The 72,089-nt window shown below is 42.8% G+C and overlaps 1 pseudogene; it reads right to left on the bottom strand.

Moving 5' to 3' along the window:
* Positions 1-45,551: 45,551 nt before the first annotated feature.
* Positions 45,552-45,920, bottom strand: LOC136320327 (DNA-directed RNA polymerases I, II, and III subunit RPABC4 pseudogene; annotated as a pseudogene).
* Positions 45,921-72,089: the final 26,169 nt, after the last annotated feature.

The following is a 72,089-nucleotide window of genomic DNA, read 5'->3' as shown; positions in this document are numbered from 1 at the left end:
ATGATGTTATTATTATTTTTATTAAAGATTTGTTTGCGAGCCAGATGCAGCCATCAAAAGAGCCACATCTGGCTTGTGAGCCATAGGTTCCCAACCCCTGCTCTAAGGAATTAAGAGTTGGAAACATCATCTCTGACTAAAAGGAACTACTTCAAGTCTCAGGGGACTGTGACATTTGTGTAAGCTGGAATTTAGACTGTCAGAGAATTAATGCAAGAAAACATTCGGCAATATGAGAAAAAGCAGCAGGTAGAGGACCAGGTTGTGCATCATTAGGAGAAAACAAGCCATACATACGGTTTGTCAACAAAGTGAACAAATGGACATTCTTTGGGATGTCCCAAGTTATTCCAGGAAAACCACATGCACGGCATCAGGTGTCATGGGGGGCAGTTTAAAAAAAAATCAACATTGAGACCAAATAGTGTATTATTCTTTTTTTTTTTTCTTACTGGGGCTTTAAAAATCATAGGATTGCAAATAAAAATACCAATTTGTGGCCAGAGGTGAAGGCATCCCCTTTGAAAGCACAGGCTCCTCCAGGTCACGACCTCCTACAGACAGGTACCCACTGAGTCATGTACCCTGGTCAACCTTCCCCACAGCCTGGACTCCGCAGTCCCGGGAAAACCTTAGAAGCTGGATGAGTGCAGGACCGAAGTCTAGCTCAAGACTATATTCCAAGTTATTTCTCAAACAACACAGATTTGAACAACATGGGTTTGAACTGCGCAAGTGCACATATAAGCAGATTTTTTCCCCAGTAAGTACAATTGGTTCTTCCTATCTGCGATTTCACATCAGTGGATTCAACCAACTGCAGATTAAAAACAACATTTTCACATTGTCAGTGGCAGATTCCCAATAGTGAACACCCAATAGAAATCAAAAGAATATTTTTGCTGTTGCAACAGAAGATTCTGCACCAGGGATAGAAAATAGTATTCATAGTTGGTTGAATCTGCAGATGCGAAGAATTAACTTGTCTAAAGGGACTGGAGGGCTTTCTACCAAGGGAGGTCACACCCTGGCGTTGATCGAAGGTCAACTGTGCTGTCTCTGTAAGTTAAAACAAGTGTCATTTATTCATTCAGTAATGTATACCAGGGCAGATGACCCCCCCCCAAATGACACATCATCACCACTGTGGTGTTATTTAGCACGGAGGAGTGTGGTAGCTGATTTTCTTTAAAGCAATGGTTTTCAACCTTTTTATACTTGGGAACTGGTGAAAATAGGAGAATTATTTCAGGGACCATTAAGGCAGAAATCCTCCTGAGTGTAAGCAGAATCGACTAAGATCACTGGGTCTCTAATCTTCACACAACATCAGGTTGCTCAACTCTTGCGTGGACTGGAGCAAAATTTCTGGCAGACTGGTTCCATGGACCAGTGTTGAAAAACACTGGTTTAAAGGAATTTTATTTTTCAGTTTGATTCCTCAAAACTAAACTAACTCAAATGTTGTTTCTCTCCTCTGTTCTCCAGACCAGCGCTTTTTCACCCCTTCTTTTCTTCTTCAAAGCAACATGAAATGAAACCCAGCCATTCTTCCCTGTGGACTGATTCCTGCTCTGAGCTTAATTAGTATTCGTGACATTAGCTTAGTCCTCTTCCTGGTCCAGGATGCTAACTAATACTCTCTGACATGGATCGGATTAGTATGTTTCTTCATGTTCTTTAATGTCTTCCACTCCTTTATGGTCTTAAGCACTTTTTTTTAAAAAAAATTGTTTTCTGTTTTCATGTTTAGCCCCTGTATGCTCTAAGTCTCCTTTTCAAAGCAGCAGAACTAGGCGCCATGCCCCTGAGATTCCAGTTCCCTAAAGAATCCAGTTTCTGTTTCTATGTAAAAGGACTTCTGACCCACCTGCGCTCACCAGGCCATCCACCTCTCACCTATTCCAGCCCCAGGGACTCACATGCAGCCCAGCCTTCATGACAAAATGGCTCATGAGCACTCGCTGGCTTCGGTTCAATTTCATTTTACAATGCTAAGATAAGTATAATAGTCAGATGGCAAAAATGGAAACTGTGAATGTTCAGCTATCATTATCATCGCAGAATACATGATAAAAATGTTATATTAAGCCCTTATCTATGGCTTTCATTTGCATGGCCCGTCATTCTTTACACACACGCATGACCCTGCACAGTGTAGATGTGAAGTGTGAGATTCTGATATCACAATTCTCTTTTAGTCAACTATCTATTCTAGTTTTTAAACACTGAAAAGAGAGACAGGTGCAGACTATCATATAACAAATGTCCATTTTTTCCATTACCCCAGATTAAACTATGTTTAACACGCTTTCTTTCTTCCTTTCATGGTAAAATTAATAAAACAATGAAGATAAAGTCGCAGTGCCCTTTAGGGGAGCACAATTCTTTTTTTTTTTTTTCTTGGCAAGATCTCGTTTTCATTGATCTAAGAGCTGGTTCATGGCCAAAACTGAATCTCTCTCGAGCTGAAGACAAATCTTTCCTCATAACTCACCGCCCACCCTAAGTAACATTGCAGAAAGAGGCATGGAGTCTCTAAAACTGTGTTTACAATCACCTTGCGAAGGTCAGCTAAAAAGTTGAAACATCTCGAAACATATTGGTTTATAATGGTTTCAATTTTCCCCATTATCCATCAGGATAAGTCAATCTATTTTCAACCCCACAAATACTCCATCTGAAGTATTACTTATAAATCAGTATCTCCAAAGCCACATTGCCAAAGACCTTGAAATTTCCCCTTGTTTTTGTTATTAAATGTTTTTGGATTTCAAGATAGTTTCCAAAGAAATTTTCCACAGAAAGCCCACAAACCAATGAGAGTTCTTGAAGCCTCCTGCCGGTTAAGAGAATCCTTTACTCCTATCAGCTGAATTAGCACATCTGTGAGGAGCCGAGTTTAATCTTTTCATCCTCTTTTATATTGTCTGGTTTTGTGAAAAAGATGTTTAAAGTACATAACCTTCACGCTTCTCTTCTCGCCCAGTTTTTTGTTTCCAGAAGAATGCACCAAATATCCTATTCCCAGCATCCTCTCCTGCTATTAAAAGCTTCTGAAAACTTTCCCCTGAGTGTGTAACTACTTCTTCACTTACAAGAACATAGCAGGTCCTCAGATAACATAACTTTTGTTCAACGTCTTTTTATTAAAACATCAATGAGAAAAAAAATAAACTGTTTCCAGTGGGACCACTGTCAGTGTTGAGTTCGCACGTGCTCCCCATGCCTGGGTAGGTTTTCTCGGGGTGTTCCGCTTTCCCCCCCATGTCCCAAAGATGTGCACGTAGGTGAGTGGTGTGTCTTCATTGTCCCAGTGTGAGTAGTGTGCGTTGATGTGAGTAACCCTGTGATGAAAGGGCATCTTCTCCACGGTGGGTCCCACCTGGTCCCTGAACTGGAGGAGAAGCTCGGGCCACCATGACCCTGAACTAGAATCGGAGGATTGGAGAATCCTTCTTTTACTTGTTTTTATTTATCTTTTTTTTTAATGTGTGTATATAGCTCACATGTGTTTCAGTGTTTGATATTTGATGTGTTTTAGGGTATTTGTTTTAAAAGTGTGATAATAATGATGATTTTGTGACCAGAAATAGGACAAAGGAACTCAATTCCTGCTTCTATCAATTAGCTCGGGGTACAGTTGGTTTTGTTATATTTTGTTTTACTTAAAGTTTCAGTTTCCACCTGACCAGGTGGTGGCGCAGTGGATAGAGCATCCGACTGGGATACAGAGGACCCAGGTTCAAGACCCGAGGTCACCAGCTTGAGCACGGGTTCATCTGGTTTGAGCAAAAGCTCACCAGCTTGGACCCAAGGTCACTGGCTTGAGCAAGTGGTTACTCGGTCTGCTGAAGGCCCAAGGTCAAGACATATATGAGAAAGCAATCAATGAACAACAAAGGTCTCGCAAAGAAAAACTGATGATTGATGCTTCTCATCTCTCTCTCTGTTCCTTTCTGTCTGTCCCTATCTATTTCTCTCTGTCCCTGTAAAAAAAAAAAAAAAAAAAAAAAAAGTTTCAGTTTCCAAGACCTACCATGAATGAGGACTTACTGTAGTATACTTCCCGCTCTGCTGGTTTCTGGTGTGGGGGAGTAGAGGGCATACTTAACCAACACAGACCAGATCCTGGAGTCAGCGGGAGTTCCACATTTTTGTGCAGCCTGCCTCTGTACAGAAAAACATTACCGCACATAAAATTGTAAAATGTCGCATAAATACTTGCTTTCACTTTTTATGGAAGACTCAGGGACCTATACACCAATGAGGTCCCCATTTCTAGGCTCTCAATGTCACAGCCACTGTGCTTCTGAGCTCTAATTTCCTCCACCTGAGTTGGAACACACAGACTCACGACACCTGTCACTGCACTTGCTGACATGACTGACCTGTGCCCTCCTTCCTGGAAAGTGTCATTTACCCTCAGCATGGTCCTCATGGGGGAGCTATTGCTTAGCTGGAAGGCAAGGCTTTGCTTCTGAGTCCCTGATTTTCAGGACAGTATTGAGAAGGATGACAAAGTGATTGCAGCTCTCCAGTGTCCACCACCTAACCTCCTCGGTTTTACACACTCCTCTGTGGGGGAACGTGCCACTCTTGGGGATATGCCTCTCTTGTCCCACATCCAGGTCAATGTCCTCATGTGGTCTGAGCACTGCAAGGAGTCTCCTCCAACTGTCTGTCTGTATTCTTCCAGAAAGCGTCTTTTCTCCAGGAATATAACTGTCAAGTCTCTGGTCACCTTCCCAGAAGCCCAAGGCCACATAGCTGTTTCTTCACGACTTCTCTGTTGGTGCGATGGGAAAACTGTCCACCCTGTTGTACTTCTAATGATCACTCACTCAATTCCATGGTCCTGGGTACCTACATTTATCACATTCTTAGAGGCTACATCTTACGTTAGTGGTGAGTCACACCATATTTTTCACTCAGTTACATTTCATAACGGGTAAACTCCACGGGTCCTTCTCTGACTTTGTGCTCATGATCCCTTTCTAATTTATCTCCATTGTTCTGATACTGAAAACCCTGCATGAAGTTTAGTGGTCCACGTGAGATATCTCTAGGACCTTTGAAAGGAAACTCACTCTATGCAGCTGTAAAATATTGTTGCAGGCTTTCTATCTGCAATTCTGAGGCACACTGCGTTTTACACTAAGTAAAATCCCTTGGGATTTTCTGCATCATGATACAGACTTTCCCCACCCCACCCCTATAATATAGCATTCTCCTTTTCCACTTTATTTTATAATGCATTTTAAAACCAGTGGTGCTATTCTCTGGTCTCCTCGGTAATTCTACTCTTTTCAAATCTCATTGTATAAAAAAGACAAAAAAGATAACATTAAATCCTATCAAGTATAATTTGCATGAAAAAAGTAAAATAGACCAGTTGGGTAATGGCCCACTTTAAATAACATCACACTAATTAATTGGTAAGAATCTCCAACATTATATTTTCATTCCTGATTCACATATGAAATCTGACATTTAAAGAACTCATAGGCCAGGATGTCCTGTGAAATATTCTCCTAGCTAAGCCAAATGATGTTGACAATGACTGACACAGTTCAGATGCTCTGATGTAAATTCTTTAGGCCTGAGGGAAAAGGGAGGTAAGAGAACAAAGGAGAGGTAGATGTAAAGACGGAGGCTTCTGAAATATATACATTATAGTGTGTCCTATTTCCTGAGCTTAGCTTCCCAAGAATATCACCCAGTTTGGGGGAGTTGTTTGCTACTGCTGCTTCCCAGTACTGAAGGAGTGCAGATATTAGCATGCTTCTGCTACTGTGCGGTACCGGGCTGTTCCATCCCAAAAGGGCCTGGAAGGACCCAGCTTATCTGAGACTCTATGCCCTAAATGAATTTCAGGAGGAAAAATAAAGCCAGAAGGAAAAAACTAAAGCAGTGGCAAGACATAAAAGCAAATCAAAACCCAGAGGGAAAGAACTCTTTGGTTTCCACCTAACCTGTGTTGAAGAATCCTGATCTGGTTTCTCCTGACCAGGTGTTTTGGTTCTGTCTCTGTTAAGTTCTTGAATTTTACTAACACAGTTTAATATGTTTAAACTGGAAAAGTTGTTCCTTAGCTGCCAATAAGAAAAGTGTACATAAAGGAGATCTCAGACTATATATAATGAATAAGGAACAGATTGAGTTGTGAGAAAAGAAATTACTTCCGTGGAAGAAGCGGATGGATGTAGGTGCTCATTTTCCCTGAGGGTCCTGGGGATGTTCCAGGTCGTAATAGAAATGTCGGCAGCCAGTATTCCCTTTCCTGGATGTATTTTCAGAATCAGAGAAGGAAGCGATGGTATGTTTTCCAGCTAGAACATAATCCCAACCCCTCTGTGTGCCTTGGATGTCACCTAGAATTAAACACAGATGAAATGGTGTTTGCTTTTTCACATGGGAGCAAATCAGAGCTGTTATCCTCCCTGGTTGTGAAGAACTCCAAGGCTCTGAAATGTTTGCCAGCCAGGGAAAGGCTGATGTGCCTTTCCTTCATTGACTCCCTAGTCTGCATCCAGACCCCCTGTTCTGTTAGCTCGGCAGCCTTCACCTTTTGTACATGAGTTGTGCTGAAGAAAGAATCCAAATTTGAATGATCAAAAATGACCAGCATTTCATCAGGCTGGACTGTGCCGAGCAGGGTCTGGTGTATGTAGCCATGCCCAAAAAGAGACCCCTCCTTTAAAGCCTCCTTCTCTTGGCAGAGATTAGAGGTAGCGATAGATTAATGGACAGGGACAGGGAGAAGAGGGAAATTGAGGGAATACAGATAATATAGGTTCTGACAGTGTCCATTTTAGAGAAGGTATCTAGTGCACATATATGAATATAGAGAACAATGTTGTATTATACTCATTCAACTTGCTAAGGGACTAGATCTTAATTATTCCCACCACACACACACACACAATGATAATCATTGTGTGTGTGTGTGTGTGTGTGTCAAATCAACAGGTTGTATTCCTTCCCTTTCCCCAATATTATATCTCAAATGCATCTTCAATAACAAAATGGAAGGAGGGGTCCCCCAAACTTTATGCTATTGCCTTTCCAACTCGCAAGGCTGGGATCCAGGGCCATCGTCCTTATGTCATAACAAAGATACTCTAACTATGTGTATATTCTTTTCTATTTTACGATATGAGTGGAATCTCAGTTTCACAAGTAGCAGCTCTAGTCGGCTCTGTTGTCTGCAGAACAAAGCTCCACCCTTAGAAGTCCCTTCAGTGCCTGACTTCATCTCACTGTAGCCCCAGACCCATCACACTGAGCGGCAGTAAATTATATCCATTTCCCTGTGGCCACCAATCCCTTTGCCCAGTTGTCCCTTTCCTTGGGCATCAGAGGGAGGAGGCCCGCAGCCTTTACCTGGATGTTCCTTCTGTCTTTTATGACCTTGCAAAGTGCTTCTCGTTTCAGACTCCAACTAACTTTCATTTCTTGGTCCAATTTCCTCCTCTGAAAACATAATTACTTACCTTTTTTTTCTTTACGCTCTTAGAATGTGTAGTGTATGATTTTCGTTTGGGGGTTTTGTTTAGAATTTAGTGTCCTTTCTCACCAACTAGAAAACATGCACGCCGAGGTCCACAATGAAAAGGGCTAGCGTATCATGTCTGATGAATGACTTATATGAAGAAATAATTTTTTTTTCTTTTCAATTACTCAAAGTTAAAGAGTTATGCATTATGGCTAATAAAAATACATTGAATATTTGTTCACAATTCTAGGCTGGATAAACTGTCAAGAAGATAAGCTTTTATACCATTTATTCTCTTTAAGTTAAAATCCCTTTAGCTTTTTTCTATATAAATAAACTCTCTGCTCCCCCAGTTGTCAAGAATTCTCTGAATTTATCCAGGCTCCAACCCAACAACACCCCCTCCCAAAATGTCTCATTTTCTAGAATCAGCTCTTCCCTGAAACTCAGAAAACCAAAACAATTACTTTAGACTTAACACACAGGAGATTGGGTGTCAGAACGCTTATTTCCTGGGCTGACAGAGGACAGCAGCTGGCCTGGCTAGAAGGAAGAGAGTAGGTGACTCAGGTGACCCTGGCCAGAGGCACTTGAGGGGTTCCTTTATAATGAGAAGAAAACCACTGCTCATCACCAGCCTCCTCCCAGAGACAACAGAGCAAAGCAAAAAGCAAAAACAACAAATTTTTTCTTCACAACATGTCGTCTCTTTGTGCTAATTATTTCGTCCATTTAAAATATGTTAGGGTTGTGTTTTATGATGATTACATTTGAACAAAAATTTTCCGCTTCTGTGCATATACAAACTGATGTCCAGGTTACACATTCCTGCAAAGAATATATAGGGCAAGATTATCTTCCCTTCCAAATGAACAGGTTTGAGGCCCATGCTTCATTTTGAGCAAAACTCAATTTATTTTTAGAGTCCAGGCTGGTTTTTCTCTACACTTCTTTCCAGCAGAAAGCAAGCCCTGCCTTCTCTGTAAATTCACCTTCAAATTCTTGGTAGATCAATGAAGATCTAAAGTAGAGAGAATTTAGCAAATCCTTGCCTGGCAATGGACTTATGCTTCAGGGAAGGGTAAAAATAGACAATGTCAGGTTTACCAAAAAAAAGGGGGGAGGATACTCTTTTTTTTCTTTTCTAATGGAAAGTGTTGAATATATACTCTGTGTAATCTGTTAAGAACATGGGCTCAGAGAAGAACTAAATTCCAGATGCAGTGTTGACAGTTTCAAGCTGCAAGACCTTAGAGCTGTTTCTTCATTCATAACATACAGTTATGGCAATACTTGACCTAGCCTTTTGGGCAGAAAGCAAAAAAACCACTCCCAGCCTAATAGTGAGAAAAAGCTGGATAAGCAAACATGTCATCATTTAAAAAAAAAAAATCATTCAAACCTGACCAAGTGGTGGCGTGGTGGATAGAGCATCGGACTGGGACACAGAGGACCCAGGTTCGAAACCCCGAGGTCACCAGCTTGAGCGTGGGCTCATCTGGTCTGAGCAAAGTTCACCAGCTTGAGCCCAAGGTCGCTGGCTTGAACAAGGGGTTACTCGATCTGCTGTAGCCCCCCAGTCAAGGCACATATGAGAAATCAATCAATGAACAACTAAGGTGCCACAGCAAAAAGTTGATGCTTCTCATCTCTCTCCCTTCCTGTCTGTCTGTCCCTATCTGTCTCTCTCTCTCTCTCTCTCTCTGTCTCTGCCACACACACACAAAAAATAATTCAAGAGCTGAGAATGCAAAGAAACCTAAACCACCTAAATTCTAGAAAGCGGTGACCATTTCCTGGCAGAGACACGGGGAGCTCTTATCCCACAAAGAAAACCACCATAGATGGTCAAAGTTCTAACAGTGTTTAACAGCTTTGTACAGGCTACCTGGTCAGATACATTACCCTTACAAGGATCCCCAGTCACAGAGAAGGTTTTCACCCACTTGCTGAACCTTAACTGCAGAGCCACCAAGTGTGCAGGAGGGTGTGCTAAAGATTTAGAGGGCCCGGGAGCTGGGAGAGGTTTTCTGCTGAGGCATGAGGGCGTCTTTGACCGTGGGCAGAATTCTGCTAGCAAAACTGACAGTAATAAGACAAAGACCGTCATGGTTTTATAGCCCTTGTGAGCACAGACATAAAACCTTTAAGGAAGTTATCCACTGAAATTCAGCCACAGGTCAGCAGGATAAACTCCAACTCAGTAACATGTGGGAAGCCAGTGCATGTCATTCATGTTAATGTATGTTAAGATGTTAATATGGCATGTTAGCATATCACAGGATGTTATGATGTTGACAGAATAAAGGAGATAAATCATATGAGCCTCTCAAGATATATACTAAAAATTACTGACAGAATCCATTCAAGATTTTTGTAAACCTCTCAGAAATACAAGAAGAGAAAGGAACTCCTTTAGTCTGGTAACCTATAGGTTTTTCACATTATACTTAACAAAATCGATATAGATAGACTTAGCAGTCAGTATGCAATCTATGTCATCAATATATAAAATAATTGCATTTCAATATGCTAGCAACAAATCATTGGAAAATAAAATCAAATTATATAGAATTTACAATAGCATTCAAAAAACCTTCGACACTGAAATCTAGGGGAAAATACTGAGAGAAATTGAATAAAACAAGCAGACATATTCAATGTTCATGTATTGGAGAACATTATACCGTTAAGATGTCCATTCTTTTCCAAAGTGGTCTATAGATTTAACGATCAAAATACAATTATGCTGTCTGTGGAAAAATGACAAGTTTTCTCTAAAATTTATATGGCAATTCAAAGGATCTAGAATCACCAAAACAATTTTGCACAACAAGAATGGAGTTAGAAAATTCACACTACCACCTGCTGCCAAGAGTTCTCATGATACTCCAGTAATGAAGAGAATCTCATTTTCTTTAATAATCGAGAAGATTCAACTTTTGTATATGGACAGCCTTAAAACACTTTATCCGAGTTGACCTGGAGATTTTATTTAACTAACATTTGATTTAATACCATTCTGAAAGATATAAAAACTAAGATGACTTCTTAGAAAGAATGGTGCTGAAAAAAAAAAATTGAAAACCGTGTCACAGAACTCCATTCTCTAACAAAGCTTTCTGCACAGAATGGTCTGGGGGGGGGGGGGGGGGTAAAACAGCTCTGTATAAAGTTCTGTAGGAAAGTAAGTTACAGAAATGATACACTCCTTAATTTCTGATCCTAAGCAAGAAGTATACAAATGGGAGGTGTTGCACAGGTCCTCCTACCAAGGACCAAGGCCAAACTGGCCAGAATTTTTTTTTAATAAAATACTCGTTAATATCACACTAGGGGGGAATGCTAAATTATCATCTCACATTGATCTGTGACACTTGGTAAATAGCACTCCTAATCTATTTAAAGAGGGAACTTGGATGTTAGGCTCAAAGTCTCATCACAAATTTTACTATTCATTTCACAGAAACAACTAATTCATCATTTGATTCTCACTTCCCTGCAGTTTACTTCTTGAGCTGAAAGAAAAAAAGCACAGAGCAGAAATAGATACCACAGGGTAAAGAACACTAGCTGTGACTGGGAACTTACAGGTGTTTGGCGTTGGTGAGTTATATAGTCAACAACGAAGTGAAGGTTATGTTTAGAGACAGGAAGTAGCTTCTTCCTGTACTTGAAACTTTGTTAGCCTTGGAGAAAAGGAAATGTGAGTTTTCTCTGAGTGGCGTGTGACCTTGAGCAAGAAGTTTTTATTTTTAATCCTACATTCCCATGTGCAAAATACAGTTGATAATATCTGCCCCAGCAATTTAAGTCTGTGGGGAGGGGGATGGGGACAGCCAAGGGAAAGAATGTATTTAAATGTTTTGAAAAAAAAAACAAACACAAAACAACCTGTCAAATGTGAAGTATGATTAAGGTATAAATTTCAAAGGCAGAGGAGCTGGGCATCTGGTAGAGAGGGTCAGAGACCAGGACTGACTGGCAATTTTCCCAGCAAAGATGAATTACCCTTCAGTTTCTAGCAGTGATTTTCTCTTAACCCTGATTAGGGGCGGGGCAGAAGGTTTGGAGGCTGCAGGGTGGCCAGCCACTGAGAAGTGCATTGTTTTTCTTTTGTTCAGGCTTACAACAATCAGAGAAATGTCCTTGACCTTCCAGGATTGTCAAGAAATTCAATGCAGAGAAATGTAAGTGAATCACACACACACACACACACACACACACACACACAAATAAATAATCAAAGAGCATGAACTTCCAAGTGAATTAAACACTTTTTAGTACCATGTTTCCCCGAAAATAAGACAGTGTCTTACATAAATTTTTTGCTCCTAAAGACGCGCTAGGTCTTATTTTCAGGGGATGTCTTATTTTTCCATGAACAAGAGTTCACATTTATTGTTGAGCAAAAAAATCAACATTTATTAATATACTATAGTCATGTCATCACAAACATTAGCATAACCAGCCAAACTCTGAATTTCTTGTGACTCTATTTCCATGTACAACAATCTACAATTTCCCCCAAAATAAGACAGTGTCTTATGTTAATTTTTGCTCCTAAAGACGTGCTAGGTCTTATTTTCAGGGGAGGCCTGATATATATTTCTAACCTTGAAAAAAAATTGCACTAGGTCTTATTTTCAGGGGTTGTCTTATTTTGGGGGAAACAGGGTAGTAAACCTTATGATTCATGTGTGTGAATCTGAAGACACTCTGATATTTCTCATAAATTCATGTTGTATTTCTGCATGTATATAACTCAGTTCTCAGCTCTCAGGGTATCTGGACTCTCTCAGCATCATAAGGATAACCATTGCTGTAATATTTAAATTCAGAGAGCTCATACAACTTCCCTAAGAATACTGAGATCCAGGGAGTTTGCCTGTTTCTGCTCCCTTTCATGTTCAGATTCCCTTCTTTGTCTGACTTCTCTAGCTCTGTCTGTGCCTGGCTCCATCCCACACTGATTTGTTCCTTCACCCCCCAAATAGCACACCCTCCACACAATGTGAGCCTCACATGTGCAGTAGAAGAATTAAGTTGAGTGACTTTATGGCAGATAAATTCAAATTTTATACAGTCGTTCCCCCACCCCTTATCTGCAGGATACATGGTCCCAAGACCCCCAGAGGATGCCTGAAACCATGGACAGTACTGAACCCTATGTGTACTTATGTTTTTGCTTAGACATACATACCTGTAATTATGTTTAATTTATGACTTAGGTATATTAAGAGATCGACAACAACTAATAATAAGATAGAACAATTATAACAATATACCGTAATAAAAGTTGTCAAAGCGTGGTCTCTCTCTGTACTGTACTCACCATTCTTATGATGATGTGAGAGGATAGAATGCCTTCTTAAGTTAAGAACTTCTACCCGGTCTGTGGTGGTGCAGTGGCTAAAGCATTGACCAGGAATGCTGAGGTCACCGGTTCAAAACCCAGGGCTCGCCTGGTCAACACACATATGGGAGTTGAAGCTTCCTGTTCATTGCCTCCATCTTTCTCTCTCCTCTTGCTCTAAGAAGCAATAAATACAATCTTAAAAACAAAATTTCTGCCTTTTCACTAAAGTAAGCACTTTATGGCTTCCCCATGGCATTTCTGAATTGCCCCTTTGCTACTCATAGGCTGTGGGACCATGACTAAGTAAAATAAGGGTGACTTGAACCCAAACACTGCAATATTGTGACAGTTGATATGATGATGGAGAGGAGACAGCTAATAAGGGACTCACAGGTGGAGAAAATGGACAGCTTAGGGCAGCTGGACAGAGGGAGGATTCATATTCCGGGCAGAATGAAGCAAGACAATGTGAGATTTCAACGCACCACTCAACATGATGTGAAGTATAACACTTATGAATTGTTTCTGGAAATTTCCACTTAATATCTTCAAACTTCAGTAGTCCACAGGTCACTGACACCATGGCAAGTGAAAGCATGACTAACAGGACTGCTGTCAGGAGACATCCAGGCTTCAGGGATTCCCCTGAAACGTATTCAACTTCTTGGAAAAGTCCTATGGACCCTTTCTCTTCTCTGGGCCACTATGAACCTTTGCTCTTCTCTCTCCCCAAAGCTCCCCCCAAAATGAAGTACATAATTGACAATTTAGCATGAATGAAAATCACAATCTTCTATAATTTAAAATAAATAAAGATTACAAGCAGGGACAAGGTACAGTTTAATTATTAATGTGATTATCTTTTGCTGGAAAAGGGCATTGGTGTGATGGGAGCCTAAGGCAACATGCCATTGTCTCCCCTTCCTAACCTTGTGGGTAAGCTAAGATGATGTAGCTACAAAAGGGTAAAATCCTGGAAGAAATGACCTTTTGTGTATAGAGAAAAAATATATTTTTTGGAGTAAAATTAGGTCTCGATATAATTTTTATATGGACAAGAAAGGATTGAATTTTTTTCTGTAATAAAGTAGGAAAAATGTTCTAGTTTGTAAAGCTGAGTGGTGGGTTAAATATGCATTGATTTTATCTTCCTATATGTATATATACATAAATAGATACATACTATATTTTGATTCATAAAAAATTCATTTAAAAAAGCCAAGCTATTTTCCTGCAAGCAGTAAAAAAAAAGAAAAAGAATAATCCAAAAGCTCAGAGAAAATTATTTTAATAAATCCTACCTGGTTTCATCATTTTGTTATTATTGTTGTAAATGTTAAGACTATAGAAAGAAAAATAGGTGCAGGAGGAGCGTGCTCAGTGGGTCTCTTTTCCATTTATAGAAAAACAGGAAAGGGACGCTCCGAGAAAGCTTCAGTCTGAGTGGGGTCTGGAGGGAAGAAGGACTTGAGTTCTAAAACAGAGTAAGCTCAGAACATGTGAACTGGAGGAAACATCCCTCTGAAATTCATCAGTAAAGCAGGTATTATATTTCTAAACTGGGGAGCAATTACCAAAGGCAACTTCTTATTTTATAGATTTAAAAAAAATTGAAGTCTAGATTGATTAAGGAACTCAACCAGGGACAATGATGTTCCAATCACCAAGCTGTCAGTAGAATCCAGGGCCCAAGCTTCCCGTGGTCTAGCTCCTGAAATTCAGACTTGACCTGGGCTAACAGTGTTTTGGGGGTAAAATGCAATAATTTAGAAAAGCACCAAAAGAAGTCTCATTCCTTGGCTTGAAGTGAAGAGTTATTACTTCCTGCCGAAGGTTGGGTTGCGTTGTAGATCTACTTTCTTTTTCTGACATCACCCCCCACCCCCGCCTAGCTTCTAGCTTTGGAATTAAGTCAGTATTAACACGTTGTTTCAGAGCTGAAGCAAGCTAGTCAAGTTTCTCTGGGCAACAGTGACATCTGGTGGATACCTAAAATATATCTGCATTTACTGAGTCTTCATAAACAGTGATGGACGAAGACTTGACTTGCAGGGGGGTGAACACGTAATTCCGTGTACAGACATGTGTTGTAGAATTGGATGCCTGAAACTGGTATAATTTTGTTAACCAGCGTTACCCCAATAAGTTCAATTTTTAAAAAAAAACAGAAAAACTCACGGAAAAAGAGAACAAAGAGGCATCACACAGCAAGCACAGGTGAAGCTCTAAAGAGAGAACTGGTTGTTTCCGTGGTATGGGAGGGAGATCGAGGCAATGGAAAGAAGGTTATTAAATAAGTTTTCCTAACGACCAAGACAGCTTCCACGTAGCTAGAAACCACCCAAGGGAGTAATTTTTTAATAGCTTGCCGTCACCTCTCTGGTAGCTCAGCGCTTCCTAAGACAATATTTGTATGTATAATTTATAGAATAAGTTCATGAAAAGCATACTTCATCCCTTTTTTCCCTTTTTCTCTTGTCACTATTGAAGCAGATAGCCAAAGAAGGGGCTACTCTGGGGGTGGGGGTTAGTAATAAGAAGAACAAAAAGAAATCCCTGTTAAGATCTAGTTTTGAGGTTCAACAATTCTAAACGCTTGTGGCAATGAAGAAGCTTTCAACAAAAAGCTGACTGAAGGCTCCAGACTGAGACAGGAAAGGGTTTCTTGGGCAGGCAGGCTGGGCAGGGAGTGGTTTCGAGGGGCTGCAGAGACAGGATGGGATCTTCCGGGGCAGGGGCCGCAGCTGTCACAGCCCCAGGGAGGTAGACTCAGTCTGGGGGCATCTCCCTCCCGTGTCTCAGCAAAAGAAGCTACAGAGAGTGTCGCAGAAATTCTCTTGTGCCAACAACTAAGGAGAAGATCTTCCCCGTAGGCACAGGAGCACATGAGGCCACCTTCCCCAAAGGTCCGGGAAGCAGGACAGGGAGGACAATGACCTCAGCGATGGCAGATGTCCACATGGACCGATGGCATCAAAGATGGAATGGTACCCCCCCTTCCTACCTCCGCATCACGATAAATAAACTGTGATGCTGAATTTTATGCGTCAACTTGGCACAGCCGTGGTTCCCATTATTTAGTTCGAAATTATTCTACACATGTCTGGAAAGGTATTTTTTAGGTGAAGGTAACATTTAAGTCAATAAACTTTGAGAAAAGTAGCATCCCCTTCCTTAATGGGGGGGGGGGGAGGGCTCATCTAACCAATTGAAGGTTTTGAAGACTGAAGTTTTGCTAAGGAGAGGAAATTCCGCCAGCAAACCGGCGTCAGACCCGAACTACAACCACTCCTGGGTCTTCAGCCTTGGGTCTACTCTGCAGAGTTTGAAGACGCACCTCTGCAATCAGAGGAGCCATTACCTAAAGTAAATACCGCTTTCTATTGAGATGGAGTTAGAGAGTTAGAGGAAGAGTCAGACGCGCGCGCACACACGTGCACAGTGTTGTCCTATAGGTTCTGTTTCCCTGGAGAACCGTGACTAGTACACAGACCCCCACAGCTCAGACACAACTCAGGAAAAAGTATGTATTACTATATGTCAGGACAGAGACGTTAATCAATAGTAAGATTTCCTTACTCCTGGTGAAACGGAAAATCAAAATAGGAATAAAGTAGTCATGAAAAAATAATTTTGGTGGGGTTCATTTCGGTTTACCCTCTTGAGATGCAGATCTGCTGGTGTGGATGAGAGAGAGAGTCACAGGGGACCGAGCTTTTCGGAAGGACTGCCAAGTGCCTGTTATCTTCACTCTTCCAAAGTAGCAAGCACGCTATTGTTTTCCAAAACCTGTGTTTAAACGCCACTCCCATTAAAGGAAATGTGCAAAGCAAAACTGATACATAGACTTCTGACACTCAAACCAAAAGTTGTCTTTCACAGCATGTCACAGTGACTACCTCTTAATTTGTCTAGAAATGCAAACCTTTAGAGTGTGTTGTTACCAAATATAGCAGATCAGTGTTTTTAATGAGGGGATAAGCTAGCTATTACTTTGATGTGAAAATTCTCATTTGACAGGTTGCTCTATTTTTTTCCCCACATGGCTGTTGGCTCACGTAAGAAAAAACAATATTTTGACAACAATTTATTTTTATAATTAATGTTATAAAAATCCTCCTGCTGTCTTTACTTAGTTTGATACTGGTTTTGTTTGTTGTTGTTTTTATCCCCCCTAATTAATCTTTGACACAACTCAGGATGTTTATTTCTAAAGTGAAACGTTTTTAACTTATTTAAAAATACCCATTCACTGATAACTTATGGACATTCACCTTAAATGCATGTTTAATTTATATAGGGGTCATTTGTTTATCAGAGAAGAGCTTATACTAGCTTTTGAAACAGAAAATATCTGTATGAGCAAGGAATAGCTCATAAGAAATATACTGTCATTTTTGATATAATGCACCTGTTACTACATCTATCTGGGAATAAACCGAGTGAATAGATTTGGCCTTTGGAATGTTTGAGCAGCAAGTTACCTAAAGAAACAGGTCAATAGCAATACTTGTGCTATTGTAACAAAATAAAAGTTAGAAAGTGGCCTGCCTCAGAGCTGTTGTACAGGGTCCCAGAAGTCTCTCTGCCAGGGGTCACGTAATACATCTTACACTGAAGAAATGTTGGACAGGGTCCTTTTGAAATATTTGCCTAGAGAAAATTTCAGGCATCTTTTCTTTTTATCTGTTGAGAAAGGTGACAAGATAGTATATTATCTCAGAGGCTAAATAACAGTGAAATTTTTCAACCATTTTCGTATGCTTTATACGTTATGCCCATCTATCCTGATACCCAGAAATCTTTAAAGTGCATTTCTCAAATTCAAAAAACATAATGACCTTAGCTTTAGAAGAAACCATCATATTTACCTCACTCTATATCTATAAAATATTCATGTAGTTGACGTCTGTGTGAAAAAAGTCCCCAGGAACCAGATATGCGATGCAGATGACTGGATATCTTGAATGTAATGGGTTTATTATTTGGGGGGTTTCAGAATGCTATCTTGGTCTGATTTTTTTTTTATTATTGTGCTTATTTAATTTCCTTGAGGTTCAGAGCATACCAACTCCACCCCTAGGTCTGCCACAAATGCTAGCAGATCTCTATCTGCCTGTCCCAAGTTGAGGGTCAAAACAGTTCTTATCAGATGTCTCTTCCCACTCAGAGGGACTTGGCAGTGAGTTCTCATGCTGGATTCTCATTTGTGGAACCCTCCTTGCAACGATACAAATCGTCTTCCCTTGTGGCCCAAAGCAAAAGTGATGAACATCTCACACTCTCTCAAAATATAACCCACGTTTTACTCTAATTTAACAGAAGGGGTGTACTGGTGAAGCTACCATACCTTCATGACTGTAGTAGGTATCTAGACACTGGTGTCTGTGTTCCAACCATGCCTGGTGGGTGCTATAGTTTTTCTACCCATTAGTACTGTGTAGCCATATGAACACTCTGTTTCTACTTTTGTTGGGTTTTCCCCCACTTTATCCTTGATGAAGCCAAAGGACTTGCCCAAGGCAGGTCTTCATGGCCCTTTCTGAACTCTTTAATGGTAACTATTTTACCGACATAAATGTTCAACAAAGGATCACCTCTATCAGAGACTCACTCGGATGGTTAGGTAAGGGTTACCTTCACTTACAGAAGAGATGACAGAGTAAAGGGAGACAAGTCTGCGTTGTAAAGGAACTCACTGGCAGCTAGTGGAGGGCCTCACAGGCCAGCACGAGAAGGGGTCTTGTTCTGCCCAGGAGGGGAGGGCGAGACTATACCCTTCCCAGCCTGTTTCTCCAGTGACTGGCTGAGCCATTGAAGAAAAGGATTCCTGGGGTAGAGGGAGCCTTGCCCTAACCACCCCCCATAGACTGGCTGTGGGTGCTGGGGGAGCCCTTAGGAGTCAGCAGCTGCAGCCAGCGGTTTGACTGGCCAGGCTGAATCCTCCTCCTCTCTCCACTGGAAGCAGTTGACCAGCCACGAGGAAGACTACTCCTTGAACCTTGTGGGGCCTTGGAAATTTGGGCAATGGAGATCTCTATGACTTTAAATAAATTCGTTATAATTTTAACAATAAAGAATATAAGGTTTTTCTTTTGGACTCCAAACCATTAAAAGAGAACATACTGAAGATATATATATATATATCTGGTTGATTGCAAAACAATTTGGAACATGAAGTAAGAATAGTAACTAGAGTGTGTGTCATACTTGGACAAATCAGACCTGCCTTCTAAATATTGCATGTGTGTGTGTGTAAAGCCAGTAACCGCGGCCACAAACACAGCCGCTTGGCCCATGCAGATTTGCATTTGATTCGGACAGACGGTAATGAAACAATGGAGCCAAGGACTGCTGGGCCGTTAGCTTTAATCCTAGCTTGCACCCAGCAGGCAAGAAATACACACAGTGGGAAAACGCTTCCCTTTCCATTCAGGGCTCCCAAAGCAACTGACTTATCTGAGTTTCCTAGAATCAAAGGTCTCTACCTTACCAGCCTTATTCACCTCTGTTCCCCATCTCCTTCTCTCTGCACAAACTGGCTTCTCCTTCAGCACTCCACCATCTTGGCTGCTTCTCCTCTCCTCCACGTGGCCTTTTTCTGCTCTCCTTCTGCATGGGCTCCTCTGCCTCGTTTTATAGTGTAGAAATCAAAACTTCTTAATACAATATGCAAATAAGGAAGTCTCTGATACAAAGTCACTTATCTGAGGCATAAATGTGATTACTCATAAGAGTGCACCACCCCACATCACGCAACAGTCAAGGGTGTGGGGAAAAGCTCAGTGTTGAAAAGATCTTAGTATGCCTGACCAGGTGGTGGTGCAGTGTAGATAGAGTGTTGGACTGGGATGCGGAGGACCCAGGTTCGAGACCCCGAGGTCTCCAGTTTGAGTGCAGGCTCATCTGGTTTGAGCAAAGCTCACCAGCTTGGACCCAAGGTCGCTGACTTGAGCAAGGGGTTGCTTGGTCTGCTGTAGCCCCACGGTCAAGGCACATATGAGAAGGCAATCAATGAACAACTAAGGTGTCGCAATGAAAAACTAATGATTGATGCTTCTCATCTCTCTTTGTTCCTGTCTGTCTGTCCCTATCTGTCCTTCTCTCTGACTCTCTCTCTCTCTGTGTCTCTGTAAAAAAAAAGAAAAGAAAAAGATCTTATTATTAAAATGGTCAGAAGGAGTGACGTCACGGAAATGGCGCCGTGAGCAGCGTGTCCGACAGCTCTCCCCTAAATCACAACAAATTTATCAACTAGAAACAGAAAAATTTATCCTTGGAGCATTCCGGAGTTCCACACAAACTGATAGCGAAAGGACTGTTATCACTTGAATCTGAGAGACGAGGGTGTGGAGGAATCTACCACAGGGACGTTCTTTCAAACCTCAAGGAAGTGCACCTGTGGTGAGTCAGCCCATATACTTGGGAACCCCGAGCAACGCGAGCAGCCCACGCGAGCCGCCACCGCGAGCCGCCGCCGCGAACCGCCACCGCGAGCAGCCGCGCGCACGCCCGGTCCGGTTGAGCACCGCTGACGTTCCCAGCGGCCCGCACACTGCGAGTGGGGGTCGCCGGCCACCAGTGCCCGGAGCGCCCCATTCGCACGTGTGCCTTGGGCATTCCACGCGCCCAGGGCGCCCTGCTGGCCCGCACATCCAGGGGGCTCCATTATCCTGCGCCTGGTGCGGTCCAGCCGCCAGCGGCGGGGCGAGCGGGAGAGGCTTGGGAGATTCTCTCCGTGGGCGGGGCACCTCACCCAGCCATTCAAGGTAACAATCAAGCGTTGGGGGAGGGGCGCACGCAGGCAGCCTAAAATACCTTCGGAAGCACAGCTGCGTCCCAATCACTGAAATTAGCTTAACCCATGAAATCTGCGCACCCTCAGTTCTATTTGATAAGATCTCTCTCAGTTCAGCGATCCAAGACAAGAGGCGTGATATTTTTTAGTGCCTCTCGCTAAAAGGGCGGGGGCAACTTCTGATTGATAGAGCCTCCATATTCAGGGATAAACGCTAACAAGAAGGACTTGGCAGATAATAAGGTCTATACTACACTAGTCGTAAGCAGAGACTAGTGCCTCTTCTTCCCTGCAAAAACAGGCTACAAAGTGTGGAAAGCCTGGGTTGAGAGGTCCAACTAAATGATAAGCGCTGAACAGTCACCTTGACAACAATTGACTCCCACCCCCGCCTGATTACACTGGAGGCCCTGACTCTCAGAGCCTTTCCCAAAGCCTTGCACTGAGTGGGGATAGAGTGGGGATTTCCCAGCTCTTTGAGCCTCTTACTCCCCAGGCAGAAGCAGTTGCAGCCTTATAGCTGGATCACCAGGCTGCTAATTCAGAAAGGGGGGACTAGGAGAGAGAATCCAGGAAAGCAAACTCTCTCATCGTTGGACCCTGCAAACGCCAACAAGCCTTTACTTCCAGCAAGACTAAAGCCAATTATATGACATTGCCATAGAATCCCATCAACTGCAAATCCCTACCTAAGAGTGACACAGGGGCAGAGCCTGGGGTACAGAGTCACCGACCAGGAAGAGGGAGAGAAAAGAAAAAGGAAGAAGTTAACCTCTCAAAATCAAGAAAAACCCACAGACTTTACAACTTGATCCACTAATTTTTTGTTGTTGTTGTTGTTGTTTGTTTCTTCTATCTTTTTGCCTTTATATCCTCCACCTCGGTCCTTCTATTCTCTGCCCATCTCATGCTTCCCCTTTCTTGAACTACACTACCCATGAGTGTTGCATTTTATTTTTCTTCTTCATCCTCACCCTCCTTTAAGGTTATACTCCAAAACACTTAACTCTCACTCTCTCCTCTTTTGTTTTTTTTTTTTTGTCTTGCTTTATTTTGTTTTTTTCTCTTCCTATTTTATTTCTTCCTTCGTTGTTCTCTTTTTCTTATTTTTTCCTTTCTATTCGTTTTTTCTTTTCTCATTTTACTTTCATCCCATATAATCCTCAATGACGAACAAATAAGTTAATTTGGGACTCAAGGCTTTTTTTTGGCTTTATTTCTCTTTTTTGCTTTTGTTTTTATTTTTTTTTCTTTTTTCTTGTTTGTTTATTTTTGTGGCATTTTGGGTCCTCCCAACCCAAGGTCTCCATTGTATTTAGTCTTCGCTCCACTTAATACAACAGATTTTTACTTATTATTTTTATTTTTTCTTCTTTATTATTCTTTTTTGGTCCTTTTTTCTGGTTCCCTCTTATCCCTCTCATTATATCTCTTAGTTGACTATCACTTACAAGCAAATCATCTTATGCTTGTCTAAGATTTTCTTCCTTTTTTTTTTTTTTTTTTTTGCATTTAGTAGGCCCCTACTTCCTTTTTTTTGCCCCTTGAACTCTTCACCCCAAATCAGGCCCTCCATTATAGGCACGATATTTCCCTGAGGAGGGGAGAGGAGGGAAAGAGAAGAGAGAAAAAAAGGGGGAAATAATAAATTATTACTGGTTTTTTTTTGTGGGGTGTTTTACCTTTTTTTTTTTTTTTTTTTTTTACTTTTTACTCTTTATTAATTCTAATTAGTGCTATCAATAAGACCACCCTCAGATGCCGATAAGAAAGAGGAAATCGAATATTATGGATACAAAAGAAAGAGAGGTAACACAAATAGATGTGGAAAAATCTATAGAGAAAAGACAACATATTGGAAGCCTTGGAGCTAAATGACAGAGAATTTAAAATAGAAATCTTAAAAATACTCAGAGAGATACAAGAAAACACAGAAAGGCAATATAGGGAGATCAGAAAACAACTCAATGAACACAAAGAATATATTACCAAGGAAATTGAAACTATAAAAACAAATCAAACAGAAATGAAAAACTCAATTCACGAGCTGAAAAACGAAGTAACAAGCTTAGCTAACAGAACAGCCCAGATTGAAGATAGGATTAGTGAAATAGAAGACAAACAACTTGAGGCACAACAGAGAGAAGAAGAAAGAGACTCAAAAATAATAAAAAATGAGAAAGCCCTACAGGAATTGTCTGACTCCATCAGAAAGAATAACATAAGAATAATAGGTATATCAGAGGGAGAAGAGAAAGAAAATGGAATGGAGAATATACTCAAACAAATAATAGACGAGAACTTCCCAAGCCTGTGGAAAGAACTAAAGCCTCAAATTCAAGAAGCAAACAGAACACCAAGTTTTCTTAACCCCAACAAACCCACTCCAAGGCATATCATAATAAAGATGACACAAACCAATGACAAAGAAAAAATTCTCAAGGCAGCCAGAGAAAAGAAGAGTACAACATATAAAGGAAGGCCTATTAGATTATCATCAGATTTCTCAGCAGAAACTCTACAAGCTAGAAGAGAGTGGACCCCAATATTTAAAGCCCTGAAAGAGAGGAACTTTCAGCCAAGAATACTATACCCATCAAAGCTATCCTTCAAGTATGAAGGAGATATAAAAACATTCACAAATACAGAAAAGATGAGAGAATTTATCAACAGAAAGCCCCCACTCCAGGAAATACTAAAGGGGGTTTTCCAACCAGATTCAAAGAACAAAAGAAAACAACACCACAAGTAACAGCTCCACCAAGAACGCAATAAAACCAAACTTAAACTGTGACAACAAAGGAAAAAAAGGGGGGAGAGGATGGAGATTAACAGTAGCAAAGGATGATGAAGGGCAGAAATACTTAGAAGATAGGGTACTACAATGAATATGGTAGGTACCCTTTTCATTACTTAATGGTAACCACCCTTAAAAAAACCACCACAAAAACACTTGACTTAAAAAAGGTAGCAACAGAGGAAAGAAGTATGGAACACAAACAAACAAAAACAAATGATAGAAAAACAAAAGAGAAGAATCAAACTAGATACAAAACTAACAGAAAGCAATTTATAAAATGGCAGTAGGGAACCCACAAGTGTCAATAATTACACTAAATGTAAATGGATTAAACTTACCAATAAAAAGACACAAAGTAGCAGAATGGATTAAAAAAGAAAATCCAACTATATGCTGCCTACAAGAAACACATCTAAGCAACAAGGATAAAAACAAATTCAAAGTGAAAGGCTGGAAAACAATACTCCAAGCAAACAACACCCAAAAAAAAGCAGGCGTAGCAATACTCATATCTAATAATGCTGACTACAAGACAGAAAAAGTACTCAGAGACAAAAATGGTCATTTCATAATGATTAAGGGGAAGTTGAATCAAGAAGACATAACAATCCTTAATATATATGCACCAAACCAAGGAGCACCAAAATATATAAGACAGCTACTTATTGACCTTAAAACAAAAACTAACAAAAATACAATCATACTTGGAGACCTCAATACACCGCTGACGGCTCTAGATCGGTCATCCAAACAGAGAATCAATAAAGATATAGTGGCCTTAAACGAAATACTAGAACACCTGGATATGGTAGACATCTACAGGACACTTCATCCCAAAGCGACAGAGTATACATTTTTCTCTAGTGTACATGGAACATTCTCAAGAATTGACCATATGTTGGGCCACAAAAACAATATCAGCAAATTTAGAAAAATTGAAATTGTACCAAGCATATTTTCTGATCATAAAGCCTTGAAACTAGAATTCAACTGCAAAAAAGAGGGGGAAAAACCCACAAAAATGTGGAAACTAAACAACATACTTCTAAAAAATGAATGGGTCAAAGAAGAAATAAGCGCAGAAATCAAAAGATATATATACAGACAAATGAAAATGAAAATACGACATATCAGAATCTCTGGGATGCAGCAAAAGCAGTAATAAGAGGAAAGTTCATATCACTTCAGGCCTATATGAACAAACAAGAGAGAGCCGAAGTAAACCACTTAACTTCACACCTTAAGGAACTAGAAAAAGAAGAACAAAGACAACCCAAAACCAGCCGAAGAAAGGAGATAATAAAAATCAGAGCAGAAATAAATGAAATAGAGAACAGAAAAACTATAGAAAAAATCAATAAAACAAGGAGCTGGTTCTTTGAAAAGATCAACAAAATTGACAAACCCTTGGCAAGACTCACCAAGGAAAAAAGACACAGGACTCAAATAAATAAAATCCAAAATGAAAGAGGAGAGATCACCACAGACATCATAGATATACAAAGAATTATTGTAGAATACTATGAAAAATTATATGCCACCAAATACAACAATCTAGAAGAAATGGATAAATTCCTAGAACAATACAACCTTCCTAGACTGAGTCATGAAGAAGCAGAAAGCCTAAACAGACCAATCAGCAGGGAGGAAATAGAAAAAACTATTAAAAATCTCCCCAAAAATAAAAGTCCAGGCCCAGACGGTCATACTAGTGAATTCTATCAAACATTCAAAGAAGACTTGGTTCCTATTCTACTCAAAGTCTTCCAAAAAATTGAAGAAGAAGCAATACTTCCAAACACATTTTATGAGGCCAACATAACCCTCATACCAAAACCTGGCAAGGATGGCACAAAGAAAGAAAACTACAGACCAATATCTCTAATGAATACAGATGCTAAAATACTAAACAAAATACTGGCAAACCGAATACAACAACATATTAAAAAAATAATACATCATGATCAAGTGGGATTCATCCCAGAATCTCAAGGATGGTTCAACATACGCAAAACGGTTAACGTAATACACCATATCAACAAAACAAAGAACAAAAACCACATGATCTTATCAATAGACGCAGAAAAGGCTTTTGATAAAATACAACACAATTTTATGTTTAAGACTCTCAACAAAATGGGTATAGAAGGAAAATATCTCAACATGATAAAGGCCATATATGATAAACCATCAGCCAACATCCTATTAAACGGCATAAAACTGAGGACTTTCTACCTTAAATCAGGAACAAGACAGGGTTGTCCACTCTCTCCACTCTTATTCAACATGGTGCTAGAAGTTCTGGCCAGAGCAATCAGACAAGACAAAGAAATAAAAGGCATCCATATCGGAAAAGAAGAAGTAAAGCTATCACTTTTTGCTGATGATATGATCCTATACATCGAAAACCCGAAGGACTCCACAAAAAGATTATTAGAAACAATAAACCAATACAGTAAGGTCGCAGGATACAAAATTAACATACAAAAGTCCATAGCCTTTCTATATGCCAACAATGAAATATTAGAAAACGAACTCAAAAAAATAATCCCCTTCACGATTGCAACAAAAAAAAATAAAATACCTAGGAATAAACATAACAAAGAATGTAAAGGACCTATATAATGAAAATTACAAAGCATTGTTAAGGGAAATCGAAAAAGATACAATGAGATGGAAAAATATTCCTTGTTCCTGGATAGGAAGAATAAATATAATCAAAATGGCCATATTACCCAAAGCAATATACAAATTTAATGCAATTCCCATCAAAATCCCTATGAGATTTTTTAAAGAAATGGAACAGAAAATCATCAGATTTATATGGAACTATAAAAAACCCCGAATAGCCAAAACAATCCTAAGGAAAAAGAAGGAAGCTGGGGGCATTACAATACCTGACTTTAAACTATATTATAGGGCCACGATAATCAAAACAGCATGGTATTGGCAGAAAAATAGACACTCAGACCAATGGAACAGAATAGAAAGCCCAGAAATAAAACCACATATATATGGTCAAATAATCTTTGATAAAGGGGCCAACAACACACAATGGAGAAAAGAAAGCCTCTTCAACAAATGGTGTTGGGAAAACTGGAAAGCCACATGCAAAAGAATGAAACTCGACTACAGCCTGTCCCCGTGTACTAAAATTAATTCAAAATGGATCAAAGACCTAAATATAAGACCTGAAACAATAAAGTACATAGAAGAAGACATAGGTACTAAAATCATGGACCTGGGTTTTAAAGAACATTTTATGAACTTGACTCCAATGGCAAGAGAAGTGAAGGCAAAGATAAATGAATGGGACTACATCAGAATTAAAAGTTTTTGCTCAGCAAGAGAAACTGATATCAAAATAAACAGACAGCCAACTATATGGGAACTGATATTTTCAAACGACAGCTCAGATAAGGGCCTAATATCCAAAATTTACAAAGAACTCATAAAACTCAACAACAAACAAACAAACAATCCAATAAAAAAATGGGAAGAGGACATGAACAGACACTTCTCCCAGGAAGAGATACAAATGGCCAACAGATATATGAAAAGATGCTCAGCTTCATTAGTTATTAGAGAAATGCAAATCAAAACTACAATGAGATACCACCTCACTCCTGTTAGATTAGCTATTATCAACAAGACGGGTAATAGCAAATGTTGGAGAGGCTGTGGAGAAAAAGGAACCCTCATTCACTGTTGGTGGGACTGTAAAGTAGTACAACCATTATGGAGGAAAGTATGGTGGTTCCTCAAAAAACTGCAAATAGAACTACCTTATGACCCAGCAATCCCTCTACTGGGTATATACCCCAAAACCTCAGAAACATTGATACGTGAAGACACATGTAGCCCCATGTTCATTGCAGCACTGTTCACAGTGGCCAAGACATGGAAACAACCAAAAAGCCCTTCAATAGAAGACTGGATAAAGAAGATGTGGCACATATACACTATGGAATACTACTCAGCCATAAGAAATGATGACATCAGATCATTTACAGCAAAATGGTGGGATCTTGATAACATTATAAGGAGTGAAATAAGTAAATCAGAAAAAAACAAGAACTACATGATTCCATACATTGGTGGAACATAAAAATGAGACTAAGAGACATGGACAAGAGTGTGGTGGTTACCAAGGGTGGGGGGGGAGGGAGGACATGGGAGGGAGGGAGGGAGAGAGTTAGGGGGAGGGGGAGGGGCACAGAGAACTAGATAGAGGGTGACGGAGGACAATCTGACTTTGGGCGAGGGGTTTGCAACATAATTTGATGACAAAATAACCTAGACATGTTTTCTTTGAATATATGTACCCTGATTTATTAATGTCATCCCATTACCATTAATAAAGATTTATTTAAAAAAAAAAATGGTCAGAAAAGCTTAGTCTTAAAACTATGCCTTAGGCTATAATGACTTTGCTGGCTTACAGCCTGTCTCCCACATCCGATACAAACTATAAGCGAGCAAACATATATACTATATTTACAAACTTATTTGACCAACAGAGTGTATGCTTAATATTTACAACAACGCTATGACATGGAAAAAAAATGACAGAGAAGAGAAAGCAAGGGTGGGTGTGCTGTTAATCATGTGTCTTTCCCATAACTAGCCCTGACCATGTGCCACTATCTCACGTCTATGGGTGAGAGGTTAAAAGTTACACCAGGATGTAAAGGGGGAAAAATGTGTGATCATTAGCTCTTCTCCTTTGAAAGGATTAAGTATGTCACTTCCTGTGAGTGGCTCAATCACACCAGTGTTAATTAAGAACAACATTGTACTCAGCGAAAAAAAAGTTGGCCCTATATTGATACTTCCTTTTCCCCATTAGCTGTAGAAGTTAGGTTTGCAGATATATTCAAAGTTTAGTTTTTGTTAGATCCAGGGTTTTGTTTAATTTGGAAGAATAAATAATCAGATGTTGACAGAAGTGAGCAATCATGCTGAATTCAAAAATTTCATCTTGCCTGACCAGGCGGTGGCGCAGTGGATAGAGCATCGGACTGGGATGCAGAGGACCCAGGTTTGAGACCCGAGGTCGCCAGCTTGGAGCATGGGCTCATCTGGTTTGAGCAAAAAGCTCACTAGCTTGAACCCAAGGTCGCTGGCTCCAGCAAGGGGTTACTTGGTTTGCTGAAGGCCCGCGGTCAAGGCACATATGAGAAAGCAATCAATGAACAACTAAGGTGTTGCAATGTGCAATGAAAAACTAATGATTGATGCTTCTCATCTCTCTTTGTTCCTGTCTGTCTGTCCCTGTCTATCCCTCTCTCTGACTCACTCTCTGTCTCTGTAAAAAATAAATTAAAAAAAAAATTCATCTTTTTGGCCTTTTTTAAAGGAACATCAGGGGAAATTGATGACCATAAAAATTTATACTTATTAATCTAGAGGCTTTTCCTTTTTAGCTCTGGGATGATAATAGTTGTTTGAGTTATCGCTGGATAATGGACACTGTTGAAGCAGGGAGTACCCTTATGGCTAACACTCATTCATCATTTTCATAATTAAAAATATATTTCTCAACTCAGTCTATTTTTCATATTTAAAGAATAGCTATCAGAATAAAACTTTCCAGCCTGACCTGTGGTGGCATAGTGGATAAAGCATCAACCTGGAATGCAGAGGTCACTAGTTCAAAACTCCAGGCTTGCCAGGTCAGGGCACGTACGAGAAGCAGCTACTACAAGTTGATACTTCCAGCTCCTCCCTCCCTTTCTCTCTCTTTCTCCTCTCTTTAAAATTAATAAATAAATAAGAAAAAATAGCTAAACTTTATTAAAAATTTAATAAAAAGGATAAAACTTTCCAGATACTCAATATGGAAAGTTATTTTTAAAACATGATTGAGAATAAGATCAATCAATGGAGCAACATCACATACCTCGTATGTAGATAGAAATATTTATGCTTTAGATAATGGGATTCTTTATTTTAATAATACTACACTTAACAATAAACTACTTTGTAAACTACAATGGCTTTATTGCTATTTGTATAAACTGTGTGTATTCATTGAAAAAATTCAAATGCAAAATAGTATAGTCAAAATAGCCCTACATCTTACTTCCCAGAAATAACCAAGATTAATATCTTAGTGACTGCCTCTCAGATATTTCCACAGGCATGTATTCAGAAACAGGTTCTGCTCACACAAACACCCACAACATGTACGTACTAGTATGCTATTGTGGAAAGAATCAAAGACTTCCCAAATGCAAATTAATATGGGTTATTTAGAGTCTGCCATAGAGCAAGGGATTTGGCCCCAATCACTTGCATTTTACAAAGACTCGAAGACACAGGCAGAGTGTGGAAGGTCCGATACAGGGTCCTCGGGTTACAACATAGTTCTGTTCCTACGACAGTGATGTAACCTGAATTTTGGTGTAAGTTGAAACACACCCTAGCTGTAAAGCCAGTAGCCACGGCCACTATCACAGCTGCCTGGCCCCTGCAGGTTCGCATTTGACTCGGACAGACGGTAATGAAACACCAGAGCCAAGAAGTGGTGGGCCATTAGCTTTAATCCTAGCTTGCACCCAGCAGGCAAGAAATACACACAGTGGGAAAACACTTTCCTTTCCATTCAGGGCTCCCAAAGCCACTGACTTATCTGAGTTTCCTAGAATCAAAGGTTTCTACCTCACCAGCTTTATTCACCTCTGTTCCCCATCTCCTTCTCTCTGCACAAACTCACTTCTCCTTTCCTCCACGTGGCCTTTCTCTGCTCTCCCCCAGCATGGGCTCCTCTGCCACATTTTATAGTGTAGAAATCAAAACCTTTAATCCAATACACAAACAAGGAAGTCTCTGATACAAAGTCACTTAGGGTGAAAAAGGCTTAGTCTTAAAACTAAGCCTTAGGCTATAACGACCCTACCTGCTTACAGTCTGTCCCCCACACCCAATGCAAACTAAAAGCAAGCAAATATATATATCATATTTACAAACTTATTTGATCAATACTAGCCTAAGTCACTTACCTATCTGTAAAGCCAGAAGCCACGGCTACCAGCACAGCCGCCCAGCCCATGCAGGTTCGCATTGGATTCGGACAGTCGGTAAAGAAACAATGGAGCCCTGGCCGGTTGGCTCAGCGGTAGAGCGTCGGCCTAGCGTACGGAGGACCCGGGTTCGATTCCCGGCCAGGGCACACAGGAGAAGCGCCCATTTGCTTCTCCACCCCCTCCGCCGCGCTTTCCTCTCTGTCTCTCTCTTCCCCTCCCGCAGCCAAGGCTCCATTGGAGCAAAGATGGCCCGGGCGCTGGGGATGGCTCTGTGGCCTCTGCCTCAGGCGCTAGAGTGGCTCTGGTCGCAAGATGGCGATGCCCCGGAGGGGCAGAGCATCGCCCCCTGGGGGGCAGAGTGTCGCCCCATGGTGTGCGTGCCGGGTGGATCCCGGTCGGGCGCATGCGGGAGTCTGTCTGACTGTCTCTCCCTGTTTCCAGCTTCAGAAAAATGAAAAAAAAAAAAAAGAAAAGAAAAAGAAACAATGGAGCCAAATACTGGTGGGCCATAGTCTTTAATCCTAGCTTGCACCCAGCAGGCAAGTAAAAACACACACTGGGCTCCAAAACCCACTCACATTCAGTGCTCACAAAGCTACTGACTTATCCGAGTTTCCTAGAATCAAAGGTTTCTAGCTCACCAGACTTATTCACCTCTGTTCCCCATCTCCTTCCTTCTCCCCGCACAAACTCTGTATAAACTGGCTTCTCACTCAACACTCTGCCATCTTGGCTGCTTCTTTTGGTCTCCTCCACGTGGCCTTTCTTTGCTCTGCTCTCTAATGCTAATCCCAGGAACCAAGAGAGCAAGCTCCTATTCTGCCCCTATTTTATAGTGTAGATTCAAAATCTTTAATCCAATATACAAAATAGGGAAGTCTCTAATACAAAGTCACTTCTCTGAGGCATGATTGGATTGTACCGCCCCACATCAAAAAGGGTGGGAAAGGCTTAATCCCAAAACCAAGCCCCAGGTTACAACAATCCTGCCTGCCCCCAACACACATTAATATCACCTGGGCAATGGCCTCCACGTGGGCAGCGTCATCTTTTACAAAGTGAGCATAATGCATTTTATCTGCCCAACAATCCACCCCTATGCTCACTTTATTACCCACAATCTACATCACCGGCATCCCTGTGCAAGGAAATTAGGCACATTACACAAATTACAACAGCATAAGTCATACAATTTCAACAATTACAAAGGTACACTTCACTAGTCTCTGAGCACTATGCCCAAAGCGCAAAATGTCCTCGGCTTTCTTTCTAGCCATGGGAGAAGCTTCCCGGGGCAGGGGAGTGCTTCCAGCAAAGCCACCCCCCCCCCACCCCCATCAGGGTATTTCACATTGTCCAAAATCCGTAATCCATAAATCCATCCAACAAAGGAGCCAATGCCCACTCCGGTCGTAGTCGGGGAAATCAGTCCACGCACATGGGGCATCAGCCACCCGCCTCATTCATGCTGTCCTCGCAGGTCTTACACTGTCCCAAAGAGGAGCACATGGCAATGGCAGTCAGCATTTCCATCTCTGCTCTGGCAAGCTTGTCCAGCCCTATGTCCCAAAATCGCAAACCTACCAGGGCTGCAGTAGGTGCTCCTTCCAGCTGGGCTTCCATCTTCTGGAGACTGCAGATCACAACTCCAGCCCAATTCTCCTCATCCTCCAAAAAGGAACTGAAAAAACTGAAAACACCAGCTCACACTGCTGGGCTCGAGTCTTGGGCCGCTGCTGCCCTCTGCTCCGCAGACCTTGCAGCTCCAGCCTCATCTCAGCCTCAGCCCCGGCCTCCCGCCGCTGCTGGCTCTCTGCAATGTCCAGGGCAATCTGCAACTCACGAACCTGTGACTCCTCCTCCAATAGCTGCTCCATTTCCAGGCGAATCTCGCAAACCTGGTCAGCCTCCTCCTCCAGCACTTCCTCCAGCTCCAGGGTCAGCATCTGTTTCTCCCACGTTTGCTCCAGCTCCTTCCACTGCTCGGTTTGCAGGTCCCGGGCAGCCTCTTCCACAGAACTCTCAGTTTCCTCACGCATGGCTGTAAAAGTCAGCCAGCCTACAATCCTCAAAAGGACAGCCATGGGGGACCCTAACACTAGCCAGTCCTCTACTCCACCACTCAAAGGCTCCTTGCCGATCTGTATCAAATCCTGCTGACTACGCCAAATGTAAAGCCAGAAGGCAGGGCCAGGGCCACTATCACAGCAGCCCAGCTCATGCAGATTTGCATTGGATTCGGACAGTTGGTAAAGAAACAACGGAGCCAAAAACTGATGGGCTGTCATCTTTAATTCTAGCTTGCACCCAGCGGGCAAGTAAAAACACACACTGGGCTCCAAAACCCAGTCACATTCAGTGCTCACAAAGCCACTGACTTATCCGAGTTTCCTAGAATCAAAGGTTTCTAGCTCACCAGCCTTATTCTCCTCTGTTCCCCATCTCCTTCCTTATCCCAGATACAAACTCTGCACAAACTGGCATCTCACTCAACACTCCGCCATCTTGGCTGCTTCTTTTGGCCTCCTCCATGTGGCCTTTCTCTGCTCTGCTCTCTAATGCTAATCCCAGGAACCAAGAGAGCAAGCTCCTATTCTGCCCCTATTTTATAGTGTAGTTTCAAAACCTTTAATCCAGTATACAAAATAGGGAAGTCTCTAATACAAAGTCACTTCTCTGAGGCATGATTGGATTGTACCGCCCCACATTAAAAAGGGTGGGAAAGGCTTAATCCCAAAACCAAACCCCAGGCTACAACAATCCTGCCTGCCCCCAACACACATTAATATCACCTGGGCAATGGCCTCCACGTGGGCAGCGTCATCTTTTACAAAGTGAGCATAATACATTTTATCTTCCCAACACTATCCTAACACAGCTGTAAAATCATAATCTAGAACATGAAAACACAACAAAACCACAGAAAAAGGAAAAGGACATAAATATACCATACTGTACACTGTACTATAGTAACAGGGAAAAAAATGACCAAAAAATGAATGTAAAAAAATTCCTTACCTTTATTCTTGTGATTGGCTTACACACTGAAGGGTCATTGCAAGGTGGGAGAGAGCGAACGGTTGGGAGGAGGAAGCTGGAGAGGCAGAAGAACCTGCAGAAGGTGCCGGAGACACTGGGTCAGGTGAATCAGGATTGCCTAAGAAACATGCAGGAGATGCTGGGGATGATCCTACCTGCACTACAGGTGTTTTGTCTCGAGAAGCAGCTGGTGTAGAGGGTGCAGTACCTGTTGCAGGCCTCTCTATCTTCTTAAAGAATTGTTCCAGGTTAGTCTGTGTTGGGAAGATAAAATATATTATGCTCACTTTGGTAAAGATGGCACTGCCCACGTGGAAGCCCATCGCCCAGGAGATAGTATTAATTTCCCTTCTTGCTTGGGATGGGTGTGATTGTATTAATGTGTGTTGGGGGAGGGCTTTAGCGCCAAAAGGTTTTGAAAAGGAGAGATCACATTGTTTGAGAGAAGAGTGATTACAATACTTTCTAGGAGGAGCCATGCTGTGAGAAAGCAGAAAAAGGCCATGTGGAGGAGGCCAGGAGAAGCAGCCAAGATGGTGGAGTGCTGAGGGAGAAGCCAGTTTGTGCAGAGAGAAGGAGATGGAAAACAGGTGAATAAGGCTGGTGAGGTAGAAACCTTTGATCCTAGGAAACCTCGGATAAGTCAGTGGCTTTGGGAGCCCTGAATGGAAAGGGAAGTGTTTTCCCACTGTGTGTATTTCTTGCCTGCCGGGTACAAGCTAGGATTAAAGCTAATGGTCCACCAGTTTTTGGCTCGCTGGTTTCATTACTGTCTGTACGAATCCTATGCGAACCTGCATGGACCAGGTGGCTGTGATGGTGGCCGTGGCTACTGGCTTTACAGTCTGGAAGGTTGATGACTTCTTCTCTCCTAAAACCTACCTATAGCATTGCAAGGCATCCATAAAGCTCTGTAGACTTTCCTGAATCTGTCACCGCTGGCATCCTCAGCCTAAAATTTTGCCAACTCACCCCCTACTGTGGTAAGGTGCCAGAGAACTCTATAAGTTAGTATTGGCAATGCCATTTTAAAGAGGAAAAGTCAGGCTTTCTGTCCTATCTTTTCTTTGGAAAATGGAGGAAAAAAATATGAAAGTCTCCTGACTTACAAAGAAAACTGGATCATTTACTTTTAGTTCTCTGAAAGAATTAAGGTTATCTAAAGAACTTCCTTTTCCTTTCAATAAGAGACAAAATTTACATACCACCCTACACTGATTTTGGCTCTCCCTCCCTTCCTGGAATCCTGAGATTACCTCTAAGCAAAGGAGGGGAGATAAATACTAAAACATTTGTGAATGTTTTTGATTGTATTGCCTTGAAAGATTTAAACATTTTTTATAAATCCCTTAGACAAATGTTATACACTTGTTAATGATTGTGTCATGCTGTCATGCTCCCACCAACCTGTGTGTGGTCAAAGGGTATATAACTAGCCTCTGAGATATATTTGGGGCTGCATGATTTGGGTCCGCTATGCCTCGTGTCAGTCATATGCAACCGACATATTAATAAAGCTCTTCCTTTTAATAAAACCCTTCAAAAGTTGTTGGGCAGAAAAATATATTATGCTCACTTTGTTAAAGATGGTGCTGCCCAAGTGGAAGCCTGTCACCCAGGTGATATTAGTTGCTCTTCTTGCTTGGAATGAGTGTGATTATATTAATGTGTGTTGGGGCGGGCTGTGGGCAGGCAGGATTCTTGTAGCCTGGGGGTTGGTTTTAGGACTAAGCCTTTCCCACCCTTTTTGATGTAGGTGGTGCGCTCTCCTAAGGAAATCCATTATGCCTCAAATAAGTGACTTTGTATCAGAGACTTCCTTATTTGTATATTGGATTAAAGGTTTTGATTTCAACACTATAAAATGGGGGCAGTCCGGGAGCTTTCTCTCTCTCAATTCCTGGGATTAGCATTAGAGAGGAGAGCAGAGAAAGGCCACATTGAGGAGACCAGGGGAAGCAGCCAAGATGGTGGAGTGCTGAGTGAGAAGCCAGTTTGCTCAGAGTTTGTGCAGGGAGAAGGAAGGACATGGGGAACAGAGGTGAATAAGTCTGGTTAGCTAGAAACCTTTAATTCTAGGAAACTCGGATAAGTCAGTAGCTTTGTGAGCACTGAATGAGTGGGTTTTGGAGCCCAGTGTGTGTTTTTACTTGCCCACCGGGTGCAAGCTAGAATTAAAGATGATGGCCCACCAGTTTTTGGCTTCGTTGTTTCTTTACTGACTGTCCGAATCTAATGTGAACCTGCATGGGCCAGGCGACTGTGATAGTGGCCATGGATACTGGCTTCACAAGTCATCTGGACTTGGTGTCTCTATGTAAACCCGCAGAACTAAGGTACAATACTTTACAACATTTGAGGGTATGGTACTGTTGGTCAAATAAGTTTGTAAACATGATATATATGTTTGCTCGCTTGTGACTTATAATGGGTGTGGGGGACAGGCTATAAGCAGGCCAGGTTGTTGTAGCCTGAGGTTTGGTTTTGGGACTAAGCTTTTCCCCACACCCTTGACTGATTGTATGATCTGGGTGGTGCACTCTCATGAGAAATCCAATTATGCCTTGGATAAGTGACTTTGTATCGGAGACTTCCTTGTTTGTATATTGGATTAAGGGATTTTGGTTTTCTACACTATAAAGTGGGATAGACCAGGAGCTCAGACACACAGTTCCTGCTATCACAATTGCAGGGGCTCCCCTGATCCCTTGCCCTTCATGGGAAGAGCTGGTTTTCTGCTTTTCCCTTGTCTTCTTTTGTGGTTTGCCTGTCTTGGTGAGACACCAATAAATAGGATGGCCCCCCATCCTCTGACTCCGCCATTTCTTTATCGTCTGCCCGAATCCAATGGGAACCTGCATGTGAATGGTCACGATGACAGCTCCTGGCCTTACAACTGGCGTAGTTTCCGGCAGGATTCAGAGATTGGTATGGAGCCACCACCCTTGATGGGTGGGATAGAGTACTGGTTGCTGCTCTGGCTCCCCATGGCTGTCCTTTTAGGGGCCATGGGCTACATGTTTTTTACTCAAGAGGAAACTGCCCGAGGTCAAAAGCTTCAGCATGAATTACAAACAGAACGGCAGAAAAGGCTGGAACTGGAGCGAGCACTGGAGAAGGAATTACGGGTTCGAGAGTTGCAGTTTACCTTGGAAGCTGAACGTCTTCACCGGCAGTTGTTGGAGAAACAACTGCGGATTCAAGAGCTCGAGTCTCAGCTTCTGACCAAAAGCCAGCAGCCACAGGAGCCTAAACGGTCACCAAAGGAGCAGCAGCATCTGTGCCGGTGGATTGGCTTTGAGTCAGCGGGAGCAGGCGCTTGCGACTCCTCTTCTGAGGATGAGAAGGCTCAGGCTGAAGCTGCCATACGCACACTGAGAGCCCGACCAGTTGTCGCCAAGAAGGTAAAAACCCAGCAACAAAGAGTCCCTCAGGGGCAGCCACAGCCTCCTGCCCAGGTAATGGAACACTCTGTGGTCCGGCCCTATACCCAGGCAGAGCTGATGGAGTTGGGGGCACAATTTAGGCAGAAACCTACTGAATCCCTGGTAGCCTGGTTACTACGATTATGGGATATAGGGGTGTGTAAAGCCAGGAGCCAAGGCCAGGGCCACTATCAGAGGAGCCCAGCCCATGCAGGTTAGCATTGGATTCGGACAGTCGGCAAAGAAACAGCGGAGCCAAAAACTGGTGAGCCATAGTCTTTAATTCTAGCTTTGCACCCGGTGGGCAAGTAAAAATACACACTGGGCTCCAAAACCCAGTCACATTCAGTGCTCACAAAGCTACTGACTTATCCGAGTTTCCTAGAATCAAAGGTTTCTAGCTCACCAGACTTATTCACCTCTGTTCCCCATCTCCTTTCCTTATCCCAGATACAAACTCTACACCAACTGGCATCTCACTCAGCACTCCACCATCTTGGCTGCTTCTCCTGGCCTCCTCCACGTGGCCTTTCTCTGCTGCTGGCTCTATTCTCTCTGCTCTCTCATGCTAACCTCAGGAACCAAGAGAGCAAACTCCCGCTCCGTTCCCATTTTATAGTGTAGAAATCCAAACCCTTAATCCAATATACATAATGGGGAAGTCTCTAATACAAAATCACTTCTATGAGGCATGATAGGATTGTACCACCTCACACCAAAAGGGTGGGACAGGCTTAATCCCAAAACCAAGCCTCAGGCTACAACAATTCTCAACACACATTAATATCACCTGGGCAACGGCCTCTTTAACAAAGTGAGCATAATACATTTTATCTGCCCAACAGGGTGGATGGCATCATGCTCTCCGGAACAGAGATGGAGAAATTGGCCGCCATTACCACACACTCTTCCTTGAGGCAGCATCTTCAGAACTGCCATGGCAACCCAGGAGACCATACCCTATTAGAATGGGTGATGGCTGCCATTCGTATGGTCTGGCAGAATGCTGGAGAACTGCCGGGGGCAATGAGTCGGTGGCAGTGCTACAGTGAGTTAGTAAAGGTCCTTCAAGAACTAGGTATGAAGAATGCTGTTTTCAACCCTGGGTCTTGTGGGCCAGACGAAGAAGTGTTTACGGCCAAAATGAGGGAATTTGTCCTTGCTAGCGCCCCGTCAGCCCTTTTTGGGTCACTTGTGGCTATCTTGGGCCCCTATGTGGGGCAGCCCATCAATGCAGTTACACAGATGGTAGCAGATTTGGGAGAGCTGGAGGCCGCTCGGGATCATAAAGCAGTGAGGGCTGCTGCCTATGTTTCCCCCCCAACTAACAAGGGAAACGGGCCTGTAAAGGTTACCCGAACGCAGATGTGGGTAGACTTGATTGCGGCTGGAGTAGATAAGGGGAAATTGGATGGCCAGTCTAATAAAATTCTTTTGGAGCTTTGGCGGCAGCTTAAACCAGAACAGAAGTTCCAGCCACTGAGACGAAAGGCCCCAGCAGCTACCAATAAAACTTTTGGTGCGCGCACAGCTCGGTTACAAGATTATATGATAGAGACAGCCGAGGGAGAGGGGAACTCCCAAGACCCATTGTACCAGTTTGAATAGGAAAAAGGCCAAGGGACCCGTCTAACAGGGATGGGCGGGGACCGGAGGCCACATGTGGAACTGGCTATCCACTGGTCCCCTTCCAACGTACAACAGGTGTTGGCCTTGGTGGATACAGGTGCAGAATGTTCCCTTCTCTATGGAAACCCAGAGCGGTTTGCTGGGACCCCAGTGGCCATTGACGGTTATGGGGGCCAAACTGTTCAAGTGAAGCCAATAACTATTCCATTGGGGATAGGGAGACTGCCTCCTAAGCCATATAAGGTGTATGTATCTCCTATTCCTGAATATATTTTGGGGGTAGATGTCTTGCAAGGACTGTGGTTGGAAACTACAGCTGGGGAGTTCCGGCTGCGGATCAGGGTTGTGAAGGCAGTATTGCGGGGACATGCATCACATTCCCCTTTGCAATTACCCATCCCTCGGCGTGTGACTAACACCAAGCAGTACCGCCTGCCAGGTGGTTATGAAGAAGTCACAGGGACAATCCTTGAACTAGAAAAGGTGGGGATCATCCAGCCAGCACACAGTCCTTACAACTCCCCAGTATGGCCTGTGCGCAAAGCGGATGGAACCTGGAGAATGACAGTAGATTACAGGGAACTTAATAAAGTTGTTCCCCCTTTGCACGCTGCTGTTCCCTCGATAGCTAACATGATGGATCGGCTAAGCCATGAGTTGGGGACATACCACTTTGTGGCAGACTTGGCCAATGCTTTTTTCTCTATTGATATAGCCGCAGAGAGTCAAGACCAATTTGCCTTCAGTTGGGAAGGGAGACAATGGACCTTTACAGTGTTACCCCAGGGCTATTTGCATAGCCCCACCTTGTGCCATGGGCTGGTGGCTGCTGACCTGGCTAAATGGAAACAGCCAGAGGTAGTCCGCATGTACCATTATATTGATGATATTATGCTAACTAGTGATTCTCTTTCAGAATTGGAGCAAGCAGTCCCTACCCTGCTATCCCATTTGAAAGCATGTGGCTGGGCAGTTAACGAGAACAAATTACAAGGACCTGGGTTATCTGTTAAATTCTTGGGAGTTGTCTGGTCGGGTAAGACAAAAGTTATCCCTGACGCTGTTATAGATAAGATTCAAGCATACCCCGTGCCCACTACGGTAAAACAGTTACAGGAATTCTTAGGTTTGTTGGGGTATTGGCGAGCATTTATACTGCATTTGGCTCAGTTACTACGCCCCCTGTACAACCTTATTCGAAAGGGGGTTCGCTGGGATTGGACTGAGCAGGCGCAAGGTTCATTTGCAGCTGCTAAGAGAGCTGTCAAGGTGGCACAGGCCTTGAATGTGTTTGATCTGCCAGACCCTGTGAGCTGGATGTTCATGTAACCTCGGAGGGGTTTGGATGGGGCTTGTGGCAGCGGACAGAGCGCCTACGGCAACCTATTGGATTTTGGTCCCAATTATGGAAAGGTGCTGAAGTTCGTTACTCATTAGTAGAGAAGCAGCTGGCAGCTGTGTATGCTGCCCTCCTGGCAACTGAGAGTATTACAACCACAACACCAGTTACAGTCAAAACAACATACCCTATAGCTGGATGGGTGAGAGATTGGGCAACTAAACCATGTAGTGGTATGGCCCAAATGTCTACCCTGGCCAAGTGGGGTGCCTATCTGCAACAACGCTGTGCTCTTAGCACCAGCCCATTGAGGGCAGAACTGCAGGAGGTCTTGGGTCCAGTCACCTATGCGACCTTAGAGTCAGGTGCAACTGGGGCTCAGGAGGCAGAACCTGAGGTCAGTCCTTACCAGGAGGGGCGGGTGCCCATCCCCGAAGATGCCTGGTATACTGATGGTTCCAGCAGGGGCCAACCTGCCAAATGGACAGCTATCGCCTTCCATCCGGCCACTGAGACTATTTGGATGGACACGGGTACAGGCCAAAGCAGCCAATGGGCAGAATTAAGAGCTGTTTGGCTAGTTGCCCATAATGAACCTTCACCTCTGGTGATCTGTACTGACAGTTGGGCTGTCTATCATGGACTGACCCTTTGGATTGCTACTTGGCACATTAACCAGTGGATGGTAATGCACCGTCCATTATGGGGTCAGGCCATGTGGCAGGACTTATGGGAAATAGGACACCAGAAGCAGGTGACAGTATATCATGTCACAGGGCATGCCCCTCTAGCCCATCCTGGGAATGATGAGGCAGATACGTTGGCAAGGGTGCGATGGTTGGAGACTGCACCTGCAGGTGATGTGGCACAGTGGCTTCACCAGCGCCTGCTCCATGCAGGACAGAAAACTATGTGGGCTACGGTTAAGGCTTGGAACTTGCCTGTGTCCTATGCAGAGGTACTTGCAGCCTGTAAGCAATGTGCAGTATGTTCCAAGGAACACCCTCGGAGACCACTGGTGTCACCTGGACAGATCCAGAGGGGTCATGTCCCACTGACACGATGGCAGATAGACATCATTGGACCCTTACCAAAGTCAGAAGGGTACCAGTATGCAGTCACTTGTGTAGATACTGCCACCGGGCTGCTTGCTGCTTACCCCGCTCGTAACCCTGACCAGAGGGCAGTCATACAGGCTCTGGACTGCCTGAGTGCTGCATACGGGCGACCGCTGGTCCTTGAAAGTGACAATGGTACCCACTTCACTGGTTCAACGGTGAGGCAATGGGCTCAAAAGCTGGGGGTGGACTGGAAGTACCATGTTCCCTACCACCCCCAGGCTGCTGGCATCATTGAGCGTTATAATGGACTCTTAAAGCAGGGACTGCGACAGGAGGGGGGCACCGGCTCTCTTACTGGATGGACACGCCGCTTATGGACAGTACTCCGGATTTTGAATGAGCGACCTCGACGGGGAAGCCCAGCTCCAGTAGAGGCCCTCCTGCATCGGACAGCTGCCCCTATTCAGTTGCAGATACGCACTAAGGACATTTTACTCAAGCCAGGTTTCGGACAGCAAGGCAACGTGCTCTTGCCTGCTCCAACAGCCCTTCTTAAAGGACAACAGCTTCAATGGACTTGGCCCTGGACTGTACAGGCCCCCCATCTGAGATGGGTGGCCTTGTTGGCACCATGGGGAAAGGGGTTAGAGGTGGACCTCCAGTTAACTCCTTGGGCAACCAGCACCTGGCCACCTAAGGTAGAAGTGTATTATCCCTTGAGTGCTCAAGGGGACAGCATTTTGAAGGGCACCTTTGTAATTTCTTTATGGCCAATAATGAGTTCCCCTATTTTACTACACATAGAACCAGCAGATGCTGGTGTATTGGCCAATAAGGTTTGGTACGCCCGCTCAGGGCGGCCTCTGGTGCCAGCTACAGTGCTGTCTGCAGATAAAACTCTGGCCTGTATTCTGCCAGAGGGAAAAGATTTGCCTCTCTTGGTGCCACTGACAGCTCTCTCATTTCGCCCATAGTTTTTGATCTGTTAATCCTATTGCTGTAGTTGGTACTATTTCTGTTTATGCAATGTATCCTACTCTTTGTACAGTGACCATCATGGAAGATGCCTGTGGTTTAGATTGTAAAGCGAGCAAAAGGGGTGGAATGTTGGTCAAATAAGTTTGTAAACATGATATATATGTTTGCTCGCTTGTGACTTATAATGGGTGTGGGGGACAGGCTATAAGCAGGCCAGGTTGTTGTAGCCTGAGGTTTGGTTTTGGGACTAAGCTTTTCCCCACACCCTTGACTGATTGTATGATCTGGGTGGTGCACTCTCATGAGAAATCCAATTATGCCTTGGATAAGTGACTTTGTATCGGAGACTTCCTTGTTTGTATATTGGATTAAGGGATTTTGGTTTTCTACACTATAAAGTGGGACAGACCAGGAGCTCAGACACACAGTTCCTGCTATCACAATTGCAGGGGCTCCCCTGATCCCTTGCCCTTCATGGGAAGAGCTGGTTTTCTGCTTTTCCCTTGTCTTCTTTTGTGGTTTGCCTGTCTTGGTGAGACACCAATAAATAGGATGGCCCCCCATCCTCTGACTCCGCCATTTCTTTATCGTCTGCCCGAATCCAATGGGAACCTGCATGTGAATGGTCACGATGACGGCTCCTGGCCTTACAGGTACTTTACAACACTACCATAGAAAAACCTTCTGCGAAACCCTTGGCGTTAAATCTTTTGGGTTCTGGGGTTTCTATCTCTTCCTGTTCAATCAGCTGCTTCTCCAGCTGAATGAGGACCTCAGCAGACAGCTCCTCTCCTTGTGATGCCAGTAGCTCTGTTACATCCATTGTGATGGCTTTCCTCTTCTTTGGAGCACTGCCATCTGAAGACTGACTTTTGTTTAGGAGCCATTATAAGGGCCAAAAAGTCACCAAACAAAGCAACACAAATGAAACATTTGCACTTTTTACAGTCCAAAATGGCGTGGGTAAGCGTAACGGGGGACGCCAACCCCTCTTTCATGCCGCATACTGCGTATCCTTCCACACCACACTACCAAACCAGTTGGCCCATGTAGTCCATAAGTATGATGCTAACAGCATAAGCCAAAATTCTTATATCTCAAATTCTTTCAGTTTTTATGGGAGTGAGCATCGTAAACTCGAAACGTCATATGTCAAGACCGTTGTAACCCAAGGACCCCCTATGGTGGGGAAAAGAAAGTTTCAGGTGTGCCCTGGATGAAATGATTGGCACGAGGAAGCTAGAGGCTGGCTAATTGAAAGTAGGGCATCTCATGTGATTGGTTAGCTCTGGTCGGCAAACTGTAGCTCGCAAGCCACATGCAGCTCTTTGGCCCCTTGAGTGTGGCTCTTCCACAAATTACCACGTGCAGGCAATGGCGCAATAAGAAATGTACCTACCTATATAGTTTAAGTTTAAAAAATTTGGCTCTCAAAAGAAATTTCAATCATTGTACTGTTGATATTTGGCTCTGTTGACTAATGAGTTTGCTGACCACTGGTTAGGGGAACACATCTGGCTTTCTCTGGATGATTCAGAGTGGGAATTGAGGGTTAAATGTAGGGAATTTGGCAGTTGTTGATCACCTGCATGGCTTGCTGCATAATTTCTAGGTTGGCTTCTTTACCTAGTGGAAGTTTCTTTAGTTCTAGAGGTTGAAGATCAGAGTTCTATCATCACATATGGCCTGGCCATTGTCTATTTGTAGATTGAGGCTCTCATTATCCATGAGTTGGCTATAACTCATATGTTTTCTAATTAATAGATGCAATTAATGTTCATTGATTTATTATTTTTAGTAGCTGAATATTTTTATAGATGTGCTATACTTTCATATCTATCTTATATTAGATGATTCATTTCTCATAGCCCTTATCACTAAAATTATTTGTTGTACCAAAGCACTCAAAACTAACTCCATCATGTCTTTATGGCTTATATAATCACTAATAGCTTATTGAAACAGGACCTTAATTACTACTCTTACAATTTTAAAGTGTGTCATACTACTTGAGTAATTTTGAGCTACAGGTAATAGACATTATGTTATTATTAAATGTGAGCCAAAAGTAAGGACTCTCCAGTTCTTGAGCCAAAATCTACCCTTCAATGAGTTTAATATAGTTTATTGGGCAAAAGCCAAGGGCTGATATTATCACATAATGCTTTAAAAAAAAGCATAACTTTAAATGGCTTTGATGGAACAATTCTAACAGACTCCAGGCTAGGCAGGTGTGTCTGTCTGTCTGTCTCTCCATGAATTTTTACCTGAGTTTCTGAGTCCCTCTCAACTTTGGCATGTCTCTCTGATGTATTAATTAACAGCCCACTCCATATTGCCTAGTAAGTGAGTCCCCTTGCATTCATATACATGGCTCATAGGACTGTGTGTACAGGGGTCCGAGGGCACCAAGACATCTACATGTCTCAGATGGATATCTCTGCTCATCTTTGTCTAGGTTTCTCTAGGTCTGTCTGTGCCTTCCTAAGTAAACAGTTTACTTCTACTCATCAATAAACATATACCTCATCCCATTCCAAGGAGGATTGGAGGCAGCCCCTGCTAATGGAACGATTTAATTACACATTCTCTGCCTTTGGTGAAATTTACCCTAAAATGATTTAGCCACCCCAAACTCAACCCCACAGCTGATGTTTTTCTCCAAGGGCACAGGGTCTTGAGAAATTTTTATGCAACTTTCCTTCCTAATATCCCAATTAAATCTTAGGGCATCTTTTCAAAATTGACTGGCACTTTTTAGGTGACAAGACTTAATATGTAAAATAGATACAAAAACTTAAACTTGAATTGTGGAATACGTGTGCTCTATCTCTCAGGGAATAATTGAACATTGGCTTGGTACAGACTTTCTCTACTGCAGCAAATTCAAAAGGTTTATTAGGTTTCAATGAATCCTAAAAGCAACTTGAATTTTCAGAATTCTGTCCCTATTGCTATTAATACATTTAGCTTTTTTAGTCAACATTCATAATGTTCAATCTTCTAGTCTGCTATTGTGCTAGCTATACCAATGTGTGCGTCTCCTTCTGAGTCTTTAAATCCAAAAAGAAGGTATTTCTTTACCACTCCTTTGATATGCCAGCTTATTCTCAGAAAACATCAGATGCCCGAGTTCTGTTAGCAACTTCCTCCAGATAACGTCATCTCCGCTGGTCACGGCAAACCTCTGCAAAAACGAACACGCAATTGTCAAGTCAGTATCTGTTGAGACAGGGCCACTGAAATGTCTGTCCCTGGCATTATGAGCTGCTTTTTCTTTTCTGTTTTTTTTTAGCAAACCAGATGGTAAACTTTGAATAATCTCATCTACCTGACCTCAGAAACAGGCTTTCAGTTGATAAATTAAACTTTATCATAGATATGTATATACAAGAAAAAAACATAGTCTATAGAGAGAGTTCAGTAGTATCCTTGGTTTCAGGCATAATTAGGGGTCTTGGAACATATCCCTCATGGATAAGGGGGGCATCCTCTATCCCATTTCTTAGGAGCTTTTAATGCCATGTAGTTACCCCTGACAGAAGTGCCAGGCTCTAAGCACTGTTTTATTTCCCATTGTGAGACCCTTTTAACAAAAGTTTATTTATGTAAGCTACTAAGAGATACCTAAATGCTTTTTTAAATGAAATCGTGTGTATAGAGTTATATTCATAAAGATAAGTACACTAATCAAAAGCTATACAACATTAACAGCAAATCCAAACGCGAACAAAGACATTTCTCTGCCGTCCATGTTTCATCGTGCATCAAACACCACCAATCTTTTAGTCCTTTTCTTGTACATTATTCTGTGTCCACATTCTCTGCATCTGATTGGACCCCTGGATTTTATTTCATTTTCTCTGTGACAGTCTCCACAGATATATATCATTGGCTGCTCCTTTAGGGGTCGGACGTCCTCCTGGGTGTCCATTGTTAGTCCGTAACACAGAGAAACTCCTCGCTGGTACTATGTGAGACCCTTTTAAATGAGCTATTAAATACCTCTTCTCCTTGCCTCCATATCTGTAGGTTCCAAATAATTGTAGATTACTTTGCTCTCCCAACTAACCTGAAGTAACCACTTAACTCTGCTCCAATATCCTTCCATCGCTGAATGTAAATCACCTTCTTTGTCCACTAACTTTGAATGCATTCAGAAAACCATGAGTCTGACCTGTGGTGGCAAACCGCAGCTTGTGAGCCACATGTGGCTCTTTGGCCCCTTGAGTGTGGCTCTTCCACAAAATACCACGTGCAGGCACAAAGGCCAGCTTAAGAATACCCTAATTAAGTTAATAACAATGTACCTACCTATATAGTTTAAGTTTAAAAAATTTGGCTCTCAAAAGAAATTTCATCATTGTACTGTTGATATTTGGTTCAGTTGACTAATGAGTTTGCTGACCGCTGACCTAGAACACTGAGGTCACCGATTCGAAACCCTGGGCTTGCCTGGTCAAGGCACAGATGGGAGTTTATTTTTCCTGCCCCCACCCCAACTTCTCTCTCTCTCTATCTCTCTCTCTCTCTCTCCTCTCTAAAATGAAAAGATAAAGGAAAAAAGGCAAACCATGAACTCACATAAGGCATAAAAATCAAGGAAATAGTCTGACAAACCTAAGTGGCCACGCATCTGACTTTTAGTGTTAATCTCTCAGCTTCTGGTAAGACTGTGGAGAAATTCATAGCCACCGGGTGGTCCTAGGCTTTCTGAATAAGGAAGGGAGACTGTCAGACTGTCTTAACCAGTCAAGTCATTAAAAGACTTGTAGGTATTGATCCAGTAGTGACCCAGCTCCTCTTTGAAATGTTCACTATTTTGTCTTCCTCAGGGTCACATGGAACTAGAAACTCAACTTGCCAACAGGGCAGCTGCAGGGTCAGAGTGACACCATCCCACATACCTTGGTCATGGCGGGGACTCTCCTAGAAACTGCCAGAGTAGAAGTTCCCCACTGCAACCCCACAGCCTTCTGCTCCAGTTTCCAAGGTTTCCAAGTACAGTGAAAGGGTCCACCACTTCCATCACTCCCGAGATCATCAGCTCTAAATTCATTTTTTCTCTTTTTTTATCTTCTGTTGCCCACACAACAAAGACCTGATAGTCCAATAGAAGAGGCCAAGGCTAACTCTGTTGGAAAGATAGACATGGTTACCACTTGGAATCGGTTGGCTATTTTGATTGGCTGTGATTAACTGAGGCTAGAGAAGGGGATGGGGGGGTATCTCCCCATCCTTCATGAACTTGTGCTGGAACCGGACCAGGCAGGAAAGCAGTGAATACAGACACCCTGTAGCTATGGCCACGCCACTGCAGGTGACAAGGAAACAGCCGTGTCCCTCAAGGCTCCCTTTAGCTTTCCTCTACTATGTTCTTCGGAGATGTAGTCAATGCACATAAGCTCAGCTAATGCCTGCCAAGCTCCTGACAGCTCTGTCTAGAAACAGCAGCAAAAGGGGAACAATTTTAGTCAACTCAACTGGACTTTCACTATCACTGCATCCAATCCTTTCACTTTGTGGAGATAGAAAACTGAAACTGTGCAGAAAGACAAGGATGGACTCAAATATACGTCTTTAATCAGACGGCCAGCAAGTCTGAGAAGGCAGAGGGCTTCAGACCCCGAATCTGTCTTAACATCTCTTATCAAACTAGGCTTTTATAGTTCTTTCAGGGTGGTTAGTAACAGTTAAAATCATCAGTATATGTGGTTTGCCCAGCAAAGATGGAGGCAGTGAGCTTTTCTCAGGGTTGTCTTCAGAATCTCTGACATATGTCCCTCCAGATTGTCTGGTCAGATTGTTTCATCATGGCAATTTCACGATTGATATCAGGACATTTGGTCCACTCCGAGATCTTACAAGTGATTGATCACACCAGCTAATTCTATAAAACAATTTCTTAGCCAAGGATCCTTGGAGGAAAGGCAAGAGCAAATTATACAAGATACATCATCTATTGTTCGCCCCTTAACCTCCCTAGCCCCTTTCACTACAATCTTTGATCATAGGCAGAGTTTTCTTGGCTCAGATACTTCCTACACACTCCATAAGTGTAAAGCCAGTAGCCACAGTCACCATCACAGCTGCCTGGCCCATGCAGGTTTGCATTAGATTCAGATAGTCGGTAATGAAACAACAGAGCCAAGAACTGGTGGGCCATTAGCTTTAATCCTAGCTTGTACCCAGCAGGCAAGTGAAAACACACACTGGGCTCCAAAACCCACTCATTCCATGCTCACAAAGCTACTGACTTATCCGAGTTTCCTAGAATCAAAGGTTTCTAGCTCACCAGTCTTATTCACCTCTGTTCCCCATCTCCTTCCTTCTCCCTGCACAAACTCTGCACAAACTGACTTTTCCTTTAACACTCCGCAATCTTGGCTGCTTCTCCAGGCCTCCTCCACGTGGCCTTTATCTGCTCTCTGCTCTCTCCTCTAATGCTAATCTTGATAGATACATGAATTACAACTGCCCTTTTGCTGTTCCACTTGGCTGCCTGACCCACCCTTAATTACTGGACAATTGCCCCTGGGACAAAGGAATTCCAGGAAGCTGGTCAATCACCCCAAAGAGAAGTATTCCAGAAAGCCGAACATGCCAGCATACCCTCACTTGAGGCTATCCCCAACCCTATAAAGTTTTACCTCAGTCTGTTTTGGGGGCCCTTCTTTCTGAGAAGTGCCCCGGCAGGCCCTTCTCTTCTAATAAAGCCTGCATACCTGGAGTTCGAGTGCCGTCTCATTCTTACAAATCTCAGGAACCGAGAGAGCAAGTCCCATTCTGCCCCACTTTATAGTGCAGAAATCAAAACCTTTAATTCAATATACAAAATAGAGAAGTCTCTAATACAAAGTCACTTATCTGAGGCATGATGGGATTGTATCACCTCACATAAAAATTGGTGGGAAAGGTTTAGTCCTAAAACCAAGCCCCAGGCTACAAGGATCCTGCCTGCCCACAGCCCGCCCCCAACACACATTAATATCACCTGGGCAATGGGCTTCCATGTGGGCAGAGCCATCTTTAACAAAGTGAGCATAATATATTTTATCTGCCAACAGTTGATTTGAGCTGGGAGTGCAGAAAGGTTTTGTGGATGACCTCTCTGTACTTGTGCGATTAGCACAAAACCAATATGGCTGATGGCATTGTGTTGTAAATGCAGAACAGCATAAAACCATATGTGATTAGCATAAAACCAATATGGCTGATGGCATTGTGTTGTAAATGCAGAACATTGTGTTGTAAATGCAGAACAGGAAGGAGACCATAGCTAGCCAGGTAAAGGAAGAAAAAGATTAAATTTAAATCTTTTCTTATACTGATAAGCCATTTACAGGCATTTGTCTCTATGAAAACTACCCCTCCCCTCCTGAAAGCATGTAGTTAATGTATGTATCTCAAAACAAAAGGTATAAATTTATGCTGTGATATCAGGATTTTCCCCCTCCCATGTATGGTCAACAGTATATAGACAGCCACTGAACTAATTTGGGGGACTCCACAATTTGGGTCTATTGCCCTTTGTCAGCAACATGTGGCCGACATTTTTTTTTTTTTTTTTACAGAGACAGAGTCAGAGAGAGGAATAGATGGGGACAGACAGACAGGAACGAAGAGTGAGAAGCATCAATCATTAGTTTTTCATTACACATTGCAACATCTTAATTGTTCATTGATTGCCTTCTCATAGTGCCTTGACCGCGGGCCTTCAGCAGATCGAGTAACCCCTTGCTCAAGTCAGTGACCTTGGGCTCGAGCTGGTGAGCTTTTGCTCAAACCAGATGAGCCCTCACTCAAGCTGGTGACCTCGGGGTCTCGAACCTGGGTCTTCCGCATCCCAGTCCAACGCTCTATCCACTGCGTCACTGCCCGGTCAGGCTGTGGCCGACATATTTAACAAATTTCCTCCTTTAATAAAACTTTTCCTTTTTTTTTTTTTTTTTTTTTGTATTTTTCTGAAGCTGGAAATGGGGAGAGACAGTCAGACAGACTCCCGCATGTGCCCGACCGGGATCCACCCGGCACGCCCACCAGGGGGCGATGCTCTGCCCCTCCGGGGCGTCACTCTGTTGCAACCAGAGCCACTCTAGCACCTGGGGCAGAGGCCATGGAGCCATCCCCAGCGCCCGGGCCAACTTTGCTCCAATGGAGCCTTGGCTGCGGGAGGGGAAGAGAGAGACAGAGAGGAAGGAGAGGGGGAGGGGTGGAGAAGCAGATGGGCGCTTTACCTGTGTGCCCTGGCTGGGAATCAAACCTGGGACTTCCACACGCCAGGCTGATGCTCTACCACTGAGCCAACCGGCCAGGGCCATAATAAAACTTTTCAAAAACTTATTTGGACTATGTGCCTCTATGAACACCTGCGGAATTGTGGATTTAGTTACTTTACAACAATGCCTCCCATGTCACCATGTCACCTAATCGTCTTCACTGTCTGCATGCCTTTCTCTTTGTCTCCACCTCTACCTCACTCTTTCAAACTCAGTTTCCCTTACGGTTTTCTCCTGACAGAGCTGATCTCCATCGTTCATGAAAAGGCAGAGCGAATAGTAGCAGGAGACTTAGCCATGATAAACAAAGCCAACATGGCTAAAACTGCATAGGCTTAAATTTGATGGGCAAATTAAATCTTAATTTTATATATATATTGTTGGGCAGATAAAATATACTATGCTCACTTTGTTAAAGATGGCGCTGCCCACGTGGAAGCCCGTTGCCCAGATGATATTAATGTGTGTTGGGGGCGGGCTGTGGGCAGGCAGGATCCTTGTAGCCTGGTGAGGAGCCACTGAGCCATTTCACCCACAGGTGTTGTAAAGTACCAAAGGCTACAGAATTAATATTAATATTTTAAGAGGTTTGGAGAACATTTTATTAATTTGGGTTAAGGTGTGGAGAGAAATTGTGAGAATAGTGTCTGTACTGTGTGATTGGCATAGTCAGGATGGCCCTTGGCATTGTATTATAAATGCAGAGGGGAGGGAAACATGGATCCCCAGACATTCCATCACACCTCTGGGAAAAAGGGTGAATGGCTAGCCAGGTACAGGGAGAGAAAAACCAAAATAAACCTTTTCTCATAGCAATGAGCCATTTGTGGGCATTTGTCCCCACTGAAACTACCTCTCCTATGTAAATGCGTGTGGTTAACACGTGTGACTCTGGACAGAGAGATGGCAGATAAACACTAGATAATATAGGAATACTTTTAATATGTAAAGAGACATCTTTCTACCATTGTGTTGGCTTGTAAACTTTGTTTTCCCCAAAAGGATGTATGGCTTGCAAATTGAATGTGGTCCTATCATGTTAAAGGACATATGACTATAACCAATAGTGGTAAGGGGATTCTAATTATAATTTTTGCTTCTGTACTTCCCACTTACAAAACTATAAAAACTAAGTAGAACAAAGGGCCGGCGCACTCTCTGTCAGATTTCTGTCGGAGTTTCACTTGGCCAAACTAGACAATAAAGCTTTGACGTGTAAATGATGAACCTTGTTCCTGTCTTCCATGTTTCGGGTCCCTCCGAATTTGGCTTAACACCTGGGGCTTGGTTTTAGGACTAAACATTTCCCACCCTTTTTTTTGTTTTTGTTTTTGTTTTTAATTATATTTATTTATTTATTTTTAATGTGGCGACATCAGTAAATCAAGATACATATATTCAAAGATAACATGTCCAGGTTATCTTGTCATTCAATTATGTTGCATACTCATCACTCAAAGTCAGATTGTCCTCTGTCACCTTCTATCTAGTTCTCTTTGTGCCCCTCCCCCTCCCCCTTTCCTCTCCCTCTCCCCCCTCCCCCCATAACCACTACACTCTTATCAATGTCTCTTGGTCTCACTTTTATGTCCCATCTACGTATGGAACAATGCAGTTCCTGGTTTTTTCTGATTTACTTATTTCACTCCGTATAATGTTGTCAAGATCCCACCATTTTGCTATAAATGATCCGATGTCATCATTTCTTATGACTGAGTAGTATTCCATAGTGTATATGTGCCACATCTTCTTTATCCAGTCGTCTATTGACGGCTTTTTGGTTGTTTCCATGTCCTGGCCACTGTGAACAATGCTGCAATGAACATGGGGCTGCATGTGTCTTTACGAGGCAATGTTTCTGAGTTTTGGGGGTATATACCCAGTAGAGGGATTGCTGGGTCATAAGGTAGTTCTATTTTCAGTTTTTTGAGGAACCACCATACTTTCTTCCATAATGGTTGTACTACTTTACATTCCCACCAACAGTGGATGAGGGTTCCTTTTTCTCCACAACCTCTCCAACATTTGCTATTACCTGTGTTGTTAATAATAGCTAATCTAACAGGTGTAGGGTGGTATCTCATTGCAGTTTTGATTTGCATTTATCTAATAACTAAAGAAGATGAGCATCTTTTCATATATCTGTTGGCCATTTGTATTTCTTCCTGGGAGAAGTGTCTGTTCATATCCTCTTCCCATTTTTTTATTGGATTGTTTGTTTGTTTGTCATTGAGTTTTATGAGTTCTTTGTATATTTTGGATATTAGGCCCTTATCTGAGCAGGTGTTTAAAAATATCATTTCCCAATTAGTTGGCTATCTGTTTATCTTGTTATCAGTTTCTCTTGCTGAGCAAAATCTTCTCAGTCTGATGTAGTCCCATTCATTAATTTTTGCTTTCACTTCTCTTGCCTGTGGAGTCAAATTCATAAAATGCTCTTTAAAGCCCAGGTCCATGAGTTGAGTACTTATGTCTTCTTCTATGTACTTTATTGTTTCAGGTCTTATGTTTAGATCTTTGATCCATTTTGAGTTAATTTTAGTACAGGGGGACAAACTGTAGTCCAGCTTCATTCTTTTGCATGTGGCTTTCCAGTTTTCCCAGCACCATTTGTTGAAGAGGCTTTCTTTTCTCCATTGTGTGTTGTTGGCCCTTTTATCAAAAATTATTTGACTATATATATGTGGTTTTATTTCTGGGCTTTCTATTCTGTTCAATTGGTCTGAGTGTCTATTTTTCTGCCAATACCATGCTGTTTTGATTGTTGTGGCCCTATAATAGAGTTTGAAGTCAGGTATTGTAATGCCCCCAGCTTCATTCCTTTTCTTTAGGATTGCTTTGGCTATTCGGGGTTTTTTATAGTTCCATATAAATCTGATGATTTTTTGATCCATTTCTTTAAAAAATGTCATTGGAATTTTGATGGGAATTGCATTAAATTTGTATATTGCTTTGGGTAATATGGCCATCTTGATTATATTTATTCTACCTAACCAAGAACAAGGAATATTCTTCCATCTCATAATATCTTTTTCGATTTCCCTTAACAATGGTTTATAGTTTTCATTGTATAAGTCCTTTACATTCTTTGTTATGTTTATTCCTAGGTATTTTATTTTTTTGTTGTTGCAATCATGAAGGGGATTATTCTTTTGAGTTCATTCTCAAATGTTTCATTGTTGGCATATAGAAAGGCTATTGACTTCTGTATGTTAATTTTGTATCCTGCGACCTTACTGTATTGGTTTATTGTTTCTAGTAGTCTTTTTGTGGATTCTTTGGAGTTTTCGATGTATAGGATCATATCATCTGCAAAAAGTGATATCTTTACTTCTTCTTTTCCAATATGGATGCCTTTTATTTCTTTGTCTTGTTTGATTGCTGTGGCTAGAACCTCTAGTACCACATTAAATAAGAGTGGAGAGAGTGGACAACTGTTGGGCAGATAGAGTGTATTATGCTCACTTTGTTAAAGATAACACAAGGAGGCCGTCACCCAGGTGATATTAACGTGTGTTGAAAATCCTTGTAGCCTGGGGCTTGGTTTTGGGATTAAGCCTTTCCCACCCTTTTTGATGTAGGGCGGTACAATCCTATCATGCCTCAGAGAAGTGACTTTGTATTAGAGACTTCCCTACTTTGTATATTGGATTAAGGGTTTTGAATCTACACTATAAAATAGGGGTAGAATGGGAGCTTGGGCTCTTGGTTCCTGAGATAATCATTAGAAGAGAGAGCAGAGGAGAGCAGAGAAAGGCCACGTGGAGGAGGCCAGGAGAAGCAGCCAAGATGGCGTAATGTTGAGTGAGAAGCCAATTTGGGCAGAGTTTGTATCTGGGATAAGGAAAGGAGATGGGGAACAGAGGTGAATAAGTCTAGTGAGCTAGAAACATTTGATTCTAGGAAACTCGGATAAGTCAGTAGCTTTGTGAGCACTGAATGTGACTGGGTTTTGGAGCCCAGTGTGTATTTTTACTTGCCCGCCGGGTGCAAAGCTAGAATTAAAGACTATGGCCCACCAGTTTTTGGCTCCGCTGTTTCTTTGCCGACTGTCCGAATCCAGTGCGAACCTGCATGGGCTGGGCTGCTGTGATAGTGGCACTGGCCGTGGCTCCTGGCTTTACAACAACCCTGTCTTGTTCCTGAGTTAAGGGGGAAAGCCTTCAGTTTTGTGCCATTTAGTATGATGTTAGCTGATGGTTTATCATATATAGCCTTTATTATGTTGAGATATTTTCCTTCTATACCCATTTTGTTGAGAGTCTTAAACATAAAATTGTGTTGTATTTTATCAAAAGCCTTTTCTGCATCTATTGATAATATCATGTGGTTCTTGTTCTTTGTTTTGTTGATATGGTCCCACCCTTTTTGATGTGGGGTGGTGCAATCCCATCATGCCTCAAATAAGTGACTTTGTATTAGAGACTTCCCCATTTTTTATTATGGATTAAAGGTTTTTATTTCTGCACTATAAAGTGGGGCAGGCCAGGACCTTGCTCTCGTGGTTCCTGAGATTATCATTAAAGGAGAGAGCAGAGAGGAGAGCAGAGAAAGGCCATGCGGAGGAGGCCAGGAGAAGCAGCCAAGATGGCGGAGTGTTGAGTGAGAAGCCAGTTTGTGCAGAGTTTGTGCAGGGAGAAGGAAGGAGATGGGGAACAGAGGTGAATAAGACTGGTGAGCTAGAAACCTTTGATTCTAGGAAACTCGGATAAGTCAGTAGCTTTGTGAGCACTGAATGTGAGTGGGTTTTGGAGCCCAGAGTGTGTTTTTACTTGCCCGCCGGGTGCAAGCTAGGATTAAAGATGATGGCCCATCAGTTTTTGGCTCCATTGTTTCTTTACCAACTTTTCAAATCCAATGCGAACCTGCATGGGCCAGGCTGCTGTGATGGTGGCCACTGGCTTTACATATATATATATGTAAAGGGATTATGGGCTTGGTGGAAATAATGAACTGATCTACACAGCACAGATTAACCATTTCCATTATTTTCTATTTTTCGTATATATATTATTATATATATACATATATACACATACAGTAGTCACCCCTTAGCTAAGCTGGCTGAGTGACTAACGGCCTATAGTTTTTACAGCATGGATACACTGGGCAAAGGTATGTTCACACCCTGGGCAGGATGGAGCAGAATGGCTGAGATTTCTTCTGCACTACTCAGAATGTCACATACTTTAAAACTTACAAGTTGTTTATTTCTGAAATTTTCCGTGGAATATTTTTGAGTTGCCCTTTAAATGGGTAACTGAAACCACAGAAAGCAAAGCCACAGATAAGAGAGGACTATTGCTTAAATAAAGACTCTGTCTGTTGCCTGACCTGTGGTGGCGCAGTGGATAAAAGTGTCGACCTGGAACACTGAGGTCGCCGGTTCAAAACCCTAGGCTTGCCCGGTCAAGGCACATATGGGAGTGAAGCTTCCTGCTCCTCCCCCCTTCTCTTTCTCTCTCTCTCTCTCTCTCTCTCTCTCTCTCTCTCCCCCCCCTCTAAAATGAATAAATAAATATAAATAATTAAAAAAAAAAGACTCTGTCTGTTCTTTGTCTCAAGTTTCTGGCCCAGAGCTTCAAAAAACGCTTGGAATGTTGAGTGATGAGTGTCTTTGTTATGCTAACAGTATGACTCCTGGTGGGTCCTTAGATAGCTGGGGGGGGGGGGGTACTGGTCACCAAAGAGATCAGCCACCATCTAATTAGAGGATTGGAATTTGACCACATGGCCAATGAATTAGTCAATCATATCTACATACTGAAAACCCAATTTAAAAACTTTGAGATGAAGACTTGGAGGAACCTCCTGGCTGGCGAACACATTGTTGCACTGAGAGGGTTATTTATTAGGGATCCCACTCGGAGAGGCTGTTCTTGAGTTCCCCTGCCTCTCCCCAGACTTACCCTGTGCAGCTCTTTCATTTGGGTGTTCTTAACTTGAATCCTGTGCACATTATTACACCTATAATCATAACTATAGTGTCTTTAGTGAGTTTTGTTAGTCATTTAATAAATTATTGATCCTGAAGGGGAGCTTAGAGGAGTCATGGGAATACTAGACATTATAGTCAATCAGTCAGAAGTGTGGGTGGGCTTTGTGACTTGCTGATGTTGAATGTGGGGGCAGTCTTATGGAAGGACTTGCCTTTAACCCATGGGTGTCTATGCCAACACCAGGCAGTTAGGTAGAGGAATTATAGGAAACCCAGTTGGTGTCAGGGCATTAATGTCAAAACAATATTTTCAGAACTCAGACATACAAAAGAACACTAGAAAACAGCTAGTAAATAATAATAAAAATAATAATAATAAATAGTTGTGGGTTGGTCAGCAATGGAGGACGGTCACGTGAGGAACCCAGACCTGGGAACTTAGCTAGAACCGCCCACATCCAGGTGCGCCAAAAGAAACTTCCCAGGAGCCCTTTGGAAAAAAGCGACTATCTGTCAGCCAGTGAGATTTCACCACATCATATTAACTAGAGACCCTTTAAATATCTCCCACGTGGGTCACTCTATGCGACTTCCCTGGCCTCTGTGTCCCCGGGACCAGGGAACCTCATCAGGCAGGATGCACTCTGTACTCAATAAAACCTTTTATTATTCTACACTTCAAGGCTCCGGCCCCTTCTTTTTTCCTCAGCGGGGGAAAAATACCTTACAATAGTCAAGTAGGTTAATTTACTACTTAAGTTCATCTTCTGATCTTGTTGCATCTCAATTTTTGGTTATATCAGTTTTCAGTGTTTTTATTTTATGACTGTGTAAATACTGATCACAGCTGAGTTAAGTGGTAAACTATGGCTACATTTCCTTCTCTATAGGATTTTCTTTCACTTTTCTTGGTGTCAACATACCTTTTTTTTTTTTTTTTCAATCAAGGGAGAGGCAGGAAGGAGGAGAGACAGACTCTCACATGTGCCCTGACTGGGATCCACCCGGCAACCCACATCTGGGGCTAATGTTCTGCCCATATGGGGCTGCTGCTCCATTGTTCAGCAGCCAAGCTATTTTTAGCACCTGAAGTGAGGCCATGGAGCCATTCCCTGCCTCAGGGCCAACATGCTCATTCGAGCCATGGCTGCAGGACGGGAAGAGAGATAGAGAGAAAGAGAGAGAGGTAAGGGTGGATGTAAAGCCAGAAGGCACGGCCAGGGCCACTATCACAGCAGCCTGGCCCATGCAGGTTCGCATTGGATTCGGACAGTTGGTAAAGAAACAGCGGAGCCAAAAACTGGTGGGCCATAGTTTTTAATCTAGCTTGCACCCGGCGGGCAAGTAAAAATACACACTGGGCTCCAAAACCCAGTCACATTCAGTGCTCACAAAGCTACTGATTTATCCGAGTTTCCTAGAATCAAATGTTTCTAGCTCACCAGCCTTATTCTCCTCAGTTCCCCATCTCCCTCCTTATCCCAGATACAAACTCTGTACAAACTGGCATCTCACTCAGCACTCCGCCATCTTGGCTGCTTTTCCTGGCCTTCTCCACGCTGCTGGCTCTATTCTCTCTGCTCTCTCATGCTAACCTCAGGAACCAAGAGCGCAAACTCCGGTTTTGCCCCCACTTTATACTGTAGCTTCACAACCTCTAATCCAATATACAAAGTAGGGAAGTCTCTAATACAAAGTCACCTCTGAGGCATGATTGGATTGTACCACCCTACATCAAAAAAGGGTGGGAAAGGCTTAATCCCAAAACCAAGCCCCAGGCTACAATTCTCAACACACATTAATATCACCTGGGCAACGGCCTCTTTAACAAAGTGAGCATAATACATTTTATCTGCCCAACAGTGGAGAAGCAGATGGTCACTTCTCCTGTGTGCCTTGACTGGGAATTGAACCTAGGATTTTCACACGTGGGCTTATGTTCTACCACTGAGCCTACCAGCCAGGGCCAACGTGCCTCATTTTAAAAATTTGCTCTTTGTACATCTGGCTAAATCCTTGCCTATCTAAATCTGCAGAATCTTCCTCTTGTTTCTTTTCTGTTCTGGTCTAAACTTACTGCCCACTAGGCCTTCTACAAAGCTGTCATCCTGGACAAAAACCTTCACCATTACCCTCAGGCATTAATTTCTTTGGAGGGATTCCAAGATTTTGCTGTTCTCTTCATTTGATGGATCACATCCTCCAGCAATTTCCTTTCAAAAAGAGTACTAGATGGAAGATAACGTTAAGCCTTGCATAATAAAAACAACCTTTTCCCACCCATCCCTGGTTGCTTCTCTGGCTGGTGTGGAATCATAGATTGTATGTCACTTTCTCTTGGCATTTCGACAGTATTTCCCACTGTCCTGAGCCTTCAATGGTGCACCTCTAGAATTGGTCCTTCAATTTTATTTTCTCATTTTTTTTGTACTTCTACTTTGAGGATATTTACTCAGTTTTATCTTTCATTGAGTTTGCTATTAGCTGAGCAGTTTAATTTTGAAAAGCTCTCATTTATTTTCTGATTATTTATCTGGATTGCTCCTAGCTTCTCTTGCAATGAATACAATGCTTTGTCTTGGCCCTTAGGTGAATAAAGTATAGGACTTCCGCATTTTGTCTGTTTCCTGAACGATCTGCATAGTCATTTTTAGTGTTTTATTTGGGCTCTGTCTTTCCGGTTGAACACTTCTCCAGTCCCCGTGGGTCTTTGTGGAAAGGCACCGTGCAGAGGACAGCCGGCTTTGGTTTCCACCTTAGGCGCAGGGACAGACCTCAGCTGTTGTGGGACAGAGTGTTCCACCACCCTTATCAGTTTTTTTTAACTCTCCTCCGTATCTCTGTAAATAGGCCCTTCTTGTACTTCTTTGCAATTATCTTAATGGGTCTGGCATCTGTCTTGCAGGCACTAGCCTATAAAACCTGTAAATCTTATCTCCTTCAGCGCACCACAAATAGCTATCCACTAACTCAGTGAAGTCACGAGCCAAGTTTTCTTTGGTACAGTGACTTCACCAGGAAACCCAGGACCTATGATGCCTTTGTACAGTTCTGGAGAAAGAGAGGCCATAGCTCCCATCACGGTTTCCAAAAAGATTTTTAAACTAAATGTAGTTAGAAATGATCTTCTCGCCTGACCTGTGGTGGCGCAGTGGATAAAGCGTCGACCTGGAAATGCTAAGGTCACCGGTTCGAAGCCCTGGGCCTGCCTGGTCAAGGCACATGTGGGAGTTGATGCTTCCAGCTCCTCCCCTCCTTCTCTCTCTCTCTCTGTCTCTCCTCTCTCTCTCTCTGTCCTCTCTAAAAAAATGAATAAATAAAAAAAAAAAAAAGAAATGATCAATGATCTTCTCCAACAGGGCATTTATCTTGCTGACAGTCTGGTAGTGATAACCTGGTGGCCAGAATATATGAGTAATGACATGATCACAACTTTTCTGTAGGAGATAATTTTATTTTAGAGCTAAAAAAACAAACAAAAATAAAGAGGCTTTGACCTTTATAGGGTTCCTCTCATACCTGTTGTAAAGCCAGTAGCCAGAGCCAGGGCCACTATCACAGCAGCCTGGCTCATGCAGGTTCGCATTGGATTTGGACAGTCGGTAAAGAAACAACGGAGCCAAGAACTGGTAGGCCATTTTCTTTAATTCTAGCTTGCACCCAGCGGGCAAGTAAAAATACACACTGGGCTCCAAAACCCACTCACATTCAGTGCTCACAAAGCCACTGACTTATCAGAGTTTCCTAGAATCAAAGGTTTCTAGCTCACCAGTCTTATTCACCTTTGTTCCCCATCTCCTTCCTTCTCCAGCGTCAAATTGCACAAACTGGCCTCTCACTCAATACTCTGCCATCTTGGCTGCTTCTCCTGGCCACATGGCCTCTTTCTGCTCTCTGCTCTGCTCCCTCTGCTCTCTCATGCTAATCATCCCAGGAACCAAGAGAGCAAGCTCCTATTCTGCCCCTACTTTATAGTGTAGCTTCACAACCTTTAATCCAATATACAAAACAGGGAAGTCTCTAATACAAAGACACTTCTCTGAGGCATGATTAGATTGTACCGCCCCACATCAAAATGGGTGGGAAAGGCCTAATCCCAAAACCAAGCCCCAGGCTACAAGGATTCTACCTGCCCACAGAGACACACATTAATATCACCTGGGTGATGCCTCCTCGTGGGCAGCGCTGTCTTTAACAAAGTGAGCATAATATATTTTATCTGCCCAACACCTGTTATGCTCAAAAATAAATTAAGTAGCATTTCTTGCACAATGATAATCAAGATTAGCACTAAGAAAAATTTAATTGGATTGCAATGTCATTAAATGTTACTTCACTAGACCCATTTTAATGTATGTTTCCAAATTAGGCCCATTATGTATGTTGCTAAGGATGTTATTCATTGTTGATAAACTTCATCTCCTTTTTGTAAGAATGAGATGGCACTTGAACACCAGGTGTGCAGGCTTTATTAGAGAAGAAAGACCCGCCAGGGCACTCCTCTGGGAGAAGTGCCACAAAAGACTCTGAGGCAAATTTTTTATAGGGTTAAGAGAGAGCTTCGAGCAAGTGTGTGTTGCGTCAGCAGTTCTGATATGCTCCCTTCTGTAGTTTTACGATTTCGGCTTCTCCTTGGGGTGGCTGACCAGCTTCCTAGAACTTTTCTGTTTCAGGGGCGATAGACCAGTAAGTAAGGGTGGGGTCAGACAGCCAAGTAGAACAGCAAAAGGGTAGTTTGGAAGTTTTGGTAAATTCATGTATCCATCATTTCTCAACTGTGTGGTATAAAAGAAAAAGAGGTGAGGGGAAGAAAAAAAAAGGGTGTGAGGTCCAGGAAGGAGGTTTGTCTCGGGCCGGCCATCTTCTGGAGCTACTTCCTGCTGTTATCCCTATTGGGGCCTCCTTCGTGGACCTCTCCCTGGGGCAGTTGGAGTAGGGGTTGTAAAAGCATTTGATTGTAGGTAACCCTGAAGATTACTCTCATTCAAGCCTGTAGGAACTTGATAAAGAAAGGGGCAAGTATTAATATTAGGCACAGAATTAGGATTGGTCCTATAATTGGTGCTAGCATGGAGAACAAGGGGTTTTTCCACCATTGTTCGGAGTAGGGGTTGGTACCGGCCTGACCACTGCGGATTTGTTCTTGAAATTTTCAGAGTTGACATTCTCCTCGACCAGGCCAGACTCGTTGATGTAGTGGCAACACTGTTCCTGTAAAAAGAGACAAGTACCGCCCTCCCTGCTGACAGTAGATCTAAAGCCCTTCGGTTTTGTAGGGCGACCTGAGCTAGAGAGGTCAGTTGTCTCTGGAGGGAGGCTAGAGAGGTGGCTGAATTATCAAGGGCCTGTTCCAGGTCTGCCTTTAGTTGGTTAGTAGTCCATATACTATGGCCCAGGCCAGCCCCACCTATTCCTATAGCTGCTATAGAGATGGCAAGGGTAAGGCCAAGGAGGACCGGGAGGAAGGCAGCCCATTTATTTCTACCTGTCCTCAGCTGGTTTGAGAATTCTTTCTCTCCATAATATGTTAATTGTGGTGTAATTATTACTGGGACACAAGGGAGGGGGGAAAAGGCGTTCACAGTTTTTAGAATAGTTCTATAGCATCAGAAGTGAATTCCGTTAGGGCTGGTTAGAGAAGTTTTGATTGGGATAATATTATTACATGATGGGGTGGGCTGATTAGTGTAGCAGACATTCAGGGTTAAAGTGGGGTCTTCTAAGAAGAGAGGAACTCCAGAGAGAGAAAAAGGGTCTTGAATTTTGATGGTGTTGAGTGGATATGGTAAAGGAACTGCGGTAATGGGAGGTTTGTTTAAAAAGGCACAGAGAAAGCAGTGAGAAGTGTTGTATACAGAAGTGAGGTTGAGAACTTGGATACCCGGCTTGATGAGTCCTAGCCATGAGAAGGGTCGGGAGTAGGGGTTAGAAGCTTGTGTTTTGAGTTTATCCTCATGGGTAAGGGTAGAATTAGTTAGCTCCTCCAGAAGTTTTGTAGGAGATTTTTCCTTCAACCATTTTCAGTTTAAAGAAAGTATTCCAGAGGGGTTCTGTGATGATGAGGATCAGAAGATAGAAGCTGTGATGCCTGTCTCCCAAAACGGGGCCCAGGGGTCATTTATAGTGAAATTGAAATAGTCTGTAGAGGGAAGGGGTGAGAATTCGCAGCTAGTGGTTATGGCCTCTTTGGGTCCACCAGGGCATGCCCCCCAGGGTCCAGATTTCCTGGCAGAGCAGTAAGGTTTGTTTTGTAGATGAGGAATACATAAGGTAGGATCTGAGTAGGTATATTTTTGTAGGGATTGGAGATTTTGTAATAGAATTGGGATAGTTATGGAAGATTGGCACCCTGCATGGGAACAATCCGCAGTTCCAACTGTATGTGGAGGTTGTGGTGAATATGAAGGCCCAACAGTTTCATTTATGAAGACTCTCCAGACATGCTGTTGGCCATAGGATTGGGAGCAAGAGAATGACAGAAGAGTGTAGAGAGCTAAGCTGACTTGGCACAGAAGTGGGCTCATTCCTCCGGAATAGAGGAGAGTTTGAGGGTTAGAGGTCCTGTAGGGGTGGACAGATAATATTTCGGAGGTTTGCTAATATAGGGTTTGATATGAGAGAGGTGAGTCCAGTGTGTATCTCCTTCTATTTTAACAGCTGTGGGAGTACTCAGGATGACTGTGTGGGGTCCCATCCCAAATGGTTGGAGTGGTGTTTTTCCTCGGGTCCTCTTGTATACCTGGTCTCCGGGCAGAAGGGAAAACTGTGTTTTAGTTGTGGGGAAAGGTTGGGGTAGCAGTTTGTTGACCTCAGCGTGTAGGTTGGCTCGCATGTGAGCCAGGGCAGGAAAGTAGGACCCTATAGCTGGATCAGAGGGTATAAGGGGACTAGAGTCTAAGATGAAGGGTTTACCATACATAATCTCAAAGGGGCTTAGGTTCAATGGTTTCCTGGGCATAGCTCGAATTCTCTTGAGGGCTAAGGGAAGAAGCTGGGGCCAAGGTAGGTGTAGTTCTAGGATGAGTTTTGTGAGATGATTTTTGAGGACCAGGTTTGCTCGTTCGACCTTCCCTGAGGATTGAGGGTGGTATGGAATGTGTAACTGCCATTTGAGTTCTAGTAGGAGGAGAGAGATTGGGTGATGTGAGAAATGAAGGCGAGGCCATTGTCAGACTGAAGCACAGAAGGGAGACCAAATCGGGGAATAATGTGTTCAGTTAAGATGATGGCAATGGTGCTAGCATCTTCCCATTTAGTGGGGAATGCCTCAATCCATCCCAAAAAGGTATCTATTATGGTGAGGAGGTATTTGAGTCCCTTATATTTAGGTATATGTGTAAAGTTTATTTGCCAGTTTTGGGCTGGTAGTTGTCCCCGAGCCTGGTGGGCAGGGAAAGATTTGGGATGTATTCCTCCATGTGAGGTGCAAGAGGTACAGATATGACAAGATGAGGTTATGCATTTAAGGGTGGCAGAAATACTGTTGCCCCTGAGGAAGGAGGAGATGTAGATTAGAAGAGGTTGGTAGCCTACGTGGAAAGACTTGTGTATGGACTATAAGATGGTCTCAGCTCTTCTTCTTCTGGGATTTTAGTCAGTCTGACCTTGGTGGGCCCTATGGGGGAGCAGGCATATCTGGGTGGTGATTCATGTTGACTGGAAGGGTCATTCGTAGGCATGTGTGGAAATGGAGCTTCTGTTTTTTTAACCTGGAGACATGAAACTAGGGGGCCTTTCTCTGGAATTTTGCAGCCGTGGGGGTGGTGAGGAGGACCTTGGGATTCACTATGCTGGTTGATACAGGTAAATTTATAACAGAATTGGGCAAATCTGTCTGGCCGAAAAGCAGTAACAGGGCCGACTTCGAGGACAGGAGGTGAAAGGAGAGAGAGGCTCTGAATTTGGAGAGTAGATCTCAGCCTAAAATAGGCTAGGGCATTGACGTAGGAGGAAAAAAGAGTGTGCAAAGGAGACACTGTGTATTAGATAAGGCAGTGGATCTATGGCCAACAGGGAGGAAATAAGACCATCAATACCCACAGCAGAGATCTTTAAGGAATGAGCAAGATCCAAATATTCAGGCAAGGCAGAGTAAGTAGCCTCTGTGTCTATAAGAAATGAGATTGCATTACTTGCTACTTGCATGGTTACCCTAGCTCATCCATGGTGACATGAGATAGGGTCAGTGGCCTTGGGTACTTTCAGTCTTCAGTGCAAGTCCCAACTGGGCAAGGGTAGGTCACAGGTGGTCTGGAGCAGAGTGGAAGAGACTGAACCCTCCCTTGGAGTAGTAAGAGGGCAGCCTACTGTCCAGGGTCCCTTTTTCCCACAGCAAGGGCAAGGCCCTGGAGGGGTCAAGTAGCCAGACAGGCTTTTTTCCTAGTAACCTTCTTTTCCACACTTGAAGCAGGGCCCCAATGGAGTCTGGAGAGGCCCCTTGAGGCACTGAAGCCTTTAAGGGCAGTCACCAAGAGCTGGTAATTTGCCTGATCTCTTTGGGCTCTGTCTGCCTTCTTCTGTTCCTCTCTGTTATTATAGACCCTAAAAGCCATGCTCAGGAGATCTCACTGAGGGGTTTGAGGGTCTTCCTCTACCTTTTTAGGTTTTTTCTGTATATTGGGGGCTGATTTTGAGCTGAAATGAGTGTTAAGAACTATGGCCCCTCAACCAAACTGGGGTCTATTATAGTATATTTTTGGAGTGCCCCCATTAGACAGGACAAGAATTAGTTGGATTTTAGTCTGCTCATTGTGAATGTTCTCAGAGTTTTCCATAATTAAGTGCCTTGTGAGCGGCCTTTTGGAGCCCTACTATTAAGCAGGTGACCATATGATTATAAAGGTCCCTGCCAGGTCAGATTGTATGCCTGAGTTAGATATCTGGATTTCTTTATGTAAGTGTCTGGGCCCATGGAGAAGGAGCATAGTTTCTTCTCTGTTTGGTACAGATCCTAGAGGAAGAACAGGATGTGGATTCTCACAATTCCCTCAGCCCTGGCTACCTCCCAGAGGGGGTGGGGGGAGGGTTGGGGGATTGTCAGTGTCTGACTCTGAGTTTTATAATCTCTAGATGGCAGGGAGCTGTCAGCATAGAGGGAAGAGAGGAAGCAGACAGATGGACAACATGATCAGCTGGATGGAAAGAAGGAGGGTCAGAATCTGCAGGAGGAGGAGGAGGTTGAGGTGCTGTTGGTGGTGCCACGTGGTCAGACGGGTCAAAAAGACCAGAGCTTAGAGGAGAGTTGGAGGAGGACGGGGGAGAAGGGGTTCTTGCCAAAAGTATTTGGTAGGTTGAGCAAGAGGAACAGAGGGAGGGTCGAGATCAGAGAAAGAAGAAAGCCTGTACATAGGGAATTTCTGAGGCCTTCCCTTTCCGGTGGCAAAAATTATTGAGATCTTTGAGTGTATTGTAATCAAAAGTAGTTTATGTTGGGGCCACGTGGTAGGGCCCCATGATAGGTAAAGGAGGTAAGATGGGAGTTGGGAAGGAAGGAGGAGCATCTCCCTTCTTCCTCTTTTCACCGTAGAGAAAGGAAGGGGAAGAATTGTTGGGGTCGTCATCCGTGAGAATTCAGTCCCAGTGAGTAGGAATAGGTTTCTTGGACAGGATCCTGGGCTTCTGAAAACATAGTCCAAGTAGACAAGAAACCCTGACGTCTACCTCCCCAGATTTTTAGGATGAAAAATTTGGAAGAGTGCCTACCAGAGGAAGGGAAGTTAAAAAAGAATCCCTAATCCTGGTCCAGCAGGGGTTCGGAACAGGGTCACGGAGCAGGCCAATCTACCCCGCTTCTAGGACGAAGCAGAATCAGGGAGTAAGCCCCACATGAGCTGCCGCTGTCTGCCACTTCCCTGGTAGTAAGCTTGGGTGAGAGCTGGGAGATCGTCCAGGCAACAGAAGCCCTGTCCCAGGTTTCGGCACCAAATGATAGAGTCTGAAAGACCAGTGTAACAGGCTTTAATGAAAGGAAACCTGCCAGGCTGTCTCTCTCATAAGGGAGAGCAGCCCCCGGTTCTCTAACTGTCTAACAGGTGGGTTAAATAGGGGATTTGAGGGTGGGGGCTGGTAATCACTAAAGAAAAATGTCTCTTTCAGTGATTTATGTAAGATTAACCGTAAATAAACTAGGGGACCTTCCACACCTGGGTTAGTCACCCGGATGCCTGGGGGAAGGTGATCTAGAACATCTAGTTTGTCAATGTCCCTTCACCCACTTAAGGGGGAGGGGGTCATAGGCCCCACCTGCAACCCTATCAGATTTATGCAGAAAGTTTTATTGGAACACAGCACTTTGATGTTTAAAATTTAGATAGTGCTTCACTCGTTTCAATTATTTTAAAAATACAGAAAAGACTTTAGTAATCATATTTGAATCTTTAGAAATCATTGGCAGAATGTAAGAAGTCAAAAGGAAATATTAAAAGGGTAAGTTATCAATGTTACTCTAATATTAAAAGGATTATTAGAGTAACATCTCACTATACAGGACAGCATGAAACAAAATTCAAAACTAATGGACTAAAGCAGGGATAGTCAACCTTTTTGTACCTACCACCCATTTTTGTATCTCTGTTAGTAGTAAAATTTTCTAACCACCCACCAGTTCCACAGTAATGGTGATTTATAAAGTAGGGAAGTAACTTTACTTTATAAAATATATAAAGCAGAGTTACAGCAAGTTAAAGCATATAATAATAATTCCTCACCAAGTACTTTATGTCAGATTTTCTCTGTTTGGCAGAAAAAATCTTTATAAAACAACTTACTATAGTTAAATCTATCTTTTTATTTATACATTGGTTGCTCCACTACTGCCCACCATGAAAGCTGGAAGGGTAGGGACCAGGTTGACTACCACTGGACTAAAGTCTCATGAACATATTGTTTTTAATAATGAAACAGGAAAACAGATATTCCAGAGTTTTCACAGCGACATGAGTAAAAGCTATAGAAAAGGCAATATTTCCTTTTGCAGAACTGATTGCATTTTCTCCCTGTCTTGCTGGGTCTAGTATGTTCAATAATTATTGAAGGAAGGCAATGCCTGCCAACTGATGGGCCAACTGAAATATTAGAATATAGGCTGGTTCCGTCCACTTTAACTTTCAAAGCTAAGAACAAGATTGAGAATGTTTCTAGATATATGAAAACAAATCATCAGGTACTGTACAGTATCCTTTATTATTTCTTTTTTTTAATTGCATGTGAAAATATTTTCCAATTTTAGCGGAAGTGGAAAAAATATTTTCCATTATCTGTTTTCATCGTATTTTCACCAGCCATGTTCTGTGGCTTTATTATGCCTCCCAAAATTATAACAAGACCCGATTCTAGTTGTTCTTACTCCCTACAACCTTCCCATACCTGTAGAACTCTACCAGACCGTCCTTGAAGTGCATAGCTCTTGCTGTTTGTGTCACTCACCAGTTAACTGTGGCAAACACCTACCCTACGACAAACTCATCACTTGTGTTGATGGTGAGGATGTGTCCCTGTAAAGAGGAAGTTAAAGGAGAAAAGTCTATTTAATATAGGACACTGTATTACAGGATCAACCCCATCCTTTGATGACCATACGTACGTCTTGGGCAAGTCACCCGATTCCTCTGAGTCTGAATTTGCTAATTTGTCAGGGAGGGAGGGGCAGGTCATATCTGAATTTCTTCCCCTAGGTTTTGTGGAAGTTTTACTGACACATGTTTTGAAATTGCAAAGTGCCAGGCTATTTTAAGGCTTTTTTTTTCCTAACGGGGAGGTGACAACCGCTAACATACACCAAACATGTCACGCTCCACACTAAAGCCTTCCTATTATTGATCATCTTATTCAACCATCAGAATGCCCTGGGAAGTGAGGACTGCTATCATCTATTTCACAGACAGAGTCTAGAAGTTAAACAATGTACGTGTGTTCACACCAGTAGGAAGTGACACAATCAGGCTCTGAACCCAGGCTGCCTGGCTCCCGAGGCTGATATGCTGCTGAATTCTGCCACATTGCTTCCCACAAAGCTGAGTGTAAACACAAAATTCTCTGGAGATACTGTGTTCTGGATGAGCTGTCCCAAAGTCATACCTCCAGAAATTATACCCAACTCAAAAGTCACATGTTCTCGAATCGCTTGGTACAACCCCGACGGCACTGGCAAATTGCTTTCCTGGGAATAAAATCCTCCATAGACTCTTTCTGCCCTCTAAGCACTCCTCCCCAATAATTGTCCTCATTGCTGACTGCTCCCAAGGGCGGAAATGAGCCAATCTTCTTTTGAGAAACAAGTCTTACTTATTTTTAGTGCGATTTAACTTCAGTGTTTTCCTCATGCTGTTTTCAACTGCTTTTCCAAATTTCTGCAATGCTTTTTTGCTTTTACTAAAAGTGTGAGAACTTGCTTACAATGTAAAATAGAAGCTGTATGAAAGCAGGAAGTTTTGTGTTTTTTTGGCATTTTGTTTGTTGAAGGATGCATGGCGTTTAGAGAGGTGTGTGTCGTGTGCCCCCCCCCCCCCGCTCAAAAGTATTACTGAATGAACTGAACACCTGTATACAATTCAATGCCAAAAGCCATAGAACTTACAGTGCATGCATACATTGTACTGGGTACTAGACACAGTGCTGGGTGATTTATGTACACTAACTCATACAAGCATTAGGTGGAAGGTAACTGTTAGAAAATATGTACATATATGTATAATATATATTACTTCATGTTATGTAACTTCCAGAGTTTTTTTTTTTTTTATTCATTTTAGAGAGGAGGGGGGTGAGAGAGAGAGAGAGAGAGAGAGAGAGAGAGAGAGAGAAGGGGGGAGGAGCTGGAAGCATCAACTCCCATATGTGCCTTGACCAGGCAAGCCCAGGGTTTTGAACCGGCGACCTCAGCATTTCCAGGTCTACGCTTTATCCACTGCGCCACCACAGGTCAGGCCCAGAGTTATGTTTTAATATCTGAAATAATAAATAATGATAATAGCTACTCTTAGGGAGTATTCCAAACTAGATGTTTCTGCTAATCATTACAGTAAACACACCTGATAGATAAAATGGCTCCTCAGCTGCTGTCTGGAGAACAATGCAGGGCCCAAAGGAGGAGGGAGGGCTGGAAAGAGAACGTTCCCATCCCCCCACTGTAAGGCTGTCATTAACTTGCTTTCTATTCTCTCTCTTAATGGCTTCCTGGTCTTTACTTTGAAATGTAGTAGAGAGTTTACCTTTGCAGGAATGTCAGGAAAAGCTTACATTGGGGAGGGACCTGATAATGACGGGTGTTTAAATCACAATAGTTGTTTGTAAAATCGTGTTTCACAGGATTTACTGTGAAAGGTCAAGGCCTATAAATTAAAAACTTAGCCCACCAATTTTTAATCTTTATATCCTAAGATACAGGGAGATTTTTCTTTTCCACATATAATTCCCAGAGGCAGATGGTGCCAGAGGCACAGGTCACTGCTGTTCCTGGGAGACACCTGGCCTCAGCTGTCTTGGAGATTTACCGAGGACACCAGATAGGACCCTGCTGATTAGGCCTGTGCAACATCAGAAAAAAAAATTACAGAGGAGGTGTTTCTGCAGCTGAATCCTCTTCTTGTTCATTGTCAAGTCAGTGATCAAGGCATAAACCAAGATATGCTAATCTACCCCAGCCCTTATATCTACCACTTCCTCCCACAGCTCGGGGTCTGACACCCTTTGCTGGTCTCACCTGCTCGCACCCCAGTGCTTTTAAAATAAATTTTCCTTTTGGAACACATTAACCTCATGTTATTGGTTCAGCCCACGGTTTCTGCCTTTCAATACTAAGATGGTATTCTTATTTTAAAGATATATATTAAAAAAAATCAAGCCAGTGAATAAGAGCTTCAAGTCAAAGACCAACAAGTTCCCGTCATTCATTTCAGGGCATCACCCTTTGTGGCCCCTCCATCCCTCAGAGCCCCTCCTCCACCTGTGATAAATATCTCTCCATGGTCTCTAAGTCCACCTGAGGCCTGGGCACTGACAGGAACACACTGAATGCTTTTGAATGAAGAAATTGTTTCATCTGATAATGTGAGAACCCCACCACGACTAAGATTGTGACCCCTGTCATTGTAGTTTAATGAAAAGATCATTATAAAGTATTTGGGATTCCCCCCAGTATCAGGATCCTTTAAAAAATAAAAGGGGTCTGATAGCAATTAAATTTCAAAGGCGATGGAAAAACACTTTATTGATAATCAGGACCTCTTAGCACCTTTATTTATTATGCCAAAAAAAAATTTGTGAAAACTAACCTTAATCAGCTTCTTTAAAGTATATTTCATTAGAGAGCCCCTTTTAGAGCAGTTATCTTTTAAGTTAGTACATGATGGACACCAATGTCCAGTACACATATTTGTAGTGATTTTTTTAATATATAAAAAGAGTTTCCAATAAAATGTGTCAACAAAACATCAATGACAGAATCTTAGGGAAACACGTCACTTCTCTGATATTTTGATAGCATGGGTGTAAAGCCAGTAGACACGGCCACCATCACAGCTGCCTGGCCCATCCATGCAGGTTCGCATTAGATTTGGACAGACGGTAATGAAATGGTGGAGTCGAAGGATGGTGAGCCATTGTTTACTGGTGTCTCACCAACACAGGCAAGCCACAAGAGAAAACAAGGGAAAAGCAGAAAACCTGCTGTTGGTCAAATAAATTTGTAAATATGATATATATGTTTGCTCGCTTGTGATTTATATTGGGTATGGGGGACGGGCTATAAGCAGGCAGGGTCGTTGTAGCCTGAAGTTTGGTTTTAAGACTAAGCTTTTCCCCACACCCTTGACTGATTGTATGATCTGGGTGGTACACTCTCATGAGGAATCCAATTATGCCTCGGATAAGTGACTTTGTATCAGAGACTTCCTTATTTGTATATTGGATTAAGGGTTTTTGGTTTTCTATACTATAAAGTGGGACAGACCAGGAGCTTGCACACACAGTTCCTGCTATCACAATTGCAGGGGCTTCCCTGATCCCTTGCCCTTCATGGGAAAAGCTGGTTTTCTGCTTTTCCCTTGTCTTCTTTTGTGGTTTGCCTGTCTTGGTGAGACACCAATAAGTAGGATGGCCCACCATCCTCCAACTCCGCCGTTTCTTTACCATCTGCCCAAATCTAATGGGAACCTGCATGTGAATGGCCACGATGGCGGCTCCTGGCCCTACACCTGCTTTTCCCATGAAGGGCAAGGGATCAGGGAGGCCCCTGCAATGGTGATATCAAGAACCGAGAGAGCAAGCTCCCAGTCTGCCCCACTTTATAGTGTAGAAATCCAAACCTTTAATCCAATATACCAGGTGTCAGGAACCTATGGCTCGTGAGGCAGACGTGGCTCTTTTGATGGCTGCATCTGGCTTGCAGACAAATCTTTAATAATAAAAAAAATAATGTTAAAAATATAAAACATTCTCATGTATTACAATCCATTCATTTCCTACCGCTCATGTTCATGGTTGCGGGTGACTGGAGCCAATCACAGCTGTCCTCTGGGACAACACCAAATTTTTATTTGATAATGCGTAACGTACACAGGTCGTTTTATGACTTTCGTGGAATTACATTTTAAAATATGTGGCGTTCATGGCTCTCTCAGCCAAAAAGGTTCCTGGCCCCTGCAATATACAAACAAGGAAGTCTCTGATACAAAATCACTTATCTGAGGCATAATAGGATTCCTCATGAGAGTGCACCACCTCACATCAAAAAGGGTGGGAACCTGACCTGCGGTGGCACAGTGGATAAAGCATCGACCTGGAAATGCTGAGGTTGCCGGTTTAAAACGCTGGGCTTGCCTGGTCAAGGCACATATGGGAGTTATGCTTCCAGCTCCTCCCCCCTTCTCTCTCTGTCTCTCTTTCCTCTCTCTCTCCCTCTCTGTCTCTCTCTCTCCCTTT

This window comes from Saccopteryx bilineata, chromosome 1 (genome assembly GCF_036850765.1).
Source record: "Saccopteryx bilineata isolate mSacBil1 chromosome 1, mSacBil1_pri_phased_curated, whole genome shotgun sequence".
NCBI lineage: Eukaryota > Metazoa > Chordata > Mammalia > Chiroptera > Emballonuridae > Saccopteryx > Saccopteryx bilineata.
Note: the sequence above shows the minus strand (reverse complement) of the source record. Positions and strands in the feature narration are given on the sequence as shown.